The 72,089-nt window shown below is 41.7% G+C and overlaps 1 protein-coding gene and 1 long non-coding RNA gene across 10 annotated transcripts in view; both read left to right on the forward strand.

Annotated features, from left to right (window-relative positions):
- LOC110398529 lies at positions 1,894-13,994 on the forward strand. Of its 8 annotated transcripts, none has more exons than XR_002438443.1 (4): positions 1,894-4,189; positions 10,788-10,870; positions 13,055-13,154; positions 13,622-13,994. It is a non-coding gene; the product is annotated as an uncharacterized LOC110398529 (long non-coding RNA). The 8 variants fall into 8 exon arrangements; XR_002438446.1 differs by lacking the exon at positions 1,894-4,189 and adding an exon at positions 4,645-4,689; XR_002438447.1 differs by lacking the exon at positions 1,894-4,189 and adding an exon at positions 4,716-4,909.
- Positions 45,939-72,089, forward strand: part of LOC110397612 (tripartite motif-containing protein 2) — an 87,058-nt gene continuing 60,907 nt past the window's right edge. Inside the window, exon 1 of one of the 2 annotated variants that reach the window (XM_021394125.1) lies at positions 45,939-46,076. The gene's annotated coding sequence lies outside the window, so the exon portion shown is untranslated. Of the gene's footprint in view, positions 46,077-63,072; positions 63,206-72,089 lie in introns of those variants that run through there. The other variant, XM_021394122.1, reaches the window with a different exon arrangement.

Consider the following 72,089-nt stretch of genomic DNA (forward strand, 5'->3'; position numbering starts at 1 on the left):
TGTACCCAAATATCCCTCCCATCCCAGTTGTTTCCCATCCCAATGACCGGCTGCCATCCCGATGGGCATTTTGCAGCACAGTGTTCTTCCTTCCCAAGAGTCTCCCATCCCAATGGGGATTTGCCATCCCTGCAATGAGTTCTCATCCCAGGGACGGTTTTCTCTCCCAGCGAGGATATCCTGACCCAATGATTTGCCACTGTCACCATCTAACAGCAGGGCGGGTACCTGGCCCATGGCAATGCGAAGCAGAGCTGGGATGCTGTGTGGGTGTTGTGACCTGGGGACACACAGGAGCAGGTTGTGGGATCCATGTTGAAGGTCTGGGGGCTGCAACAGGAGTGCAGGGCTGGGGCTGAGGTGCAGGAGTGCACCTGGGGTTGCAGCGCAGGGGCTCAGTGTCAGGATCTGAGATCCCAGCAGGGCTCAGGGGCTGCTTGGGTTCAGCTCAGAGCTCTACAAGGGGCTGATGGTGAGGTTCAGGGGCTTGTAGATCATTACAGACACCTGCCAGGAGCTATTCCTACATTATAAAGCATTAATGTTTGGATGTTTTAATGTTTGTTTTCGTGATTTGAACTTGCAGCTAGAGTCAGGATTTATGAGAAATTACTGAATCTAGCACCCAGCTGGCTACAAATTATTTCTCATATAACCAGCTAAGCAGACCCCAAGGTGATCAGTCCTGTTCTCTAAAGCTTGATTTTTCCTTACAGCAAAGCAGATGTCCCCATCGATGTTGAGATGGTGCCGCCCATGCTGGTGCTGCTCCCTGACAACCAGAAGGCACACAGTGTGATGAACGAGTGCAAGTGGCATGTGATGTTTGCTCACAGAGATGCAGATGCCCCTCCACACCCAGATGATGGGAGGAACACATGAACAGGTAATGCATGGTGCTGAGGTGGTCTGAGAAAAGCTGTATGTTGTGTAGTGGGGTTTTTCAGTGCTTTCCTATGTATGACTTGTTGCACAGTGACACGCCTGAGCTGGGGAATGTTCAAAGAGAATGAATTCTTGTCCAAATTCCTTGTTTGCCTGCTGTGAAACCTGTTATATTAAATGGCAGAGGCTGTCCCAACTGCTGCACACTTCATATGAAGTTGCCTCCTATTTGGAGGAGCTTGGGACAGTGGGTTGTTAAATGACACATATATCCCCAGTTCAGCCATAACTCAAGGCTGTAAAGTTAAAAAGAGGAGGATATGAGTCAATTCCACCATTGCAAACCCTCTCTGTAAGCGTGGTCAGTCAATTTGTAGTCTTGACATGAGGAGGAATGGTGGTTTGGAGGAGCAGGGAGATAACTTATGATAAAAAGAGTTATTAGTTTGATCTTATTTCTGCTTTCTTTTGTCTCTGCTTGTGGGGGCTGCTGCCTGCCCTGGGAGTGGGCAGAAGCTTGAAGAACTGGGATTCGTTTCTGAGTGATGTTACTTGGTTTTCTCTCCAGGATGAGCTGGACAATGGCCCAGAACAAAGTGCAGTCTGACAAGCTGGCTCACTTGGCCAACAAAGGGGTAGGATTTCTTATTCCCTGTAGCTCTTCCACTTTCCAGCAGAGTTGTTGCACGTGTTTTTATTCAGTTCTCCTTAGCAAGAACGATTGAGTGAAGATGAAAGTCTTGGACTTTGGGTTCTATAGCCTTAAGAACCAGGGAATTCTGGACTTGTCTGAGGCATGATTTTGTCCTCACTGAGGAGACGCTGGCCCTTGCTTGCTGCCAGAGGACTTTGAGCTGACACTTTCCTGTGGTTTGGGATGCACAGGGCATGTTTGACTTTTCCCATAACTTTTATTTTTTCCCTTTCATTTCCTGGTTCTTAGGCTTGCAGTGAGGCAGTCCTGAGGAGGATAGCAGTGGACAAATGTGCTTGGAGAGTCTGCCAAGCACTGGCTAGTGTGAACTGGGACACCCAACTGATCCAGTGGCTTCACACAAAGTTAGTAGAAACCCTCAGTTTGCCAGTGCTGGCTGCTTACTTGGATGCTCTGCAAACACTTCAAGGAAAGATTATGAGAGCAGTGAAAGAGATCTTACTGTTTCTTATGACGTTCTCCTTTTACAAATCTAATTAAAAGGAAACCGGTGGAGGCCTTATCCTTTTTCTTTGAAGCGTTGATGATGTTTAAATGCCCCTTGGAAAGCCTGTGTGCATTTTCTCAGTCCTTTCCTCCTCTGGTTCCAGATCCCCACTCTGACCGACAGGATGCTGCTCTCCTCCACCACCAAGACAGGAGCAGCAGGTGCTGAGGCTCTGTCTTTGCTGCTGAAGAGACCTTGGGACCCTGCAGTGGGGGTCTTGTCCCGTAATAAAACAGTGAGTGCCTCCTGGAGCTTGCAGGGACTGAGAAGCCATTCTCACTTCCTAATGCACTCAAACTGGCTTTATTTTTCTTCTGTTGTCTTCGTTCCATCTCTTTCTGGCTTCCGGGGCTCTTTTCATCTTGCTTTAGACTTGCTCAGCGAGGTGCTTCTTCCTATTGGAGTCATTTCTCCCCCATACTGTCTCAGGGTAGATTTTTGCTGGGGGAAATTTGCACATTTAATGAGCTATGAAAGGCTCTTCCTGCTTTGTAGTGCTCACCAGGCTGGACTTTGTGTTTACAAATAGCCATTTAAAATCTTCTGTGGATTATCAGGGTTGTGCTGAGAGTGCTACTAGTTAGCTCTTCTCATCCTCCACCCTCTCAGGGTTGTGTGGATGGAGCTCCCTGGAGGAGCTGCCCTGGCATTTTCCCAAAAAGGCGGGTGGTGAGGATTTAGGCTGGGAGGTTGCTTTTGCTTATTGACCTCTTGTTGAACTTTGTAGAGCAAATTGCCTGGTTGCCCCCTCATCCTGATTGCTTCCTCTGGACCCTCCAACTCCATGTTCCCCACTTCTTGATGGCACCAATTCTGACAGTCACAGCTTTCTTGCTTGGGAAAGGTTTATGGTTGGTTTAGAAGGGAGGGTAGCTGTGGTAGACTGCAGTTGCTGAGCATACTTTTCTAATCCTTTGGTGCCCCAGACTACTAGATTCTGCTGAAAACAGGCTAACATCTGCTACCTTCAGTGTTTGGCAGGGCACAAACTGAGATGGAGCTGCCTAAGTCTGATGTACTTGGAGTCACACTGGGAGACTTGCTGCCCAAACTGAACTATTTTCAGCAGTGTAGATTGTGTCACTTTTATTACGGATTGATGAGTTTTCCAGTAGAAAGATACTGGAGGAGAGAGGGTATGGTGGTGGTGGGAGGAGCATATGACAATCTCAGGTGCTGTGCTCTGAGATGGATGCTTTCTTTCTACAAGTGCTGCTGGGCAGGATCTGAGTGTGCTCCATACAAAAAGAAATATATAGCAAAAATGTCCTGGGTAATAATGCACTCTCAGGGTCAGCAGTCTTGTTCAAAAGCTGATGTGCCAGATAGAAGATACTTTGGTTAATTTTTCCGTGATAAATTTGTGTTGTTTCTGCCAGTGGTACGTAGAAGATCCAGGGTACAGTATGGTATGATGCTAGAGCAAGTATCTGCTTTTATTTTCTTCCACCTTGGCTCTGGAATATGCAGCTTATGGAGGCTGTAAGAGCCTTGCAGGAAGCACGTAAGGTTTCAGTACACTTTGGAGCTTGTTTTCCAGTCACACTTGTGTGTCTGGAATAACAGCACCAAAAATTGCAGCAGGTTATGTGTATGAGAATGGGGTTAGCCTGATGCTGGAGCTGGGCCCAACAGTGCAGACAAGATTTTGGAGTGTTGTGCAAGTCAGAAATCTGTAGTGGGAATACTTATTAAAGGACAGAAGGAAACGTCGAACTGTGACATGAGTCTCCAGATGAAGCTCTGAAGGAAAGAAAATGTCATATTTGCTTGGCAAAAACTTTGGTCATGGATTCAGCGAAGCCGGGCTCTTGTTACCAAAGCTTGTCTCAGCATTTCTGAGGGACAGACCTCGTCTTTCCATTAGATGGTGCTCTGAAGTTGAGCACTGACAGAGCCAACTCATACTTCGCTCTGTAGGATCGAACTGTGCAAGGAAGTAAGCCTGCTGTCATGTGAATTTTACTCTCAAGTGGAAAACAATGTAGTGAGCATGAAAGGGGAGAGTCTTTTTTATTACTATTATTTTGTTCAGTAGGATAAGCAAAGCCGAAAACAAGTCAGAAGGACTGACCGAGAGTATGGTGGACAGGTGCATCCAGGTAAAGGCAAAAGTCTTCTTTTTACACTTTGTAAATATTTAAAAAAATGTGCTGAAATTGCTCAGTGATTACAAGTGCCGGCAGTCGTGGTCGAACAAAGTAATCTCTGTCTTAAGACATCCTTTGTAGTGGTCGTGCCCTTGCAGGAGAGAAGTAAGCTTCCTGCTTGGGTACTGTAATGTGAAGGAAAGCGCAGCAATGACAGCAGAATAGCAAGGTCCTAGGATGAAGCAAGTGAGGATATGCTCAAAAGCAGCAGCTGGGGCACAGAAATAAAGGAATGATGCTGCTTACCTTCAGTAAGCCTCAGGTATGCAGGGATCTCCAGCGAGATAACTATGCTTCCACTGCCAATCCCAAAGCAAAGGCAGGTGCGTGCATGTGTGTGAAGCAAAGGCAGGTGGGTACTTGTGATGCAAAGGCAAGTGTGTGTGTGCTAAGCAAACACAGGTACGCGCATCCGAAGCAAAGGCAGGTAGACACATGAGAAGAAAAGGCAGGTAGGTGTGTGTGAAGCAAAGGCAGGCAGGTGTGTGCTTGCTTAGCAAAGGCAGTTGCATAGTTGTGAAGAAAAGGCAAGAAGGTGCGTAGTTGCGAAGGAAAGGCAGGAAGGTGCATGCTTGCAAACCAAAGATCGGCAGCTGCTTGTGAAGCAAAGGGGGGCAGGACATTGCGAAGCAAAAGAAGGCAGGTGTGCGCTTGCTTAGCAAAGGCAGGCAGGTACGTGCTTGCAATAGCAAAGGCAGGTAGGTGCATGCTTTTGTAGCAAAGGCAGGTAGGTGCGTGCTTCCGAAGCAGAGACGAGAAGGTACGTGTGAAGCAAAGGAAAGGAGGTGTTTGCAAAGCAAAGGCAGGGAGGTGCGTGCTTGGCAAAGGCAAATATGTGTGTACTTGAGAAGGAAATTCAGGTTATGTGCGTTCTTGTATGGGAACTGCTGAGTCATGGCCTGAACCACTGATTGGCCTCATTTAAGGGCCTCATTTAAGGGCTGACTGCCCCTGAGGAAGGATCTCTTCCTGGAGATCCCTCCTTTGTGGGAGCCTTTTCCTGCGAGCCCCAAATCTTCCGATCCGGGTGAGCGCTGTATTTTTCCTTTCACCTTTGTAACGCTATTTCCATCGCGTTAGTCCTGCTTATCACTACAGTTCGTGCAAAGGAAAGGCAGGCAGCTGCGTGCTTTGAAAACAAAGGCAGGTAGGTGCTTGCAAAGCAAAGGCAGTGTCATGGTTTTATGATTTTCAGTTATTGGTATTCCACACCATAACATCATGTAGTGTATGAACCTGGTTCTCAGAAGAGAGGGACTACTACATTCCCCAGGGGACTTTTCTCCTCTGTTACCGTTTCCGGTCAGAGGGAAAGATAAAAACTCGCAGATCACAAGACCTTGCTCTCTTTCTGCCCGTCTCTCGTCCTGGCAGCATCTCGCTCCCCAGCTGTCTTATCATCGGTATTAGAGTAAGGCCTACCTTGATTTTTGGACATTCTCTCTCATTGTATTGGACTTATTAGCTTAAATTGTAATTATATTCTATTATAGTGTGTTGTTTTGCATTCCAATATCTTATTTAGTAAATTAGTTTGTTTCTCCTCAGGTTGTTGCCACTGTTTTTTGCTCTCAGGCCCATCTCCCTACCCTTTTTTTTTTCCCTTTTCCCTTTCCAGGGACATGGGTCCGTGGGTCCCCTGCCCCATTCGTCAGGGAACCAGACCAAATGCTCATAAACTGTTGACAGGCAGGGAGGTGTGTGCTTGCTTAGCAAAGGCAGACAGGAACATGCGAAGCAAAGGAAGGCAGCTGCGTGCTTGTGAAGCAAAAGGAGGCAGGTGCGTGTGAAGCAAAGGCCAGTAGGTGCGTGAATGCTACCTTCAAGATCATCAAGTCCAACATCATCCTAACCATAGTATCCTAAATCTAACAACCCACCACTAAATCGTGTCCCTGAGCACCACATCCAGACAGGTTTTAAACACATTCAGGGATGGTAACTCAACCACCTCCCTGTGGAGCCTATTCCAGTGCTTAACAACCCTTTCTGTAAAGAAGTTTTTCCTGATATCCGACCTAAACCTCCCCTGGCACAACTTTAGGCCATTTCCCCTTGTCCTGTCACCACTGAGAAGAGACCAACCCTGCTCTTGCTGCAATCACCTTTCAGGTACTTGAAGAGAGCAATAAGGTCTCCACTCAGCCTCCTTTTCCCCAGACCAAACATCCCCAGTTCCTTCAGTTGCTCCTCATAGGGCGTATTTTCCAAGGCCTTCACAAGCCTTGTTGCCCTTCTTTGGACCTGCTCCAGCACCTCAATGTCCTTTCTGTACTGAGGTGCCCAAAACTGAACACTATACTTGAGGTGGGTCCTCACCAATGCCGAGTCCAGGGGCAGGATGACTTCCCTAGTCCTGGTCACCACACCATTCCTGATACAAGCCAGGATGCCATTGGCCTTCTTGGCCACCTGGGCACACTGCTGGCTTGTATTCAGCTGACTGTCCAAAATGCAGGACACAGCACTTGGCCCTATTGAAACCCATACAGTTTGCCTCGGCCCATTGATTCAGTCTATCCAGGTCCCTCTGTGTGGGAAGTATTTGACAGACAGTGGGCATATTTATTAGAACATGCTCGAGTGATCTCTGGAGTGTCCTTGGAGGCCTGAGATGAGGAACAGCTGCTGCATTACAGGGTCAAACAGCTACACCTCCAGGTTGTGCTTTACGGGACTGCTAACCACTATCGAACTGCAAGAATGCCTATGTGATGATATCCGCTGTCCAATTAGCAGTGTTGTAGCGCGCAACGCCTACCTGATGCTCTATAAATGTTGTAGTAGAATTGCAATAAGTTAAGCACTACGCAATAACCGTATTGGTACAGAGAGTGACTTCGGCATACGCGTTGTGACACCTCTGTAGTGCCTTTCTACCCTCTGGCAGATCAACACTCCCTCCCAACTTGGTGTTGTCGGTGAACTTACTGAACGTGCATTCAATCCCCTCATTAAGATCACTGATAAAGATGTTAAATAGGAGTGGCACCAGTCCTGAGCCCTGGGGCACGCCACTCATGGCTGGCTGCCAACTGGATTTAACTCCACTGACCACAACTCTTTGGGCCCAGCCATCCAGCTGGTGTTTCACCCAGCAGAGCATATGCCCATCCAAACCATGGGCAGCCAGCTTCTCCACAAGGATGTTGTGGGGGACAGTGTCAAAGGCTTTACTGAAGTCCTGGTAGACCACATCGACAGCCTTACCCTTGTCCAATAGGCAGGTCACCGTGTCATAGAAGGATATCAGGTTTATCAAGCAGGATCTACCATTCATGAACCTATGCAGATTGGGCCTGATCCCCTGGTTGACCTTTAATTGAACCATGATGGCTCCTGAGATTATCCGTTCCATAACCTTCCCTGGCACCGAGGTGAGACTGATAGGTCTATAGCTACTGGGATCATCTTTCCGGCCCTTTTTGAAGTTGGGCATCACATTTGCTAGTCTCCATTGGGACATCCCCATTTAGCCAGGACTGTTGAAGGATGATGGAGAGTGGCTTGGCAACCACATCCGCCAACTCCCTCAGCACTCTAGGGTGCAGTCCGTCTAGCCCCATGGACTTGTGAGCATCCAGCTTTTGAAGCAGGTCCAAAACTGTTTCCTCATGGATTGTGCAGAGCCTATTCTGTTCCCCCTCCCTATCTTCCAGCACAAGGGGGGGAACAACTAGTCTTATTGCTAAAGACTAAGGCAAAGAAGGCATTAAGTACCTCAGCCTTATCCTGATCCTTGGTCACCATGTTCCCCTCTGCATCCTACAAGGGATGGAGAGTTTTCCTTGCCCTCCTCTTACTGTTAATGTATTTATAGAAATATTTATTGTTGTATTTCACCTTAGTGGCCAAGCTTAGCTCTAGTTGGGCTTCAGCCTTTCTAATTTTCTCCCTGCACAGCTTTACTGTGTATTTGTAATCCTCATAAGTTTCCTTTTGTGCTCAGTGAACAGGACTAGAGGAGTCCAATTTCAATCACATTGATATTTTTATATTTTCTAAGTGTGGATGAACAGGGAACTTTTACTGAGACTCTGGGAGAAAAAGAGTCTATCTCCTGTGGAATGAGCAGCAGGCAGCTCAGGGAGAGCACAAAGAAGTTGATAGGATACGCAGGGAGAAGATTAGAAAGGCAAAAGCCCAGCTTGAAATCAACCTGGCCAAAAAAAAGGCAACTTTTTTTTTTTTTTTTTTTACAAATATATTAACAGTAAGAGCAAGGCTAAGGAGAATCTACATCCCTTACTGGATGTGGTGGGGAATGTGACCTCTGAGGATAAGGCTGAGATGCTCAATGCCTTTTCTACATCTGTCTTTAATAGTCAGACCAGTTATCCTTCGGGTACTCTACCCCTGACCTGGAATTCTGGGATGGAAAGCAGAATAAACTCCCCACAATTCAGGTGGAGACAATTGGATACCTTCTACTCCATCTAGACTGTCACAAGTCCATGAGGCCAGATGGGATCCACCTGAGGTTGCTGAGGGAGCTGGGAGAGGTGATTGCCAACTTGCTTTTCACCATCAATCGGTGCTCCTGGTCAATTGGAGAGGTCTGAGAGGACTGGAGGCTTGCCAGTGTGACTCCCATCTACAAGAAAGATCCTAAGAAGGACCTGGGGAACTACAGGCCTGTCAGCCTGACCTTGGTACTAAAAAAGGTTATGGAACAGATCATCTTGAGTAAAGATCACAAGACATGCACGAGACAACCAGGGAATCAGGGCCAGCCAGCATGGGTTCATGAAAGGCAGGTTCTGCTTGACCAGCCTCATCTCCTATGTCCAAGCAACCATCCTAGCGGATGAAGGAAAGGCTGTTGACATAGTCTATGTAGATTTCAGCCAAGCCTTTGACACTGTTTCCAACAGTATTCTCCTGCAGAAGCTGGCAGGCCATAGCCTGGACAGATACACTCCTTGTTGCGTAAAGAACAGGCTGGAGGGCTAGGCCCAGTAAGTGATGGCGAATGGAGTTAAATCCAGTTGGCAACCAGTCATGAGTGGTGTTTCCCAGGGGTCGGTGCTGGGGCCTGTCCTGTTCAATATTTTTACTGATGACCTGGATGAGAAAATTGAGTGCACCCTCAGTAAGTATGCAGATTACATCAAGTTGGGAGAAAGTGTCAATCTGCCTGAGGGTAGCAAGGCCCTACAGAGGGATCTGAACAGGCTGGATCCCTGGGCTGAGGCCAGCGGGATGAAGTTCAACAAGACCAAGTGCTGGGTCCTGCGCTTTGACCACAACAACTCCAAGCAACACTAAGGCTCGGGGCAGAGTGGATGGAAGTCTGTGCAGAGGAAAAGGACCTGAGGATGCTGGTTGATGCTGAGCTGAACATGAGCCAGCAGTGTGCCTGAGTGGCCAAGAATGCCAGTGGCATCCTGGCTTGTATCAGAAATAGTGGTGCCAGCAGGAGCAGGGAGATGATTGGCCCCCCGTACTCAGCTCCAGTGAGGCCACATCTTGAGTATTGTGTTCAATTTTCAGCTCTTTACTAAAAGAAAGGCATTGAGGCCCCCAAATGTGTTCAGAGAAAGGCAATGAAGCCAGTGAGGGGTCTGGAGCACAGGCCTTATGAGGAGTGGTGAAGGAAACTAGGATTGTGCAGTCTGGAGAAGAGGAGTCTCAGGGGACCTTATTGCCTTCTACAGCCCCCTGAGAGGAGGTTGTGGCAAGGTGGGGGTTGGCCTGTTCTCCTGGGTAACTAGTGATAGAACTAGAGGGAATGGCCTCGAGTTGTTCCAGGGGATGCCCAGGCAAGTGGCTGAATCACTGTCCCAGTGGGTGTTCAAGAAATGTGTAGATGTGATAGTAAGGAACATGATTTAGTGGGCAACATTGGTAGTAGGTGGACAGTTGGACTTAGAGATCTTTCCCAACCTTAATGGTTCTATGATTCTAATTCTGTGATGCAGCATGGGATTTTATTTGCCACTCATGACAAGAAGAAGTATTTTGTACGGTACATGCTCAGTGAACTGAAGAATAAGCTCATTCTTCATCCTCCTCTCATTTTCCTGTTTTTCCAGTCCTAGCTTTAAGACCTTCCCTTAAGCACAGACTCAGTAGTTTTGTGGATGCAGAGTCGCGCAGTGATGTCAGACAATTACACATGCATGGGAGCCCTGAAGTGCAATATGAGCTTATTAAGTGAGGCTCTTGGCTAAATTTCTAGCTGCCTTCAATCTGTAGAACCACAGCTGTTTCCTGTCATGGTAATGTATCTTTGTTCTTGTACATGTACACACCCACTGCTGTAAAACAGGAGGCATTACTTTCAGAGCAGACCTTGTACATTGGAACTCAGAGAGACAAAATCTGAAGTGAACTTAAGCACTGTGTGGAAAAGGTGTTTGGACTAGGTAACCTCTGCACACTGCTTTCAACCAAAATCTTTTTATCGAGTAGTTCCTCTGCAGTCATTCTCACCTGTTCCTTACATCAAAATCATTCTGGCTGTGTATGACAGGACTCAGATTTTACTGTATGATTATTCAGAAATGACCTGAGGTTTTGTATCTGAAATGTATCTATTTTTCCCCAGACTTTTCATCCTTGTGGCTCCATCTCATACATTACTCACATTCATGAGGTAGCTGGATTCTTGTCTGCTTTCCTGTACCTTGGGTAAGGATTTGCTCTGGAATACAAGCTCTGGAGCACAAGAAATTAACAATTATTAAAAGAAATGATTTCAACTCATAGACCAGTTCTTCACTAATATAAATCTGTCATTTATTTCATTGTACAGTAGTTTGAGATCAAAACAGCAAATGTTTCTTTAAGGTAGTGAAGGGACAGCTGTATTTCTGGCTTCATTACTGGGAGTTATTGGCTTAGGTAATTGGGTTCATTGCTATTTGGAGCATAATCAGCATGCATTCGTTCTCTGTACAGCTGGCATATAAAATTTGTAAGAGCTGCACGCAGTGCATACTCAGTATAAATTACTTAGCAGCCCACATAACGGACATCTGGCTACTGGACTGAAAAATGCACTTGGTAATACAGGCAGATGAGTCATGAGCAAGTTTTCCATTTATGTATAAATGATCATATCTGGAAGAGACTGAAAGTTAAACAGACCAGCTTTCCAGCCAGAGGAGGGGAAGATGGAATACTGTTGCAATATTTTCCTGTGTTTTGAATACCTTCCTTCAGTGCCAAGTTGGCATTTTGCGACAGTTATAATTATTAAGGACAGAACCCAGTTCTAATCACCCAAAGGACTGGGCAGTTCTGTTCCTTTGACTGAGGGCTTATACTGGCAGTGAATATGTGTAAAAAATCCTGTACTGAAAGTAAGTTTGGACTTTTGAGCAGGGTTTAATGGTTGCAGAATACCCCCTGCCTGAATTGGAAACTAGGAAATCTTCAGCTTGCTTGAGGAGCAGTACGCAGTTGTGGAAGCTGAAGCCTCAGCTAATAATTCAACAGAGATTTCCTGGGATTAAACTGTCAGTTAGGGTATGGCCCTCATTTAGACCCCTGACATCAGAGTAGGGCTGTGTTGGCTGAATATCAGCAGCTGCAAGGAATGCAGATGATGAGCTTTGTCCTTGCCAATGAATGTCAAATCCCTAAACATTTTCACTCAGTTAATATGTATTTGCCAGTCAGCAAATGCTGTGAGCAGCAAAGCATAGATTTGAGCTCAGTTTCTTTCCCTCCCTGAATAATGCATGTGTAACAAGATAAGATTGCCCGTTTCCATTGCATATCTTTTTGTTTGCATTTCAATTTCACAATATGATGAATCGGTTTTACTATTTCTAATTTGAAATGAGAAACAAGCCCTTCTTAAGAGAAGAACTCTTCCCATTATTAATTATCTTAGCTGGATTTTGCCTAGATTCTCACAAAATCTTCTCTTGTCTGCATTCTTCCATCCACTCTCTCATGTTTATCTTGTTTATGCACCCCTACCACAGGTTAAACAGACACATCTTTGTGAGCACAACCTTTAGCTGGCTTGTTGTAGATGAAAGAATGCTGTGGGACTAACACACTGATTTATAGTGTTTGGGTTATCTCATGAAGCAGAATTTGGTCCCACAGGTCCTAAATAAATGGTTAATTTTTGTAATGAAATTTTAAAGGCGGTTTCTTTGGCAGATGCTTTATTTGTGTGTGTTTTTTTGCTTCCTGTGTGTAGTGGAAATGCTAAATCACAGCCTGAACCACTGATTGAGCACCTGGTGGGACACAGGGCCAACCCAGGGGAGCTCAGATGCATGCAATGCACCTGTGTGACCAAAAGGGGTGGAGCCAGGATCCATCCCTTCCCAGACCTCATTTAAGAGTTAGCAGTGGAGGTAGGGGTATCTTGTGGGAGATCTGCGTTCCTCTGATCTCTTGAAGGGTAGCAGCTTCTTTTTGTTATTTCTGCGCTCATAACTGTTGCGTTTGAGCAAATTTTTGTTTACTGTAGATTTGGACTTTGCTGTTATTGTTGTGCTTTCTGTTGTGTTACACTGGGACACTGTGGTAACTTTAAAACAAAAAGCATTGTAATCAGAGGTTTTGAGTTATCCTTTAAGAGCCTGAAAATTTATAAGCATAGATCAGTTTCATTGAAATGGGAGTGGAGGTTCTTTTGTATTTTAAAATGAGTTTAATGGTATTTTACACTTCTTTTCAGTTTAAGACCTCCAAGTGCTCTATAATGATAAGAGTTGGTGGGCAAATGCCTGCTGCTTGGGGAAAAGAATCCTGCTCCTATGGAAAAATGCACTTATGGAAGCTGCCTTTATAACACAGTCACACATAGGTGAAGCACTTTCTAAAGTTTTGATCTCTCTATAATCACAGCTCCAACTCTAAGGCAATGGATAACAATTCTTCACGGGTGCTAGTGGAGGAGGAGGAGGATTAAAAGGGCACGGATTATGGATCAAGGCTGTTACATATTGTAAGTAAGAATGTGAGAACCACCTCTAGGCTATGGAATTCTTTTCTTGTAGTTTAATTGTAGTTCAATTGTTCTTCAGTGCCACTGGAAATACTTTCTCATTTACGTGGGCAGAATTGAGGTGACAAGCAGACTAAAATTTTTTCCTTTGAAAACATGTAAGGTTTGTCCTCATGATGTGACATATATCTAGCTGCTCAGATACACAGTCATGGAGTATTTCTGTGTACTGGCCTAGGCTGGTTGTGAAAGCAGTTTGTTCTGAGGTGACTTTACCCTGTCTTGCTTTGTGCAACAGCTTCAAAGTGTTGAATGACAGCAAACCTGAAAGTTATCTTTAGGGATCTGAAGGTGTCAAAAAAAAAAAAAAAACTGAATGAAAGTGGAGAAAATATCTTTAGTTTGGTAGTTGATTATGCTAACAACCCGGCTGTGTTTCTTCATTCTATGACTCATTCTGTTCCTAGGTGTGTAACATCAACAACAACAAGATGCTAGCTTTTGTTCCAGAGAAGGCATTTTGCAGTGAAGCAAACAAACAGATCTGCTCAAGAATTTATCCTCAATCTTCAATGGTGACAGAAAGCACTGAAGGGTAACTGATAAACCATCATGCAGATGTTTACAGACCTACTGAGATTTATGACTGAAGATTCTTCAACCCTGGAGCTGCAGTGCTTTTGTGAGGAAGAAGCTGACAGGCCAGTGGGAGATAACCTTCTCGATTTCTTTTCCTGTCAGCATAAGCTGGTTTCAGACCTGATAGTTAACTGCGAATTACCTTGCTGCAGTTCTTGGGTAGTGCAGTGTTCAGTAAAATAAAATGGGTCTTCCTTTTTTTTCCTTGTGTCTTATTTGCAAAGAATAACATGGCGAAATCTGAGTGGACTGACTGTGTGATAAATATCTCTTAAGTCATGAGATATGCCTTCTAAATGTTCACTCAGAAGTGTTGGTGTTGATTGATTTATTGTTTTGAGCCTGTATTTGAGAATCCTGTCAGCACTGCCAGGGACTTGGATATCTAAGCATGAGAATAGACAGCATGGGCTTTCAGGTATTGCACACAACAACTGAAGAATGTTTGCAGCTTTTCTCCTCTGAAGGCAACAAAGGATCTGAAGAAACACATACGGAGACTTAAATTAAGAGGTAATCGAGTAAAAGGCTGTTTCACTTCCTGTGAACGTGGAAAAAGGTAGCAATGAAGAAGAGAAAATACTCTCTGTGAGACACATGGCTGATAAGGTCTCGGTGTTTTACAGTAGTCTGGTGCTGAATACATATTAGTTAAGTAAGGAAAAGATCTGAGATTCTATCCAGAGAAGAAAACCAAGCAACTATTAAATATAATTGTAGTGCGTTTCCGCATTTCCACAAGGTAGGAATCTTACCTACTAAATCACAATAATTTTTGAGACATAACATACTAAAGAAAATAGAGCGTGGAAAAGAGAGAATGACTGTCTTAGAAACGAGGTTGAGCTAGCTTTAGGGGGGATCTTAATCTTTAGCTTCTTTATGGTTGCTCATAAGTGATGTTTCAATGTAGATATCTCATAATGGCACACTGTTATGTTGCACAGCTGATGGGGTATGGCCAACTCTTTGTTTTAGACCAAATCTGACTGCTCTGATGGCCTGGGGAATGGTCCACTGAAAGGAACTTGTTTGCTGTTTGAACAATAGTGAGTTGCGTTTTGATGTTTATGACAGGGTCAGTTAAATTTGAAGGTGGGAGTTAACAAGTGAAAATGGGGCAAGTTCAGCAGTGAAGATTAGCTGTTGTAGGATTCATACAAGCAGATGCCTAGTCTGCATGGATCAGACTGCATGCCTAGATTACTTCCGGCCTTTATGTAGGCAGAATTATCCTCTTTATCCTTTCTGTTGCAGTCTCTTATATTTATTTTATTGCCTGCTAACAATTCTCACTAGTTAAAGCATGCAAATTGCTTGAAACAAGAGCTGAGTCTTGACTTGTTTTTGAAGTATCTGGCATGTGAACTAATTGACATACTGACATGTCGAATACAGAAATCGTACTGCTGTAAAAACATGACACGCAGAATTTAATAGCTCTTATTTGAAAAGCAGTGTTATCTTGGGCCTTAATATTGGATAGATCTCATTTGGGGGTAGTACTAGTAGGTTACTCACTCTTGGGAAGAGTTCTGAAATTGAGACTTATGATTTCTACTTAAAAGGCTCAATGTTAGTCCTGAGAAAGGACTCAAGTACATGAAAGTTAATAATTCTATGCCTGACTGTTCAGGGTAGAGTCTAGAGTCACAGAATGTTTGAGGTTGGAAGGGACCTCTGGGAGGTCATCTTATCCAACCCTCATGCCCAAACAGGGTTACGGAGGGCAGGTTGCTCAGGACCATATCCAGCACAGCTTTTGAATATCTACAAGTAGGGAGACTCCACAATGTCTCTGCATAAATTTTGCCTGTCATCCTCACAGTGGAACAAAAATGAAGTGATTCTTAATATTCAGAGGGGATTTCCTGTGTTTTAGTTCATGCCTCTGTACACAGTTCAGTTTGTGTCACTGGATAAGAGCAACCTCTTTCAGGTATTTGTACGCGTTGGTAAGATTCGCACCCCATGAGCCTTCTCCAGTGTGAACAGTGCCAATTCTCCCAGCCTTTCTGAGACACTCCAGTCCCTTCATCTTCAGAGCCTTTTGCTGGACTCTCTCCAGTATGTCGTGTCTCTTTTTTTTTACTGGGGAGCCCAGACCTGGAGTCTCCAGGTGTGGCCTCACCAGTGCTGAGTGGGGAGGAAGGATCCCCTCCCTTGACCTGCTGGTAACACTGCTCCTAGCGCAGCCCAGGATAATATTGGCCTCCTTTGTTGTAAAGGCACAGTGCTGGTTAATGTTCAGCTTCTACAAAGGGAGAAGAGCAGAGCCAACCTCAACAAGGAGATATATTTCAGGCTGGGAATTCCAGAGCAAACACGGAATAGTATCAGAGCCTTCCTTTAATCCCCCTTGGCTGTTTATCGTTATTCTAGCAAAGACAGTTGGGAGGATGCTAAGCTTCTGGGGACTCTAGAATGGATGGGAGCACTATTTTCAGTTCAAATCAAGAGAGTTCCACTGACTATGCAAAGGGAGTTTAAGTAAATAAAATTGCAAGTTCCACCTGAGTGCTATCAACAAAGCTTTGCAGCTCAGGACCTCTTGATCTGCTAGGCTGGGTCTGAAATTTAGAGAATGATTTTTGCCTGAGCCCACTAATGGAGGTATTTCAGTGTGCTGAATGGTTGGACTGTAAGTTTTCTGGGGAATAGGATACTTATTGTGTAGGAGGCTGCACTTTTCTTCAAAAGCATCATAGCCCTGCAGAAGAGTATCTACAACGTGCCATTTGGCTGCTTTTGCAGGAATGCCATACATGGAATTAGGATTTGAAGGTAAAGGGAAACAAGTGGAGAAAGCTTTAGTGGCTTACTTTTGATATGACCTAGTTTTTGTGAGCAGAAATATTTCTCCTTCTGTATGTGTATATATGTGTGTAGGTATATTTCTGCATGCTTTTTTTAAGTTCTCTGCAATTTAAAAAAATAATAATAATAAATAATAAAATAAATGGTCTCCTCTGTGGGCATATAGGATTGTGCATTAAAACAGAATTAATCTCTCATTGTGAAACACACAGGCTCAGTACTTGCTATGGCCTTGCTTTCAGAATGGGATTCAGATATTGTGGTCTTCATCAAAGAAAGGCAGATTCTTGGCGGAAACTTCTTCCATTTGTTTCTGGAAGTGAAACAGTTAATGTATCAGTTGTGTATCATTGCTGGATTAGCAATTGCATCCCCAAATGCTAATAAGTATTGTCACTTCTTTTTTTTTGTAAGACTACCCTCAGATCCTATCAGAGGACAAGATTCCTTTTGCCTTGCCTGGCATTAGCATCCTACTGACATGCAGCCAAAGTCAGTAATCAGTAAACTAGTTGTCTAACATGGTGAAAGAACAAAGAGTGCCTTAACCAGACCCATTTCTTATCATGGCTGTAGTTTCTCTTGCTGATTACTCTGTATCTATTTTTTTTTTTCCTTCTTCTTTTCTTTCCCCACCTCATCCAGTCTGGCCACATAAACTGGTGCTGAACAAAAGAAAGTTTGCCACAATTAATCACTCAATACTCTGTTGTGGGGTCACAAGGGGTGGAGGGATTCTGCAAGGTTGAACAGTGTGGAGGAACTGGAACCAAGAAAATGATGCAGACTAGGTAGGTTCTTATTAAGTGTTTTTCCTCCTGTTAATAGAACAGATGAACATATCTACCTCTCATCTGCAGCTGAATGTGGTCTGTAAAACTGACTACTCCTCTTGATCCGAAAGCTGGGAAACCGTTCTGGAGACAGGTCATAAATTGATGAGAGAACTCATGCTCTGTGAGCTCTCCTTGTCCACAGTTTCAAAGGAGAGATGCTTGAAGTTGGTTGTTGGGCATATAAAATATTGAAATGCTATCCTTGAGTTTGCAGTGTTCACTGTTGAAATGGTAGCAAGAACTCCTTACTTTATCTTTTAACTATTTGGTGTTGATTTTCATTTATGTATGGAAAGCACACACACAAAAGTAAGATAATATATACATAACCATGTCTTTCTTTTAGTGAGAAGATTTTAAAAATAAAATTGGGTTACAAACCTACAAGATATATGCTAAGATATTTTGGATAGTAATTTGTACTCTTACAATTTCAGTATGTGCATGGAGGATTCACATTAATATCTATTGAATAGTTTACTGAAAACCTTAGAGTCTTTTAGCTAATTTGTTGCTTTTTGTTAAGAGATGGTGTGGTTTTTTATGTTCTTTGTAAAGGAGTCATAGAATCATAGAGTCATAGAATGGCCTAGGTGGAAAAGGACCTCAAAGATCACCGAGTCTCAACCCCCCTGCCAAGTGCAGGGTCGCCAACCGCTAGACCAGGCTGCCCAGAGCCATGTCCAGTCTGGCCTTGAACGCCTCCAGGGACGGGGTGTCCACAACCTCCCTGGGCAACCTGTTCCAGTGCGTCACCACCCTCTGCGTGAAAAACTTCCTCCTAACATCTAACCTAAATCTCCCCTGTCTCAGCTTAAAACCATTCCCCCTTGTCCTATCGCTATCCACCCTCACAAACAATCGATCCCCCTCCTGTTTATACACTCCCTTCAAGTATTGGAAGGCCACGATGAGGTCTCCCCAGAGCCTTCTCTTCTCCAAATTAAACAAGCCCAGTTCCCTCAACCTTTCCTCATAGGAGAGGTGCTCCAGCCCTCTGATCATCTTGGTCGCCCTCTTCTGAACTCGTTCCAAGAGCTCCACGTCCTTCTTGTGCTGGGGGCCCCAGGCCTGGACACAGTACTCCAGATGGGGCCTCACAAGAGCCGAGTAGAGGGGGACAACCACCTCCCTCTCCCTGCTGACCACTCCTCTTTTAATGCAGCCCAGAACATAGTTGGCCCTCCGGGCTGCCAGCGCACACTGCTGGCTCATGTCCAGCTTCTTGTCCACCAGGAAGATAACGGGATGTAGCACGAAAGGTGTAAAGTATGTATAAACTTAGTTTTAAACATACAACCAAAGATAATTATGGAAGTGATTTTTTTTAGGTGCTCCCTAGTAACTATTCAACCACAGTACATTTATGGAGTAGTACTTTCTGATAGAAGGAGCACAGTTATCTTTTTGAAGTGAAATGTGAGATGAATAAGTGAGCTAGTGTTAAGATTTTATCTCTCTGCTTCTGAATTGAACTAAGGCATTAGACTTTCATTCAGAACTATTATTTCTTTGAATTAGGGAATCAAGTCTCCACTTAAATTTAAATTTAAAAAGTTTCCTTTCTATTTTCTGGAGACTGTGAACAAAAATAATGGAGGAGGAGAATGTGGGTGGGGCAAAGTGAGTAAGTATCAGTGGAACTGAGCGAAGAAGATATTTTTAAAAAAAAGAAAATTAAGGATAGAAATGAAAAGTAGGTGGAAAATTCATTTCAGTTGAATGGAAACAAAGATGTGTAGGGGAGAGTTTCTCCTCAAATGCGGTTAATAAAATTTTGCTGACTTTATAAAATGCATCGAGGGAAAAGCAGTTCAAGTACAATTATAACTACATAGCAGCTACTTGAGAAATTATGTAACTACTTCAGCTAAAACAAGATGAAGAAAATGGAAATTTTTTTGAGTTATTAACTAAGGCTACAAATCTCTGTAGTCTTCAGGGGGGTTGATTTTATTTTTTTCTCTCTGAAAAACCTAAAACTTATCAGATTATTTTAAAGCAATAGAAAAAATACAATAAATAATCTGGTAGGCTACAGCTACCTTGCAGTGGTCTTTTAAAAGGGAGAAGTAGATGTACTATGTGATCACTTACATCTTTACTTTTCATTCGGCATGCAAAACTAATGTGATGTGAGGATAAGTCATTTAGAGGAACAGTAGACTGTAAGCACTGAGGTTCCCAAGAAAATCTGAATTCACGCCCTGATTTGCCATGGGGTTGGTTTTTGTTTTGTCACTTTGGGAAAGATCTCTTAGATCTTTTAGCAGATTGCATCCACAGTGGCATTTCCTTGGTTTCAATCAGCTGTGAGACAATAATTCTTGGGCTTTAATGTGAACCAGTCCTCACTAGGTGAGGACAGGGACATTCCCTGTCCTGAATGGATGCTAGCTTCAAAGAAATAAGTGCCTCCCAGCTGTCCACAGAAACAATTTAGCAGTTTGATAGTGCTAAGAGCACAGAAGAGTGATGTAAGACTGAAGAGAAAACAAAGAAAGAGAGAGGAAGTGACAAGACAACCATATATAGATTAGGAAGGGTGCCTGAGGGAGAGATATAAGCAACATAGATGTATTCCTTACAAAATGGGACAGATAATTAAGAAAGTAATAGCAAGGAATTGTAAAAAATTGTTGTGTATAAATAGGAGCATGGAAGAGAGAGGATGTGAGAGGGGTAACAAAAGAGGATGAAAATACTTTTGAAGTGTATATAATGAAAAAAAGGTCTTGCTGAGCTGAGAGAAAAAAGGCCTTAGAAGAAAAAAATGCAAAACTGTAAAGAATTGAGGATTATGAAAAGCCTGAGGCAAAACACAAGCCCTTGGCAGCAAGGGAAAGGAAGCTCTTTGGAAGAAGAAAAAAGTGGGTTTTCAAATAGAATGCAAAATACATATGTTTGGAGTTAATTTTGACTCTTGACCTTTTGAATATCTGTTGATCAGGAATTATATTAAAATCTTGCATTTTATTTTCCTGAGCAGAAAAATCACTTAGAATTTAAAAAAACTATATATTTTTAGTGGCCTTTTTTGTCAAAGGTCTCAGTTTTTCATGACCACCTCTGGGTGGTATGGGGAACCACCTGGAGAGCCTAACACTCAAGGACTTTAATTTTTAGCAGATCTATCTCCCTCAATATAGGTACGCCTGCAGTACTTCAGAGAGGAAAGATGCTCCAGATGGCTTAAGCTAGGCCAAAGGTAGTTCCTGTTGCATTGTGGCTGATGTAACGTAAGGCTCAGTGTATTAGTTTTTGTATCCTCTCGCAACACTTGTCCCTGTTCTTGAAAGTTGTAACCCTCTGTCCTGTTATCTTGTTCTTAAATGTTTATTTTGAAGCACTTAGGAAGAAATGGAGAAAGGATCAGTAAGCACAAGGGAAGATATAAAATGACTGAAAAATAGACTGAAAGTAAAAACAATGCAGATGAAATTCCCGTAAAGTTAGGAAGGGAGGAGTGCAGCAAAAGCAACTTTTATTTTCTCCAGTTCTTCGGACAATTTTATTACTAGATTTGAGGGCCAGTGCTGCAAGTTCAGCTAAGAGAAAGAGTTATTTGTTTTTATTTCTGAGAAACCACATCTGAGAATTTGGAGTACTGCCCTCATAATGATCCCCTAGCATTATTTTTCTCATTGTGTTTCTGCACCATAGCTCCTTAATGTATAGTCATGCCAACATACGACTTTTTAGTTTAGAAGTTTTCCACATACAAAATATTCTTCCTTCTTTTGTTGAACAAAGAGGCCCCATGGGGCAGCTTGACTTATTGGCCCATATTTACACTAGCTTTGAAGGAGAAACATCTTTGACTGATATGGTGTTTGAATCTACTGATAACTTTCTGTGGAACTGTGGTCTTGGACACATAGGACCATGTATTCATAATTAGGCTTTGGATCTGGAAATTTAGCTTGAAATATTCATCTTCAGGTATTGATAACATTTTTAGAAATGCTAAATGCCTATTGTGAAGAGATTTTTCAGGGAGACACCTCTAATATTCAGCAGCTTCCCTCAGGAGGGAGGGGACCAAAACATTAAGGCATTTGAAGGCATTTTGGACAAAAAAAATCCTATGGAGTAATTTCTCATTTGTCTTCAGTAGTGAAGCACAACTAATTCTTATCTGCCACCCTTGTAAACCCTTTCAAAATAAGTGAATGAAAGTCTCTGAATAGATGCTTTGTCTTGCGCTCGATAGTAACAAATGCTCATATTGTGAAACTTCTACCACTAAAACCAGCTGTAACACAAATTCTTGCTGGGGCTTGGAATTTGTAAGCTAACCCAAAGCTTTGTTGTAGCCCTGCACTCATCCTGTTGTGAATAGCATAGGCAGTGTAAGTGAGGAAACTACTCTGTATGTCTCTTTAACTCGTCTGTACATCACCTGGCATGGAGCATAGGCCTTCAGTTCTTATGCTGGAGTAACAGTAGCAAACTCCATTTTATGTAGATGTATGTTAGGATTTGTACCCCTGTCCATCCTGTCATTTGTCTTTAGTTCTGATAAATCATATTCACCTTCATTGCTGTGGTGGCCTACTGATCCTTAGCAGTTACAGCTAAATGCTTGCTCATCTATGTCTAATACCTGATGCTCTCTAGGTTGAAGTCCTGTCCTAGCCTCTTTTTTTTTTTTTTTTTTTTTTTTTTGAGAGTGCGTTTGCCACCACCATGCTTGGCTCTTGTTGCTTGTTCTGGTCTGCATTTGGAGTTTCCATAGACATTCTGTAAGGTTTGTTCTTTAGGCTATACTTGTTGTTACAGAAGTGCCTTGCAGTATAGGTAGAGTTGGGTCATAATCATCTTCCTGTGTGTATTTAAACGAATGTGAATCCCTCCTAACGTTATTGTCATGGTTTTATGATTTTCGGTTATTGGTACTCCACATCATAACATCATGTAGTGAATGTACCTGTTTCTCAGAAGAGAAGGACTACTACATTCCCCACGGCACTTTGCTCCTTTGTTACCATTTTCCAGCCAGAGGAAAAAGATAAAAGCTCACAGTATAAAAACTTGCAGATCACAAGACCTCGTCCCTTTTCTGCCCATCTCTCGTCTTGGCAGCACCTCGCTCTCTGGCCGTCTTATCGTCGGTAGTAGAGTATGGCCTACCTTGATTTTGGGACATTCTCTCTCTCTGTATTGGATTTATCAGCTTAAATTGTAATTATATTGTACTATAGTATATTGTTTTGCATTCCAATATTTTATTTAGTATTATTTATTTAGTAAATTAATTTTTATTGAGGAGAAACAAAACTAATTTACTAAATAAGATATCATGTCAGCGTGATGTTGAATCTGTGTAACACTGGTTTAGCAATGGGATGTGACAAGCTGATAAAAGCAAGACTCTAGCAAAGAAGTTGCTGACAAATTTAAGGCCAAGTGTAGGACTTGAAAGAGACACATCACATGCAGAAGGAAGAATAAGATGAATTCTTTTGTAGAATACTTTGGAGCTCCTCAGACATCTGAAAACATAAGGGTGAGGTAATGTATAAGAAATTACACAGGCCCTCTGTAGCAAGATGAATCTTGCTCTGATTAGGAATATTCTGATCCACAGGGACATGTAGACATCCCTTTGTAGCTAGATCCCCAAATGCCTATATTGATTTCTGAACAGAAGGTATCGTTCTGTGATATTACCGCTTTTGTTATTCTTTCAGATATGTTACAGGACTATAGTGAGATAACATTTAAATAGGGGAAAAAAATACACACATTTTGGGAGCTAGAGTGCTTTTATCATTCTGGCACTGTGCAAGCATAGGATAAAAATCTACAGATCACTGAAAGGTTTGTTCTGTTTCTTCTCTGAATGCTTCATTGCTTGATTAAGTTAATTGTACACAAGCACAGCATGATGTTCCTTAGATGCTTCCTTTCAAGTGGAGGGAAAACACTTGTTAAAGGACAAAAATACTGATTTTCAGCAGATCAGTCAAAGCAAAGCCAATTTTAACTGGAAAATGTGAAAGCATTTCTTCTTTAGTCATCTTACCTGCCAAGTTTGCACCTTCTGTCTCCAGCCATTTCAGCACAAGAGTTTTTTACGTTCTTTGTATGACTGGGTGTTTAGAAATGGTAACATCTATGTTTATTTTTCATACTGCAGTTACTAACCTGCTTTTGCTTAGGTTTTATTTTTACCTTTTTAAAGACCAACTGGGAATTATCATCTTGAAATGTGAGTTTCAAAACTTCACACAACTGGTATCAGAAGATAAAGAGAGGTGTTGGGAACTTTCAGTTGACAGATTCTTTGTGTTGTATCATAGTTAATGAAATTGTTACCTTTAAGGGTTAGTTATCTGCAGAGAGGACTTTCTGTAAAGAATCTTGGCTAGATTTTTGAACATCCAGGCTATTATCCCAGGGTAGTGTTCTCTCAGTAGCTTCCAGTGGCTCATTTGTCTTCATTTAGTGGAAGTTACCTTACTCACACTTGTGCCAGTGTGACTGGCTTCAAAACTAGATCTGGGAAATGGTCCATTTAAAAAATGAAATAAAATATGTTCACATTTTGGCAGGACCAATCCATTTTGCAGCACTGTTTTAGAGTGCAGTCATGCAAGAAGTTGAATTATGCAGGATGTTAATTTCTGCCAAAGGGCTGTCTGTGAGGAGCAGAGCTAGGAACCTATGATACTAGATATCCTTTTGGAGATGACAAGAGATGACAGTCTGAAAATACAGAATCTCTTTAGAATTAAAAGAGCAGTATTGTCATTTCTGCAGGCTCCTCCATGTGTATTCTTTACAATTAGAAATGAAGGAACTAGTCTCTGTCTTAGGTACTTCTAAATGCCAGTGTTTGCTAGAAATGTGTTTTACGTGCATATGCTCTCATATACTACATGTAATGAATGGTTTGAACAAGTTATACCTGTTATAAACTTCAGTGACAAATGAGACCAGGCCCAATTTGCAACAACTCAAAAGACAATTTATTTAATTAAGCAAGTGGCAAAGTGAGCAAAACAGCGCTGGGCGGCCGGGAAGTCAGTGCTCCGCCAACGGCTCGCAATCTAAGCGAGGTTTTAGTCCCGTCTTTATACAGTCCTTATTTCCTGTATACGTGACCTGCGGGCTGTCGCTAGGGGGTCGGGATCTGACTCCTGGTGGTCGCTGGGATGAAGGTTCGTAGTTATCTTCACCGCCTCCAGCGGTTCCGTTGTTGCAACGTTGTTTTTATGTTACCTGGTGTCCTGACAAGGGGGCATTTTACAAAGCAATCCTGAATTTGGCTTTTTACAAAGCAGTCCTCGATTTGCCTAACAACCCTCACCCCGGGGGGGGGCTTTCACAAAACAATCCTTGAGTTTCGATTTGCTTAACACCCATCACCCTGGGGGGGGCTTTTACAAAACAATCCTTAAGTTTTGATTTGATTAACAAACCTCACCCTTTTACTTATTACAATAACTAAACTTCTAATTTTTTTTTTTGTTTTGCACAGTGGAAGAAAGGATACAAAAATGGGTGGATCTTACTCTTATAGCTTCTGATCCAAAGACCTTTTAAAGGTTGTAGAATGTCACAATTGATCTCAGTGCATGTAGAATCAAGCTCTAAACCAGGAATTCATGTTCACTGATGCAGTTGTTGAAATACTCTAATCAAGTGGATAGAAAGCTTTTGCAGAGGGAGCCATTATGTGGCTCAGCGTGGTTCCTTATTCTACACAGGTCCCTCAGCAGCATAACTGCTTTCATATTGTGCTTAGCTTTGCAGTAGCCTGAAGCAACATAAAATCCCTCACCTCTTCGTGCTTTGCTGTGTGTAGGTTTAACAGACATACTTCAGCTAGCTCTGAAGTCTATCTAAATAGGAATGTTTTGTGATTCTTTTGTTGCTGTTGTTCCTGTTTTGTGAGGGAGTTTGATATGTTTTGTTGATTTAAGACATTTCTGCAATTTTAGAGACTTTTTACTGGTGCATTTGGTGTTCAGAAGCAGCTGGATTCTTTTATTTCTAAACTTCCCAAGTGGGATTTATTCCATTTTGTCTTTGTCTTGCGCTTGATAGTAACAAATGCTCATATTGTGAGAATTCTACCACTAAAACCAGCTGTAACACAAATTCTTGCTGGGGCTTGGAATTTGTAACCTAACCCAAAGCTTTGTTGTAGCCCTGCACTCATCCTGTTGTGAATAGCATAGGCAGTGTAAGTGAGGAGACTACTCTGTATGCCAAACCCTTTGGCATTTTCCAGAATATACTGCCAGACTTGATTTTTTTTTTTTAAATATCTCTTTAGATATTTACTTGTGCTGTCATCTTGTTTTCCAGGTATTTTTGGTATAGAATAAAAGCTTGAAAACACATGCATAAAGCAGGTGGCTTTAACACATTTCAAAAAGAAGCCCATGTTTTGTGTTTTGTTGTTGTTGTTGTTGTTGTTTTTTAAGAAAAATGGTGTAAGAGACAAAGACATATCAAAACATAGACCTGCCAGGCATATAAGATCAAATGTAGATCATTAGTTTTGTGCTGCAGCTTGCAGAGAAATCTCAGAATTCACCCTGGCCTGTAGTTGAACACATGAAAATAATTTCTGTGAAAATGAAAAATCATGAAAAATTGTATTGCCTATGTAGTGAACAAGGCTGTTTTGTGGATTGTTTTCTATGCGAATAGTTTTTATTTTGACTGGACTGGTGTTTTCAATAGGGGTCTAATTCCTGTTTCCCCATAAATAGGAAGAATTCACATTCTCAACATTTGGAATGTCACCACAAGCATTTCCTTTGAGTATTGTTGACTGGAAAGTCCTAAACTGTTAGAGAAGTCTTCCCCATTCAGACACAATACAGAATACATAAATAACTACAACTCATGAATTCCAAAATATGTAATCTTTCAGATCTTTGCTTTTTGTTTGTCTGGATATTTGTGTCATTTACTATCTTAGGAAAGAATATAAGGAAGCTAACAGTGTCCTTTAATGAGGGCACCTGCTGCCTACACTGCAGTTTTGTCACATAGTGGACTTGTTTGACTGCTTTTTCAGAGTTAGAAGCATCTCTTGTCTATGCCTTATTGCTGGGTAAGTAGCAGGAGCTTTCAGTATCACCTTCTGATTTAGGAATGTATGTTTGTGTACCTGAGTTTCACTTTTGATGCTGCCTAGACAAGATGGAGTAATATTATATGAATCATTGACAAAGTCTGGGTGATGAGCAAGCTCCTTGGATTCTCCCCATTATTACTGAGCATGCTGGAATGTCTCCAGCTGAGGTAAATCAGTGGAAATGTCTTTTCATCCATAGTGACCCCTGCACTGCCAGTTTCCCAGCCAGGCAAAACAACTTAGAAGGAGGTCCTCCTTACCTTTTCTTGATTCTGTATGATGATACTGCGATAAGGTATTGGCACTCTGAGAAGTGGTCTGATCCCTATGACTTAATCATCAGCCTCACCCACCAGAGTGGAATGTTTTAATTATTCCCAGCTAACCTAGAATCCCCCACAAGATAAAAGTGGAACACTGTCATGGTTTTGTGATTTTCGGTTATTGGTATTCCACATCATAACATCATGCAGTGAATGTACCTGGTTCTCAGAAGAGAAGGACTACTACATTCCCCACGGCACTTTGCTCCTCTGTTACCATTTTCCAGCCGGAGGGAAAAGATAAAAGCTCGCAGTATAAAAACTTGCAGATCACGAGACCTCGTCCCTTTTCTGCCCATCTCTCGTCTTGGCAGCACCTCACTCTCCAGCCGTCTTATCGTCGGTAGTAGAGTACGGCCTACCTTGATTTTGGGACATTCTCTCTCTCTGTATTGGATTTATCAGCTTAAATTGTAATTATATTGTATTATAGTGTGTTGTTTTGCATTCCGATATCTTATTTAGTAAATTAGTTTGTTTCTCCTCAGATTGTTGCCGCTGTTCTTTGCTCTCAGGGCCATCTCCTTACCCTTTTCCCCTTTTCCCTTTTCCCGGGGTGTGGACCCGTGGATCCCCCGTCCCCTTCGTCACGGAACTGGGCTGAATGCCTTTAAACCGTTGACAAACACTAATTTATTTACATAAACCAAAAGTACAATAAAGTTAGTAGGTACAAAGACAAACCAAAACAAATAAAAACAACCCTTTATATTTACCTGTATTTTAGCTCAGCTTCTACTAGCAAAGAGCCAGAGTACTTTGGTGCTTTATGGCTGGGACCCAGTTCTCAGACAAAACACTGCTCTGGATTTAAATGTCACTGATGAAAACTCTGTTTAGGAGTTAACCCTGTCTGATAGATGTCCAGACTTTTCTTAGAATTCTGTTTAGATTCAGACACTCTTCATGCTTTCTTTTAATGCAACAGTTTCTTAGAGGTCGGCTATAATATTTCTCATACAGGACTAATACCGTATAATGCATTCCATACCAGATGGTGTCATGTGGTATTATAAAACTGGAGGTAACTGGCTGGAGGACTGCCACTGCTCAGGGTCTGGCTAGGTATCAGTCAGCAGGCAATGAGCAATCACATTTTGCATCACTTGTTTTGTGTATATATAATCTATTAGTATTATAATCCCTTTTCTGTTCTTCCAAAGCGTCTACACCTCAGCCCAAAAGTTTACTTTTTTTTCCAGTTCTCTTCCCCCATTGCACTGTGGAGAAGAGAGTGAACAGCTGTGTGGTGCTTAGCTGCCTATATACTCCTATAAACAAGCACTTCTAATACTGAGTGCAGAGTAGAAGTTTAGTGCGTCACAGGTTCTTGAGGCTCAACATGCCAATTACCAGTGTCTTCGGTGAGGCAGTGGATTTGAGATCAAGGATCTTCAGGCCTTGAGAAACACCATGGTAAGTCGTTTTCTGAACCCGCAGGAAAAAGGAGGTGGAGAGAACTGACTTCTTAGGTGCTGTGTGCAAGCTGAGAAACATTGTTACTAATGACAGAAAAGGAATTGTTGTTCTGTTTAAACATACCAAGGATAAAAGTAGGTTCCCCATTAAGGGAGCTGGAGCATTACTTTCAGTGCTGCTGAGGAGCAGGGGCTGTAGAAAGTCTGTTGGTTGTTTTTTTGTTTTTTTTTTTGATAACATGTGAATTTGTTGAATTACTCAGCAGTCCAATGTTATCTCCATCCAACTGGTATAAAAGCTAAACCCATGCACTGATTGTCCAGTGTGAAGGGGTTAGCCACCACTATAGTATGGCATATAAAGGTCTTTTACTGAAAGGATGTGGATTAGAGGTCAAAATGAAACATGACTGTGAAGACCCTTGATTGGTCCTTTGTAATAACATTGCTCCTTTTATTTAACATTACAGCTGAGAACAAAACCAAATGTATTTGAATTAGTAGCTCCACGCTTGATCATCATACATAATTTCAGTTGCACTAGAGGAACTGCAGCTTAATGAACTGTGCTAATGAGAGAAGTAAATGAAAGATAACACCTATCTTGACTTTAGTCTGGTTGTATATATATGTACTGTTTTCCAATTTCTTTGCATCTGCACATACATAAAATATTTGAGAGCCCTTTAAAACTGCATGCTGTTTTTAAAGAAATTTCTCCTTTGCTCTTCTCCAGACCCTCGACTCCATTCTTAGATCCTGTGGATGAAAGCCCAGCTCCACTGAGGCCTATAGGAAATATCCTATTGACTTCAATGAAGCCGAGGTTTTGCCCTGAGTTTATAATGTGGTGAAGCACTACAAAACCACATGTGCCATACTGCATACCTTAAATGCCAGTGTTTTCTTTTCAAGGTGCTAAGATTTTGAACAAGGACACTAATTGCATGTGACACCTTCTCCCTAGGAGCTGAAATAATTTTATAGATTTTTGCATTTCAGGAAGTAGTACTGTCCATCACCTCTAAATTTGTCTAGATACAAATTACTTGTTGAAAATCCAAGAGTCTGTAATCAACACCAGCTCTGATCTACGCTGATCTATCTGAGAACTGAACACCTTTGTAGTCATGCAGACTGGAAATGCTAGAGGAAACATGGAGCTGTAGTAGTGGAGCTGATTCCAAGTAATTTAGTAAGATATATGAAGTAGATGTAACAGAGCTGACCCATTCAAGACTGTTTTTCTCTTGTGTATAACGTGATTGTCCAAAACTACAGACCTCCTTGTGGGTACATTCAAGCCAGATTGCTTTTCGTAAAGGACTCAGCTCATTGACTATACTGGACATCTTTTGTTTCTGTAACAAAATGTATTTTTGTTTGATTCACTGGATTAAAGGTGGCTACTTAATGCAGTGACTTAATAGAGGAGGGAGATACTCTAAAGGTGCAGTTCTCCTTACTGTCAAAAGATGGTAGTACAATTTCTCTTCCAAGCATCCCGGAACAATTGCTATGCACCCATTGTTTGCACTTATGAAAAGGACAAAGGGAATCTGTAGGAAAACACTTGGACACAGGGTCACCCCGACAGTTGGCAAAGGGAAAAGACAAACCCCCGCCCGCCCGCGTGGGAAGCAGCAACTCAGTGTGAGTTCAAATAGCTTCATTTTATTAGGGCAGCAGCCCTCTCTTATATAGCACACTTGTTTACAAGCCAGGTGCCCCACACATATCAAAACAAGATAGGTGTTCCACAAACATCAAAAGTGTCTCACAAGAAAGTGTCTCAAAACGATATCATTTCTCAGGCTATTTTGGAGCACAGCACCTGCTGTTAATTAAAGCACTACAAGCAGTAAATTCCACACATACACAGCTTACTTCTTATCTAAGGTCATACCGTAAATCTTTGAGAAAAGTCAGCTACGCACTACCAGGCATATAATGTTTCCCAACAGGAATCCATAAAACTATGGCTTTTCACCCTTCACAAAAGAAGGGTGAAAATCCATACTTGAGATCACAACAACTAGCTGTTTATCTGGCTGTGGTTATGATCTCAATCTTCTCTGCTAGTCAGTAATTCTGAATGTGGTCCTGATGGCTGGGTTTAATTGGCTCTAGTGGAGTTCTGGAGCCAGCTGGTACCAAAATGGACATGAAGGCTTTAATGAAGGTTTAGGGGACTGGAAGAGTAACAAGATTTAAATCCCATTTTGTCTCTAATAAGTTCTGTTAAGTGAATTGCTTGCTTGGATATGCTGCTGATTGTAGCAGTATCTGGAAAACTTATTTGACACAAGAGATAACTTTTGAATCATTTAGGATCTGGTATCTCTAACACAGATACACTTAGATGTGTGTGACACTGCGTCTGAGATGAGAAAGCAGGAACTTGGCTGTACTCAGTGCAAAAACTGGGGAGAAACTTATGTTCTTGAATCATATGGAGTACCTTTGTACATCCTGAGATGGTACTGTGAATTTGCTTAGAAATAAGACTAACAACTTCAAATCTTATAATGCAGATGGAATGCTTTTAGATGTGGAATATCTACTCAAAGAATTCTAGTTCTGCACTGCAATACCTGTGAGGATTGCATTCAGTCCCAACAGGCTAAGCTTGGGAAACAGAATTAACTACCCTGGGGAGTCAATAAGAAACCTTCAGATTCAGCATAGACATAGCCAATAGAAAACAGTGAGCACAGGACATCATCCAAATTTTCTTGCTTTCAAGAGCAAAGGTGTTATTGAAAGCCACCTATTGACATGTTTTTCTACCCAGGATTCCCATATGAGTGTCATCTATTGCAACAAGACTGTATTCAGAAAGGGCAAAACAAGTAATGGCATTTTTCAGTTCTCAGGCTTCATACTGAAAGATATTATGAGATATACTGCTGAAAAAGTTTGTCTAGGTATGAGAGCATTATGCTGTAAAACCAAGGAGTTGTTTTTTATTCTGTGGTTTCAGTGTCAGCCTAGGAACAGGAGAGAGTTTGCAATTCCTAAAGTTAAAAATCAGTTCCAGGCGCTGGGATTATCAGAGATCTGTCTAAATCAATCTCTATGTTATGTAGTGAAAATGATAGCAGGAGTAGGCTCACACCTTTGGTTTCTTCTCACCAAGCCAGAGTGCTCTCACTTTCAGAAATTAAAGAACAATCTGTGCATGGAAAAAGACTTCTGCAAAGTCTAAGGGAGAAAAATGATATTCCAGTCATATATCGCTGTAGCTCCTTCCTTCCTTCATTAATAATCTTAATCCTCAGTGACTTCTGCAACATTCTAGTTCTCTCTAGGAATTCATTTTTACAGTCATGACACAGTGTGTGGTTTGTAAATTATAAGTAATTCCCTCAAAGAGCTCAATTGGACTGAAGTGCTGGAAAAGATTACTAGCCAGTGTTTTGAATAAGTGCTTCTATCATTTATTTCCATTCCACTTGGAACCCTCACATGCCCAGAAAGTGACTCAATTCATTCTAAATTTGAGGCAAAGGCACAAAAGTCTAAGTAGCTGAATGTGTTAGTTACGTTGGAATATAATCTTCCCAGAGAATAATTTTGTTTTTTTTTGTTTTAACTTATTTCCTTGTATTTGGGGAAAAAAAAAAAAAAAAAGGCATTCCAAGGTAAGTAGTGCTGTTTGAGGAAAGTTCCCTCTGAATGTTCCTGTGATCTGGAGACATTCATTTCTGTTCAGAAGTGAAACTGTCCCTGTCACAGACACAGACCCAGAGATAACACCAGGACAAACTCCTAGGGCACAAATGGGCATAGCAAGCAAAAGTTGTCCATGTTGACTCAGTGAGGCAAAAGAGCTAAAGTTAATGATTTCTTATTCTTCGAGGTCTTGGCCTGAAAGGGATAAATTGAGAGGTCAGGGGTATTGGTTATGGTGATGGCATTGAGTAATCCCTGTGTTTTGCAGGCAGAGGTATTAAAATGCAGGAAGAATGAGAAAGGTGGAAAAGGAAAGGAACAAACTGTGACACTGGCCACTCATATGCTTCCCAAATAAAATTGTTTGAGTTCCTTTTTACAGATATGACTTAGCGTGTGTGTACTAATAACTCAATTCTACCTGCTGTCCTTTAGTAATGGTGTATGGTAACTGTTGAGTCATGGCCTGAACCACTGATTGAGCACCTGAGGAAAACACCTGGTCACCCCTGGGAGCACAGGTGAAGGCAATTCACTGTGCAACTGGAAGAGGCGGAGCCAGGCTCCACCTCTTAGACCTCATTTAAGGGCTGACTGCCACTCTGGAAGGATCTCTTTCTGGAAATCCCTCCTTTGTGAAGTTTTCCATTGTGAGCCTAGATCTTTGGAGACAGGTGAGCACTCCTTCTTCCTTCCCTTATAATGCCTTTCCACTGCGTTTGTCCCCCTGTCATTACACCTCTTGTATTACCTTTCCGTTGTGTTGATCTTTGATTGTTACAAAATGGTGTCAGACAGTTGTATGGGCAGCCCCCATGCTTTAGCAGCTGCCCACATTGTCTTTTGTCTGGCATGCCGCAGCTTCTGATGTAGCCAGTAGGTGATGTTCTTGGATGGTGAATCCTCAATCCATCAAACTCAGGACAGTGTGTCACTTCATTGTTTCCCAGTGACTGTAGGGGTTGGTGACCAGAAACATGATAGACATGTACTGTCCTGTGTCTAACCACATTCCAGATGTCTAGCCGCATATTTCTACCCCAGATTGGTCAGGTGTAGATAGTCCCTTCCTGGGTGGCCCACTGTGCAATCCAGAGAGTGAGCCCCTGGTACACACCCAACTATCTGTGCAGATATTCAGGATACCATCACTGGGTTCCTTGGTTATGACCATCCACATGGCTCACAGTTCTGCCCACTGGCTACTCTAACCATCCCCTTCTTCAACCCAGCTTGTTTCAGTGGAGGGATTGTGTACCACTGCTCTTCACTTGCTTGGGTTACCCTTCCTGGACTCATCTGTGTACCAGGCATCTTCAGGAATGGGATATTTTCCTTCCTGAGCAGGACTCCTCTCTGGTGGAGTGACTTGTTTCTTCTGGCACGTTGCTGTGGTATGTCACTGGGCCTAGGATCTTCTGGAGTTCTTCTTTCAATGGTGATGAAGTCAGACTACCCCTCTGGCTGAGGTAGGTGACTCATCATGCCACTGCCTGTGCTTGGCTCACCCCTGTCTTATGAAGGTGGGTCAGATCTTTCATCCACCCCCAAATTGGCAAAGTGTTCTTAACTATGACCTCAGATGTTTGGGTTATTGGCTCTACCACCTGTGATGTGGGGTAGACAAACAATAACTGTTTTTCAATCATATTGTACCTTTCTTTTGCTCCGTGCCAAATCTGAGACTAGAGCCCCACTGGGGTTTGAATGGAATTTTGACTCTGCCATAGGCCCCAGCCAAACCCGTCCTGAGTTACATGGACATCTAGTTCAGCTGGAAGGGTAGGATCAAATATACCCAGTGCCTGGGCCTGTTTAGCAGCTAGTTTTGCTTGCTGGAAGGCCTCTTGTTCCATTCTCCCTCAGTCCCATTTTTGGCCTTTCTTCGTGAGCCAATACAAAGGCCTCAGCAGCTGCGCTAGGTGGGGTGTAAAGGAACACCAATATACCAATATACCCCAAAATTCTTGTATCTGCCTTGGTGCAGCAGGGACTGGGAATGCCTGAACCTTGTTTTTTATTGCCCTGGGTCGCACTTTGGCCCTTCCTGACCAAACTACACCCAGGAATTTTACCAATAAACATGGTCCTTGCACTTTTTGTGGGTTTATAGCCCACCCTTTCTCTTGTAAATGAGCCATTAATGAGTCTACTGCCCTTCCTAAGGCCTCCAGTGAGTCAGATGTCAACATGAGATTGTCAGTATAGTGGTACAGCTTAACGTTTTTAGGACTTTTCCATTCTGCTAGGTCACGTATCACTAAGTTGTGGCAATAGGTTGGTAAATGCACGTACCCTTGTGGCAGGACCCAAAAGGTCTACTGCCTGCCTCCCCACATAAATTCAAACTAGTCTTGCGATTCTTCATGAATGGGAATACTGAAGAATGCATTGGCCAAGTCCAGGACACAGTGGTAGGTTTCTATCTCCCTACTCAGTGTGTCCATCAGGGAGGCAATATTGGGTACAGCTGCATGAGGGTGGTGTGACCTTATTTAACTCTCTGTAATCCACTGTCATTCTCCATGTGCCATCTGACTTCCACACTGGCCATATGGGGGAATTATATGGGCTATGTGCAGGCCTTATGATCCCTTCTTTTTCTAGTTCCTTCACTATTCTAGAGATTTTCTCCTAACCCTTGGGCATCTCTGCTGTTTAGCATTAGTGATCCTTCATGGACTGGGCAAGTGAATAGGGTCATGTTTCACATGGCCTCTTAATATTGCCTGTACTGCCTGGATACTAACACATCTACTCTCCTACTGTTGTAGGGAGAGTCTGTCCTCATAGTATGTCTATGCCCAAGATGTACTCTGGGACTGGGACAATAGACAATTTATGCTCCCAGGGCAGGAGACTCCCAACCCCCAGTTTCAACCACATCTGAGTAACTGGAATGGTCTGTCCCCCAAAACCACCAATTACCACTGTGTTTCCTTGGAATTTAGCTGGATTGCTGTAAATGACTGATGTTTCCGCATGTGTGTCAACCAATGCCATGACCCTCTGTACGTTCTTTCAGGACCGAAAAATCGTCAGTTCAGCATAGGGCCTTTTGGCCTGTCTGGAGGCCCTAGCTACAGGGGGATTAACATCCCCTGTCATGCTATAAATGGTCCGATTGCCAAGTCTTTTTCCTCAGGTGGCTCTGGCATCATAGCCCAAGTCACCTGAGGAGGCTTCTTCCTTTTATTAGGGACTATCAAGTCCTCTAGGGTCCAAGTTCTTATTTATTGGCATTAAATTAGTTTATTTATTAGCATTTAATTGCCCATACCTCTGCTCTTTTAGGGGTACTTTGAAATTTCTGATCATTTCTCAGTTGTTTCCATAATTAGAGTAAGACGATTGGGTTGTCAGTCAATTTTAACAAAGGCCACCCCAGCCCATGTAAGATCATTGAACATGTATTTTCAGGACACCTGTGTGGGGCTAGATTGGAGTGTCCATGGGGCAGCTTTCCTGGTCTTAATGACTGGAAGTACCTCAGCTCCTTCTACTGGCCTAACATTATGTCTCGTTCCTAGGTGCTCTGTCTCCCCCAGATCAGCCACCAACTGGGCAGCCTGCTGAACAATGGCCTTCAAGGCCACCAGGGGGTTCAATATGGATACTAGTGTTCTATAAAGGAGGGAGGTTGCCTTTTGTAAAATCAGGTCTCTCATCCCTGCTGAAAATTTAGCCAAATCCAGGCTTTCAAATGCTTCCTCATATATAACCTCCTTCATGCTCAATTCACAAATGTATGTTTGAAGGTCCTCCATAGAGGACCGTAAACCTGTCTGTTGTAGTATATCAGCCTTATTAGGCCAAGTAATGCAGCATGCCACCATTAACCAATCCATTAGCAAATGGTTTTCATCATGGTGATATATAGTAGCATATAATCTTTGTTTAAGTGCAGGGTGTGAGGCAATAGATGCAAGCTTAGAAATTTCCAGTCCATTAACTACAATGCTTTCAGCCCCCATGTCCCATAATCTTAAGAGTCAAGTTGGTATGCTCTCCCTTGGCTTTTGTCAAAATTGCTGCACTAGATCCTTTAACTCAGATGCTGTGTAGGGGTAAGCTGTCACATGAAGATGAGTTCAATCAGGGGGCACCCCTGCTAGTCTATCTTGTATTTTCTTTGTCTGTTGTGTTACCATAGGTTGGATCTTGAAGGTGTCCATCTCAGGTGGAGCTTCAAGATCCATCCTTGAAACCTTATTTTCTGGATTACCCAGGTCCATTGAGTTAGGGGCTTGGGTATTTTCCAGTGCAGTGTTCTGGATTTGTTTTATAGGGAAAGTTAAGTGTAGGAAAACACTTGGACACAGGGTCACCCCGACAGTCGGCAAAGGGAAAAGACAAACCCCCGCCTGCCCGCGTGGGAAGCAGCAACTCAGTATGAGTTCAAACAGCTCCATTTTATTAGGGCAGCAGCCCTCTCTTATATAGCACACTTGTTTACAAGCCAGGTGCCCCACACCTATCAAAACAAGATAGGTGTTCCACAAACATTAAAAGTGTCTCACAAGAAAGTGTCTCAAAATGATATCATTTCTCAGGCTATTTTGGAGCACAGCACCAGCTGTTAATTAAAGCACTACAAGCAGTAAATTCCACACATACACAGCTTACTTCTTATCTAAGGTCATACCGTAAATCTTTGAGAAAAGTCAGCTACGCGCTACCAGGCATGCACTGTTTCCCAACAGTTAAGCTTGATTTCTTTCCTGTCAGTATGTCAAGTTGCTGTAGTAATTTGGCAACATGATATTGATTTTTGCTCTCTAAGGTGTTGGAGAGTTCTGCTTGATTTAATGCATTTAATAATGACCATGTTACAGTGGATGCAGCTAGCTGTTGCTCTTTCATGATCAGAACGTCCAATCTAGTCCTTGAAAGTAGTCTGCCATGTGGGATGGGGAAGAAATATTCCTACTATCCCACAAGGGATGCCATTTTTCAGTTATGGTTGCTAGTTTGTAATATGGTGATCCCAAAAATCCTGGCATATGTCCTGGTAAAGTTTTATCTAGGAGGATAACATTCCCCCTCCCTCCTTGACCCACTTCAAGATATTCCATAAGAAGGACACTTTAATATTTTTGGCTTGGTTGGCTTGCTAAATGTAACAATCTGAAAGATCGACATGATGGAAAGGCATTAGAAAATGAGGTGTAACAACAGAGGGACTGGCACAATAGGAAGTTTTTATAAGGAAAGGGAAACAGATTGCTCACCTGTTTCAGAGGATCTAGGTTTGCAGGGAAAATTCCACAGAGGAGAGATCTCCAGAAAGAGATCCTTCCAGAGTGGCAGTCAGCCCTGCTCCCAGGGGTGACCAGGTGTTTTCCCCAGGTGCTCAATCAGTGGTTCAGGCCATGACTCAACAGTTCCCATGCAAATGATGAACAAACTAAACATAAAGTCTGGATAGACCTCTGCAAATGGGATGCTACATGTACTGTGCTCAGGAGTCCCTTCTCAGATGTAATCTTGTGAAAACATTTTCAGATGTGTTTGAGATCATGAATAGCTGTTAAAGGCAGAACCTGCAACAGTGAAAGAGTCTTAGATGAGACTAAAGTTGCAAGACAGCTAAGGTCTGTGCTGTCTCTTAGATGCTGTGCTCTCTGGGTATGAGTCAACTTCAACAGTTTTTTTGTCTTCTGAACTTTTGCTGATAGATACAATCCAGATCTTAGCAGAGAAGGAAGGAAACTTGGACAGTTCTGACTGAATTAGGAATCCTCTCTTCTTTAGAATCTTGCAGAATTGTTTTCTACTTTTTAATTATAATGTTAATGGTTATGTATCTGTTTTTCCTGCCTCTGTAGTTAATGTAGTGAGGCATGGACGAGCACTAGGACTCTACAATTTCACATGGTAAATAGCAAATTTTACTCTTGTTTGTTGTTACCTTAATGTAGCCTCCTCTGCTTTAGCTGTATATTCTCAGTGCAGCTTCTTTCTACTATATCCACTCTGTGCCTACAAATCAGATCAAGATCACTAGCTAACATACTCCTTTTGATGCTGTGTGGCTTTAAAAAAATTTAATTGTAAAACATTTGGTTCCATATGCATTTGATTTGGATAGAATGGGTACAGAAAGAATCAAGTAAAACAGAGTGTGCAGTGGCAATATTGGGATTGGAACCTTCTATCTGGTCTAGTGATATAAAGGAATTTGGAAGCCTTTAAAGTATTTTGGATTGAAAAGGAAACTATTATCCTGCAGTCTTTGATTAGAAGCTCTGGATCCATCACCCTGTAGAGCAAAGAAAACCATCAGGTTGCAAGTAGATAGTAGAACTAGGCGACTGTTTTAGGTCCAAGGCAAGACAACCTTGCACCAAGAACAAAGAAATCAGAGAACCCTAATTACTGACACTCTGATATATACTACTCGATCCAGTGAAGGGGAGGAGATCATTTTCAAATATTTCTTGGGGGAAAAAAAAACTCAAATAATGAGAATTATGGACTTTGCATTGGAAAAAGAGCAAAACATTCTGAGTTCAGAGTTCAGATGTTGAGTTCTCACTTAAACCTTATGTAGGTGTCTTGATTTTTCTACATCATTCAGCTCCCTTAGGAGTAGGCAGACTTGTATCTAGGCAGTCACAGGGTTTTTGGAGGTGAAGAGCCTTGTTTAGAGATGGCACTTTACATGCTATGTTGTCACAACATGTAATTTCACACAGCAGTCTATGTTCCACTTTCTGGGCAGTTGAATGTCATCTCTGCATCTCACCCTAGGGAGTGAGTAGTTCAGTGGCCCTGTCATGCAATCGTATTGCTAAAACCTTGGGGACTGTTGGTGTTTAATCTGCCCTTAATGAAACCTGCCAGATCAGCTTACACAATTCGTCACTGCTTTCTGGCCTGGCCGCCAGAGCCTTGGCAATGATTTCTGCTTCTAAGACAAGGAGAAAATAGGCCTGGAGATGGGACTGTTGATTGAAATTGAAATCCATGAGGAACTCGGACAGAAATCCACCTTTGATCTGTATCCCATGTGCTCTAGGCTAGATGAAATCAGATTAGTTTTAATCCCCATAATGACCATTTTCTTGGCTGAACTCAGGCAAGATCCAGGCAGGGACTGAGATCAGATGTAGGCTAATGTTCAGGAACCTCTGGTCTGGAATAGTCCCGCAGTAGAGTGTAACTTCATGCACAGTGCTGCAGCTTTTTAATGACCATGCACAGAGCAAGAAGGTCTCTGTTTCTGCAGTGAACTCCCCAGCATTATGGGTTTATGAGTCAGTATGCAGATCATTGCCAGCTCGGTTGCAGCTTTTCCCACGTTTTGGATTTGTCCTGAAGTACCTAGCAGTCACCTTAAGAACTTCTGGCAGAAATATAGGTCTTCAAAACCTGCTGGGTGTCTGAAGATGTTCACAGAAGCAACTAAGCATCTCTCTTTCACCTAGACCTGCCAGAACCATCAAAGAAGGCACTCTGCCTGTCTTCTCTAAAATCAGTTATTCTGACCGCGCTCATAGAGCACCTGTTGAAACGCAACAAAACTGCTTTTACCATCAGGGATACTAAAACTCGGTTCTACTCTTGATGAACAGCCAATATCTGAAGCAGGTACAGGACTTTCTAGGTTAGTACTTTAACCAATAGCCGAGCTACACAGTGGTCTTTGTTCTCTCCTTCACTCCCTTCTTTTTTGCTAATATCAGGACAGCAGTTTCTACCTTAGAATAACCTGAAAAGATCTCATTTAAAAAAGGGAATGTTGGTTAAATTTTCATCTGGGTGCTAGAGTTGAATATTCAATCTTTGAGTACTGAAGTTGCCTCCTGTCTCTTTGCCCGTCAGCCTCTGTGAGAAAGGGTACATGTAGGCAGTGAATTCAAGATAACGGATTGCAGTGTCTGAGGCACGGACTCAGATATGAATGATCCAAATCATTTATTACAGGTTCTAACATCCCTTATATACATTCACAAGTTTTCTCTTTTAACTTTCCCACCTGCCTTTACATGTCAACAAAACATTCCACAAACATTCCTTAACCGTGCATGCAGGCGCTTATCCAGTCAGATCCATGAGATGTTCCTTTTGCTTTTCTCTTTTTCTGGAGATGTCCTTCATTTTCAGTCTTGCTTTCTCATGCCATTTATCTTGCTCTGCAGCTTCTGCTCTGAGTAGTCTTTCTTTTATCCTCACAATGGATATGTTTGAATCCCACCTGGAGAGAGCATTTTCCTGTAACCCAGATGAGGATATCAAGTTCATGGAGAGATTTCAAGATTTCTTTCTTGGCATTTCCCCATTAGCAAAGAGCTGTCTAACTTAGCTAATGTGGTGGCTTTTGTGAGCGTCATTCCTATGAATTGCTTAAGCATAGAACTATTGACAAGAGAATATGCAGGCTGCAAGGCATGCAGTTAGAAATTGACACCCAGATAGCCCTGCATGTTTCTTTGTGAATCTGTCTCTCCTTTATTTTCTGCTAAGATTTTTTTCCCCATCCAAATCACATCAATCCATGTAGACAGAAAAAGAAGGACCTTTTCTCTATAAGAGGTCTATGGGAGGAAAAAGATTGCAGTATCAAAAGCAATACAAATCTGATAAATGCTCAGCATCCTGGAATTATATATAGCTTGTCTACATAAAAGCCTAGCATGAAATTAATTGAGATGGCATATGAAATAGAGATTTATCTGGAATAAGGAATGTAACCTTGTACAAACATTTCTATTGACACTTATCTCTACCTTTGAGCAAAGCCATCTGTAATATTGTGTTTGTAATATATTTTTTCATAGGGCTGGTGTAATGACATGGAAAAAGATATGGGAAACATATAAATAATACTGCTGGTATACCATTTTAGATAACCCCTGGAAGTCTGCCTTTTTCATCTGTAGGATTGCTATCACATTCAGTGACATGTGCCAAACAATGTCCAGGTCATAATAGCTCAATTACATGTTTTCTGAGCTTATTCTCTGAGAGACTATTACTGCACATCCTGAGCTGTCAAGAGAAGCTTGTATTCCTGGAGTGAGCCAGCTCTGTGCTGGAAGAAAACTAATAACATGTTCACAAGTTACAGCTGCATCTCTGTGTGCCTGAGTCCTGCTGTATGCACAAATCTGTCCTTTGTTAGTCTAACTGCCTCCTCAGCAGTATCTCAGCCAAGTCACTTAGTGAGACCAGAAATCTGTGTAGCTTGAAATCCCCAGGTAGCTAGAGAAAGAATTTAGGATAGGAAATGTAAGTGCTGTAATGTTCCTTCTTAGGCTAACTTACTGGAAGTACACTGGTAGTAGTGAGATGCTGACTTCTGAGCCTAATGACCATACACTCTGTTACATGCTTGAGGAAGCAGCAAGTGACCATGAAGTGAATATTTGCATAGGTAAGTGGAGATGGATCCAAGTTCATGCTGCCTCTATACTGAGATGACAAGATATTGCTTAACTTGGTCTAAAAGTCATATAACCATGTCAGCTATTACTATTAATAATCCATACTGGGAGAATTGGTACAGCTGTGAGAATTACTTGAGCTTTCTCATTTTATGTCAAATGTTTGCCTTAAAAAAAATAAAGCTATTAGCTTCAATTCTTTACCATCTTTTGTTATAGTATTCATGTGTCAATTTGTCCCTCTTGCATTCTTTGTACAATGTACTCTTTGAAGTTCAAGGTTTTACATTACAAAATGTCAGAACTACATGAATTTAGGTGTCTGCTTAGCTCTTTCTAACCTGATCATGGTGTCTTTTCATTTTATTATGTTAGTATGCTGTTTTTCCTAGGGTACTAAATAAGTGTTTCAGTAGGCATTGTCTCATTACTATGTAATTTGTATGTAAGACTAATTCAGAAGGAAATGAAAATATAATTTATTATTATTATTTTTTAATTTTAGAAAGCAAAAGATTGTTTGTAATACACTATGGTTGGTATGTCCTCTGGACAGAATGTGAGAACTGGGGTTCTGTTATGGTTTTGTGATTTTTTGTTGTCGGTATTCCACATCATTACATCATGTAAGGTACGGGCAGTTAAAGAGTTAATTCCCTGGTTACTGCAAACTACCTTTTTTGGTGTGGCCCTCTGAGGGGGAGGGGAGGAGGTGCACTCCCCAGGGGTCTTTGCGTTAGAGGGGGTGGTGAAGCCGGGTGGGAGACGCGGGGTCTGTTCCTTCCTGCCCGGCGGAGAAAGCACGTGGTGCTCCTGCAGTTTACTGTGTAAGATTTTCAGCCTGTAAACTCTCTAATATAATTCTACTAGCCTCATTTTGATATATTTAGTAAAATTAGTTGTTCCTCCTCAGATCGGTGCCGCTGTTTTTGTGTTAAATCCGTCTACGGGTCNGTATGTCCTCTGGACAGAATGTGAGAACTGGGGTTCTGTTATGGTTTTGTGATTTTTTGTTGTCGGTATTCCACATCATTACATCATGTAAGGTACGGGCAGTTAAAGAGTTAATTCCCTGGTTACTGCAAACTACCTTTTTTGGTGTGGCCCTCTGAGGGGGAGGGGAGGAGGTGCACTCCCCAGGGGTCTTTGCGTTAGAGGGGGTGGTGAAGCCGGGTGGGAGACGCGGGGTCTGTTCCTTCCTGCCCGGCGGAGAAAGCACGTGGTCCTCCTGCAGTTTACTGTGTAAGATTTTCAGCCTGTAAACTCTCTAATATAATTCTACTAGCCTCATTTTGATATATTTAGTAAAGTTGGTTGTTCCTCCTCAGATTGGTGCCGCTGTTTTTTTTTCTTTTTCCCTCTTTCCCTTTGTCTTCCCAGGTGGCGGCTCCGCGGCTTCTCTGCCGCTTTAGCCACCGGACCGCCCGGGGGCTGGCCCTTACCGCCGGCAGTTTTTTTTCCTTTCCTTCCTCTTTTTTTCTCGTTTTTTTTTTTCTTTCGGGTCTGTTCCCCTTGTCACGGACGCAGACCCTTAGATAATACCGTGACAGGTTCAATGATCTGATAGGCCTGACTCCTGCATAATTGACTAGATATGTGATAAATCATAAAAATTTCGATCATGTAAGTTGCAGAGAATGTTCAGGCAATGGTGAACTTTCTCAAATCCAGTTTAAGTTAACAACATGCTCCAAAATTCCTTTGTTTTTCTCTGTAATGGAGAGAGAATTTTCAGTACTTTCACATCTTCATTGAACACTTGAGTTTCATAGATAAAAAGGACTAGCTCTTAATGTGTGTGCCCAGCCTCTGACAAAAATAGTAATCTGTCAGTGTGATTGTCGAAGTAGGTATACTGCATAGGTCAATTTGAGTGTTCAAAGCGACTCATGGAACAGTTTTCTTTTTTAACTTGCAAGTCAAACTTCTCCCAGTTAGAGAAATCCCCTTGCAGGGACTTGGCTAAGAGAATATTGCAGCCTATTGAGTCAGCAACTGTTTTTTTTGTGTACCCCTGGACTTGGTTCTTGAATAGCTGCTTGGAGAAGCAACATCCCAGTCAACACCTTGCCTTCAGGCAGCATGAGTCATCCTTGTACACAAGACAGGAAAGTAAAAGCTGTGTGGTTTGAAGCAATGCTTCCTGCTTATGTTGCCCATCTACAGTGAATGCTCCTTTGCACAGCGCAGTGCAGGAGGATCTTAAGCTTTTAGGAAATATTCTGTAGGCAGGCTGTTCTCTTGTTTGTCTTTTGAGTATGTACAGAGGAGAAAAATCAGTGCCCATGTGTATTACTGCATGTTATGCTAATAAAAGTTACGAGATCAACAGGTCTGAGGAGATAGTGATCTATTGAGTCACAATACAGATACCTCAAAGGTAGAATTTTCTGTTTCCTGTCTTAGTTTCCACTGGGACGGAATTGTTTTCTTCAGACTGTCTGGTTTAATGCTATGTTCTAGGAGAAAAACAATGTTGATAACACACTGATATTTATAGTTGCTGTGAAGCGGTGTTGTACGGAGCCAAGGCCATTCTCAGCAAAGGGCCCAAGGAGCTGGGAGGGAACAGAATTAGGAGAGCTGACCAAAACTGGCCAAAGGGATATTCCATACACTCATGGTTTTACGATTTTTGGTTACTGGTATTCCACATCATAACATCATGTAGTGCATGTACCTGGTTCTCAGAAGAGAAGAACTACTATGTTCCCCAGAGGACTTTGCGACCCTGTTACCATTTTCCGGTTGGAGGGAAGGATAAAAACTCGCATATCATGAGGCCTTTTTTTTCCCGTCCTTCTCTTGTCCCGGTGGTGTCTTGCTCCCCAGCCATCTCACCGTTGGTGTCAGCGTAGGACCTATTTTAATTTTGGACACTCTCTCTCATTGTGTTGGATTTATCGGCTCGAATTGTGATTGTATTGTGTTGTTTTGCATTCCGATATCTTATTTAGTGGGTTGGTTTGTTTCTCCTCAGGTTGTTGCTGCTGTTTTGTTCTTGGGCCCATCTCCCTACCCTTTTTTCCCTTCTCCCTTTCCTGGGGTGTGGGTCCATGGGTCCTCTGCCCCGTTCATCACAGAACCGGGCCGAACCAGCCCTTAAACCATTGACACATACCATATGACATCAAGCAGAACGAGTTTTGAAGGGGGTGGGGGTTCACTGGGCTCTATTCTCCTGCTTGAGGGACTAGCTGGGCATCGGTCAGGGGGTGGTGAGCAATTGCTTGTGCATCACTTGTTATATACTTTCATTTATATTTATATATATTCATAATTATTATTCTTTTCCTTTTCTCTATATGTTTATCTCAACCCACGAGTTCTACTTTGCTTTTTTTTTCCTGATTCTCTCCCCCAACCCACTGGGAGGTGAGGGGAGTGAGCAAGCAACTGCGTAGTGCTTAGCCACCTGCCAGTTTAAACCATAGCACCTGCCCAGCAATATTTTTCAAACTGAAGTTGCTGATTTTGTGTAAACGGGTAGCGCTGATTTCTTAACCATTTGACTTGTGATTTCTCTTACCAATAAAAAGGCTATATGGAGGTGCGGCTGGCAGGGAGGCACACCCCTACCTGCTTCACAGGGGTCACTAACGGTCTGTAACATGACCACCACTTTGTGTCATTCCCAGCCATGCAGGACTTCAGTTGCTGACTTAGAAGGTGAGCCCTTCTCAGCCTGCACAGCCCCTGTGCCAGGGCCCTCATCTTCCCATCTCTCAGACAGGATCTGACAGATCTGCTCTCTCTGCCATTGTTGTGGATAGGTTTGTCTCCTCTGAGCTGAGAGGAAAGCCATACAAACAGCAATTTGCCTTTTCTGCTTCTGCTCCGCTGCACGCTATGCCTCACTGACTCAGGCAACTCCTTTCAGGCACTTCCTCGAGTTTCAACACGGCACCGTTTCATGATGTGTAATAAGCAACAGTGAGGCTGATGTTTCAGTTATGAACAGAGTAGATATAGTGAGATCCCTGTTGGTGGAAGAATAAATAAAGCTGAAAAATCCCCCACACTTCAATATGCAGTATTGATTGCTGCTCTGAGCCCTAATGTCAGTTGAATGCCTCCCTTCCTTCTCGCTTCCCACAAAGGCAAAATGATAGACCTTGTTTACTGGAATTCAGAAGTTATTTTGTTTTTTTTGCAAATGGTACTCTGACAGTGCCCCCTACATTCTCATTTAATTTGTAATATCATTTGTGCTTTGTATTTCACATTTAGATATAATTTTTAGGTAACTATATTTCTTGACCCCAAGACAAATCAGCTCCAATTTTATAATGAGAACTTCAGTATTACCTTATTATGAAAAAGAATCTAGGTCATATACGTTACGTAAGGTTGCCATAGTAACACCTTCTCCTAGGGGAAAACTGACTGTCCTTAGTTTCCACAGAAACCACTCCCTGCTGAGACAGGTGCCTCCAGGGGAAGCGAAGGGAATATAAATGAGAGAGAGAGGCACACACAGATGTCGTAAGATCTCTGCATTGTTGCAAATTCAGCCATACGTTTCTGGGTTTATTTTTAGTTTGTAGATTTGGACTGTATGACTTACACCTTCTCTTGGCACGTAAGCTCTGCCCGCCCCTCCCTTCCATGGTACTGGTTGTGCAGATGGAGGTACGGAAATGCTCCATGTTGGCAGTGAATTGACCCCATCTGATAAGAAAGTCCTGAGCCCTAGGAACCACTGTGCATGGGAGGATTTAAATGGTAAATGAGAATTACCCTTTTTATTAACTCTGCTTTTCTGAAAGAAGTCAGCAAAGACAGGTATGGAAATAATTCCTTCTGGAGAGGAGTAATTCTTGACTAATTTGTTGGTTAATGGTTTTGTTCTTTTGGGGGTCAAGTACGTGCTGCTTGGGAAAATGTATAATTAAAGATCAGGATATTCTGAAAAGGAATTAACTCAAGTCTTAGAATTTGTTAACTGATGAAAAAAGAAGCCATTTCTTTAATGTACTTTAATGTCACTGAAGTCAAGTATGGAGTCACATTTCTGAAATCCTTTTGCACATTTTTTCACAAATAGTGTTGATTGGTTTTATTTTTCTTCAAGAGCAATAAAATGATGACATTCATTCAAGGCTTAATGTGGCCATAGCTACAGATTAGCGTGCTGGCTACTTCATCTTCATCCTGTCATCTCTCTGCTGCTTTATGGGGAAAGCAGGCTGACATGGTTATTAAATCTGCCAGCTGTGTTGTGGGCACATGGGAAGCAAGTAGAGCTCAGCATATAGAAAATGAGTAGCTTTCAGATAACAGCCTTCCTTTCACTGCTGTGAGACTTGAAAGGCAGACTAAAAAGCTCTTTCTCCTTTTTGTAATCACCAGTCGCTGGAGTACTGTGCAAATATTACAAATACGGTGGCAAATGTAAGTATTCTCTGCCTGTGCGGTGCTTTCAGATTGCTGATTAGGATTTCTACCTTGGTGTTCTGCTTGGGAAAGCAGAGGGATGAAAGCTGAGAACATCCTGAGGGTGAATGCTTCTCTGCAGTACTGTTTTGGCTTTCAGTGGAGGAGCTGCTGAGGGAAAGGGATGTATGAAAGGTTTCCAGAACAAACAGTTTGCTGTTGTGTTTGTTGATTCTGGGGACGTCTGCTCACCACTTTGTGAGGGGAGAAGACAAGAAAAACGCAGGAGGTGCTTCTAGATAGATGGTTTTCTACTTATGTTAGATAATGCTAGATATGCAGTGAGAAAGAAACTTCAGCATTAACAAGCTGCTTGTGAACATGCAGGAGAGAACTCTGTCATGGTATTTTTCACCTTGAACTTTTAAAAATTAATAGATGCAGAACTGGACTTATTATTAAGAATCTCAGCAGGACCTTATTATCAGAAGTGCAAACAAATAACCATCATAAGGGGTACCAATCTGACCTGCTAAGAACAATGAACATAGCACGGTGAGCAATTCATGTTTTATATCCATTTCACTCTGTTTGTACATTAAGAAAATACTTATCTGATGTGTGGCATGGAGGCAGGATAGTAAGGTGGGTGGGAAGTAATGGAGTTGCAGGTTTCTCAGTGCTGCAGTGATAGCATAGAGAAGAGAATTGGTATTTGTCAGTGGTGTTTTTTGATCTTGCGGTAAGAAAGAAACAGCATCATGTTTCTTAGCCTCCTTTCTGATTCAAAGCTTCTGTAGTGCCATTGTCCTATGCAGTTTATGTGTAGTGAATTCTTATGCTGTGAATTAAATCTGCTTATTGAAAACAAGTGTACACACCAGATAATTGCATGAGAAATACAGGATGTAGCTGGTTTGAGTTGCAATGTTGTGTTTCTTGCTTTGTTTACATGATTTGTTATTTCTTAGGGATACTGTAGGCTTTTTGTGAGCCTTGTGAAAAAGTCATTGTAACACTAACAGGTGACTGCCATTAAGTGACTACAGAGAGAGAACTGTTTGCTCTAAGGAAAGGACTAAACATGTTTGTAGTAGTACTACTGCGTCTCTTATACTGTTGTAACACAGGATATATGTTTTGTCCATCTGTTTTTTTGAAGCTGCTTTTTAGTACTTCAGCTTCATTTTGTGGACGTATAAGTAGAAATGCTTGTCTTCATTGTCACAACTGAAAAGAGATTTTGGAACTTCTCTACCTCTTGTCTCCCTTTTATCTCATACAATGTCAGAAATTCATAGTTTCCATGAAACTAAGCTGTGAAAATGGTCATTTCTGATGACAGCTGTGGAGCTAATCTTCCCAAGCTTGAGTGGCAGCTAGCCAACTGCTGAGGCAAGCGGTGACCTTTCAGGACAGTGTCTCTCACAAAAATGTCAAAATGTTAAAATGGCAGACATCAAATGCCATGTGCATAGGAAAAGGATTGTCAGCTGGCAGCCTTCAGCTGGAGGCAGTTAATCTACTTCTTGCCTGGATTAAACATTGAAAGCTACTGCCTAAATTTATAAAATATAAAGAAATAATTAATGTGTGTCCTGAATCATTTCAGAAGTTCTGGGAAGATCTGGGGCATGGATAAACATTTTCAGACCTGTTTTATTGAAGTTCTGCTCTGGAATGTCCAGACAGATGTCCAAAAAAGCTGCCTTTTTGCCTTTTCTTCTGTGCTTTGCATCACGTACCAGCTTTCCTCCCAAATCCCTCATCCACAAAGTAAATTGATTTTGATCAAAACTAATCAGTGCTCACTGATGTGCAGCAGGATGCTGAAATTCTAATAGTGTGTGCACTGACTTCTAGGCACGTGCACACTGAATATTAAACCATCTCCTGCAGTTATTGGTGCTGCAGCCCTGAGATGAAACCTCATTTGTAATTACATGCACTGATGCTTTGAAATTTCCTTTGAAGGCACTGCAGTCTGACCATTCCTGTGCTTGATGATATGTCAGCTTCTCACAGATAGCTTTACCCTCTGTAAACAGAACAGAATTAGATCAGTGATACTGATCACCAGCACTGTTGGTTCTCTCCCTGCCAAATATTTCTGAGAGGTATGAAACTGCCTCATCCTTTACCTCAGCCTGTAGCAAAGCACTATGTTTCGTTGATCAGGAAACTAACCTGTTAACCTGTTGGTTGACCTCATAGACTAAGAAAGGGCATACCAGGGCTGTACCAGACCAGCCTTGTCTGGACAGTTTGCAACTGGCCACAGTTCAAAAAAAATTCTCTGTATTATCTGAGCAAAGCACAGGGTGCACTACTAGCACAGGTAACCTCTGCAAAGCAGTCAACATCCAGACTTAACAGTGCAAATCCATTGTTTTTTCCAGTATTCCTTTATTTCTCGTTTCCTTTCAAAACAGAAGTTTTGCGTCACTCCAAGATTTCTCTCTTGCTACCAGCAAACAACTTTTTCTATCTGTGTTTTGATGCTCTTCACATCTACTCCTAGAGGAAGCCCCCTCACTCACTACCTATTTAAAACTGGGGGCATCACGTTCCCTGGCCACCTTCTTGTTTCGGAAAGGCTAAGTCTTCATATTGGTCTTTTCTTTTCAGTCAGTATTCCATGATCACTCCTTCTGTCTTCTAATTCCCAACAAGGAGAATTATGATGCACATGATGTAGGTAAGGACACATTCCCTTAAACATATTACAGAAATCAAACTTTCACCCTTCTCTTCCTTTCTCCCTCCTTCCTGTCTTCTAACCTCTGTTTTCCCACAAGCACATCTGTGATATGAGACTTAGCAAGACTTAGAAATTGTTTGGTCTTCCAAACACAACATTATGCTTACCTAGCTGAGGAATAAAACCGTAACCTATATATGAATTAATGTGACCAATTACAACAAAGCTACCTAGGATGAGTTTGGGATTTTTATCTTCAAACAACAAGCCATATGTAGTCATAATCTATTTAATTATACATGATGTTGTGGAAGAACAAATAAAATGAAGATGCTGCTGCTTTTCTATGGACTTTGCATGAAGAAGAATTCTGAGGAAAATAACTGTACATTCATCAACAGTTATAATTTGTTTTAAATCCAATTATAAAGACCTTGGCTGTTTACTAAAAAAACATGTAGCATCAGGTCAGCTCATTAAACTTGTCAGTCATTACACCCGATAGGAATTCTAACTGCAGATAGGAAAATCTAATGCAGCAATGGCATTGTCACTTTATTCTGCATGTTACATTACTATTACTCTTTACTATTGCTGTAGCACCAAGGAACACTCTTATTGGACCAGCGCTGAGCTAGGTACTCTGTAGAAACAGAAGGTAATCCTTGGACACAAATTATAAACAAGCCGTTTTAAAAATAAAGCAAAAACTTAGCCATGAGGGAAAGAAGCAAGTATTTTAAATTGATGTGATCCAGATGTCAGAACTCTTACCATACAACTAGTTTTCTTGTTTATCTTTTTATGTGAAGTCAGAATACAGATGCCAGTAGAACATTATAATCAAAGTGGTTGTTAGGATACCAGATATTGAGAGGATGCCTAGATACAAGTAAAAATTGTTGTTAAAATAAGCAAATGACATACACTTACTACTACCTTATTTCAAAGCTATCTTACTGATTCACATGGGATAGCTCCCTTGGGCTGTAACTGCTTAGCTATGAAGTTAACAAAGCATATTAATTGAAATTAACTCCACTGACCAAAGCATCAATACAATTACAAATAGTTGTGGACCACTGATGAAGATTCCCCTTAAAATCATTAATATTTTATTATTAACTTTATCAACTACTAAGTTAAGAAGGTTCGTGATAATCTTGATTACTAGGGTAATAATATTAATTATTAGATTCAATGAAGAATGTTTACCTGCAGTTAGTTACTTGTTCTAAATTTCAGTGTTAAATATTGGAATGAAACAACAGCAATGTGACACTTGGCTGAAGGACGGTAATTGACTTGTCATGGATCACACACTGTGACTCAGGCAGGTGAACAGTGGGCATTATAATATCTGTTTTCTGTGCAGCAAATTTTCCCCATCTCTCTGCTCCTTACCCATCTTGCAAGTAGATTTCAGAAGTCACACATCTGTTAACATCACCTTTTCTACTACTTTTTGTTTGAAAGTTATAGTGTGAGGTAGGCAGCGTTTTTTATACCTGTAAAGTAAGACTGAATCTGCCATCAGTCAGAAGTACCCTGTGATTTACAAAGCCATATTATAACATCCTATTCCATTCTAAAGATATTTAATTTATTGAGTTTGCACAATCTTCAGATCATCCTTTATAAGGCAATATTGTAGCATGTGAATACAAGCTATAACTTAAGTGAGCAAAGTAGCTGACATAACTAAGCAAAATTGCATAACTCTTTCTGAACTTTTATATTTTGCAAACCACTATAACTTCTGGGTGCCATTTTTTTAGTATGAGGGCATAAACCTAGCTGTATATGCAGGAATAATGCTGAAGAATCCCAGAGGGTCAAGGTGCAGTTGGAAAGATACAGTACCTTGAATTTCCAAGTTTTTTCTTTCAGGTTGAAACTATGCTTTGCAATATTATTTTCTTTAGTATTGACACTGCAACTTGTATAACTGTGACAACATACAGAAATCTAGCAGTGGGCATTGGTATGAACCAAAATTTAAATGTATTCTGACAACGGTACAGTTGCTACTTCTATAAAGCACTTGCAAGAACCTAAATGAACAGAAGCTGCTCAACATGAAGGCTTACTGCACTCATTAAGTGCAGTAAGTTCCTTCCATACAGGGAGCAATAAATAAAACTGTTCTGAAAGATAATTTGCAACCATGCAGTTAATCATAAATCCAGCTTGATGTGGTTGGATAAAGCAGTATTTTGTCAATCTGGTTAGCTAGTACTTTGGAAGGATTTTGCAGAACTCATTAGTTCAGGAATATTAGGGCAGGTGCCTCATTTATTTCTTTTTAAGAGATAATACTGCGATTCCCAAATGGATAAGCTGGAAGGTCAAAGGCAAAATAACTTATCCCCAGGAGCTGTATGGATTACTGTTAAGAACGTTCTGAAACCCTATACTATAATTCATATATTTCAAAGTGATTTTGAAGATGGTAACTCAGAAATAACCAAATCACTGCTGCTCATTTGTCTTTTAGAAGGATGATTAATCTTAATGTAAAGAGTTCCGTACCTTTTAGCTGTTTTTACTTACCTAGGGAATTCATTCCAAATATAGTTAAGCATTCTTTCTGATGGGTGTTTCTCTGTTTGTTTTTTGTGTTTTTTTTTTTTTTTTCCTGATTTACTGTGAATTCACTCAGGGGGCTTCTTTAAGAACCAAAGTGAGCTTCCTCTGCTGAGTGCATTGTTAGGAACTAGCTTCCTTTCTTCTCTGAATGGAAATAAGTTCACTGAAGTATGTCTTCAGTTCAGCCTCAGCAGACAGAGAAATAATTCCTCTGGGGTAGCAAGGCTAGGGTTTTTCTTTTTGAAAAAGGAGGTTGATGTGACTCCCTTGACATTCTGAATGCTGGCGGGCTGACATATCTGAATCCATAGGCTGTTAGTGCTTTGTTACAGCATGTGTAACCTCAAACAGATTTTAAATTTGTCATTAGTTAATTGTCATTAGTTAAATGTCCAATTACTTTAGCATGTTTGGAGCTCCCAGGGCAGTAAAAATATTAGCCTGGAGAAAAGATGTAGCTAACCTACAAGTGAATGTAACTCATATTGCATATTCTCATGGCAAAGTTTACCTTAAAGAGGCTTCCAACCATCATAAAGTTCTACCCACAGAATGGCAAAAGTATGCTTTTCTTTACACAATGAAGGCTGTGCAATTTAAAATGGAAAACAAAGAATGTGTTCTGTTTATTTTGTTTTGAAGAGCATGCTCAGAGTTAAAATAATAAAGTTTACAACATTGAGAGTTTTGTATAGTGCTTATAATGAACACTGTATTATGGACATCAGAGACCTAGAAATCAATAGTTATTGATGAGAAAAGTCATTATGCTCATGGTAATTACAAGGAGACTCATGATAGCTTGTTTTGAATCTGACCTTGATTCTACATGCAGGGAGATAATAATTGTAGCTAATTCCTTTTCCTGGAAATGTTAATTTATTGTTTAGTGTCAGTATAGTCAAGAGAGGACCACATTGCAAAGCACTTGTTATTCTTGTATCTCAGGAATTATGAGTCTACATTCTTGGGGCTATTAAAGGCTTAAGGCAATGTTTTTTAACACAACAGTTCTGTCCTTTGAAAGTTTTCTGAAGAGTTTTGCTTTGCTTTATATTTGAAGATGTGAGTGCAGTCAGATGCAGTGAGGACCACACCTGATTTCAAGTGCTGTGGAAGGCAGACAGGAGAAAGCTTTCTGATGCTTCTTGATCCTCAGCCAGCAAACCCTAGGAGAAATGAGAGTGGGTGTTAAGCAGCCCTGATTTACGGAACTGGGAAAAGGTTACTTAGGTCCTTCAGCATCAGAGGCCCCACACTAATCTGACCCTATTGTCTGGAAAGCCTTTTCCTTTGGATGTACTTCCCCTCTATTTGTCACTGAGGGAAGTTTGAGTATGGTCAGTGCAAGAGGTAGAACATCATTGCGTTGTCATTCTGGTGAACAGTCCAAATAAAGATGTTTACTAAGGAGAGCTCTAAAGGCCTCTTCAGCTGCTTAGACCATCGAGAGACAGGTTAGTTTTACCCTACTGATGATGTGTTGTTGCGCTAGTAATTGGGTATGGAAATAAAAAGTAGGTGCATGGCTGCCTGTCGCACTGTAATTCCCCAGGTCAATGAATTGTCTCTTTACTGGACTGTCTGTGGGTGGGTGTGTGTACAAAGAAGTCCCTAGTAGTTTGTTTATCTACTGAATCAGAGCAGTTGCTCAAATAGCCCAACTTTCATGAGGGAAGAATTGATAAAGAGTGCAGCTGGGATGTGGTTGGTACAAAAAACTCCATCCATTATTTTCCAGAAGGCCCAATGAATGGCTTGTTTCTGCTAACAATTTTTAGCCATTTTATTTGCTATAGACAAAGTATGAGGCAACTCAGAGAAACAAAGTGACAGAAGAGTATCTTTTTCCATATCTTGTCCACCAGGAGGTCCTGAGGTGCCAAACGTAACTCTGAACAGGGAAAGGAAAACTAAGAAAATTGTGTTAGTACAATATGAAAAAAAAAAAAAAGAAAAAAAAATGTATTTTGTGTTCAGGACATTTTACAGGGAAATAAGTAAAGACTGCTTTTTCAGAGAGTCACCCATAGGAATACTTATTCTCAAACCAAAGTGTTTCTTTCCTTCAGTATCTTGCAGGTTTAGAGTTGCCTCTCCTGTTGAAGTGCATTCAGCATGCATTGTTTAGTTTCCTTCCTCTGCTGCAAGGCTTATACTGAAGGCCATTACTGGTGCAACCTTATATATAAATTTCAATGCAGTTCTAACACATCTAGAGGACTATACAGAATGTAAATGTTTATTTTTGTTTTTGGATCAAAGTTCCTGCCTGAATGGCATTTCTATGTTTACATGTTATCAATCTCCTCTTCCTATCTGATTGACTCATCATTTTTTGCTATCTTTAACCTATCCTTAAAATTACAAAGAAACATAAGTTTAAAATAATTGCATTGATAACTGCTAAAATTAAGCAATTGTTTGAATCAATGTCTCTTTCTGAGGTCTTTCTGCTTGAATCAGTAAGCCACTAAGAGCAAAAAAAAAAATCAGTTCAAAGCAAGAATCCTCCTTTAAATATGCCACATGGCTGTTCTTGACAAACATGCAGAAAAACACATGTGAATACAGAGAAATTCTCAAGGCCTACTGTTCATCCAGACGCTCAGTACTAGGCAATATTGCCTCACTACAGATTTTGTTCCTTGCATGCAAATAGACTGCAGTGTGCAAGCTATAATCTAATCCATGTCATAGATAGAGACAACACAGAGGCCCTGGCAGAGCACTGATCTGCAGTCAGCTGTAACTGTTTTAAGAGAAATCAGAAAGTATATGCTCGTGGAATGCAGCAGAACATTCATTACTTATCATAATAAAATCATAATAATGATGCTGGATCTATATTATAGACTTTAACTTTTTCTCATTCTGCATATCTTCAGATAACCTTTAGTAACTTAGATAGCATTGGTATTGTTTTTGCATAAACATTTTTATTTATTTAGTCGCTAAAGATAGAACACACGATATCCCCAACTACTTTGCTGGTCATCTAATATTTCAAAACACTCTAAGTTCCTTCCCACAAACAACATTAGCAAGAAATCTATGTAGGTATATGTGTTTGCAAATGAAAAGCTACTTAATTGACTTTAGAATCATACTGAACAAAAAATTAATTATCATCATGTTTAATTCTCAATCATGTTCCTTGTATTTCCATATTAAATACAAATATGTTCTTATGTGGATTTTTCCCTGTAACTTACAGTTGCACTATCTAGATGCACTCTCATACAGCCATTTTCTTATGGAGAACTTGTTTTAAATGCTTGCAGAACTCTAACAAAATATGTATTTGTGGAGCTTTATATTATTCCATGGATTCCATTTTTTTGTGAAATCAGTGGGACCATATGAAACAGAACTACATTCTTTCAGTGTGCATTAGTTAGGTAGTTTTGGCTGAATTTTTTCAAACATATAGGATTTTTTTTATAGCATTGGTGCTTTTGCTCTGCAGTTATTCATTTGTCTGTAGAATTTTTTGTTATTTGTCTGTAAGAAGAACCTTTGTATACTCAGTCTGCTGCTATTGTCTGTTATCCATTTTCACTGTGGTTCTTATAGGTGTGACTGACAGAACTCTCTGGGAGTATTTTGGCATCCACTTCTTTTTTATTCATCTGCTGTATTGTTATACAACATAATTAAATCCAGACATGGGGGCAGTTTGGTCATGATTGCATGGCAGCTATAGCCATATGCTACTTGGATCAGGGACTTTTGTGTTTTAATTGAATCCTCCCACAGGACTGAAGTGTATAATGTCTTCTGATATTAAGCTCTCCCCTGCTCCTGCTGTTCAAACCCTATAACAGAGGTTTGCTTGCAAACCAGTATGGCTCTGTTTTTATAAGGAGCAGAGTGATCCCCAGGAATCTGACTTGAAAACACATGGAAGTCATCAAAAATTCCCTCTTACAGTCCAGTTATATGAGGATGCTGTTGTGTTTGCTTACAGTCTTCTGTAAGTGTAAACCACCATTTTTAAAGCTGTATTTAAAAGCATTTACTCATTCATATGGATGATTCTGACTTTTGTTGTGCCTCTGCAGTTCCATTTCAAGTATTTAATTATTTAAATATTTCCACACGCTAAGTAACTAATACATTCTCTAGGCTTGCTAGATAGAAAAGCAATGCAGATGTAAACTGAGTGTCACATTTTCTTGGTATCCTCCTCACCCTAATTCAGCACCTAGACAGCTTGCATAAAACAGATGGGTAGTCTCATTCAAGCAGAGGTAAACTGCTGATTTACACTGAGAGTGGGAAGGGATGAGGGGGACAAGTCACATCTGCACTATGAGGTGCAGACCACTCTAGCCATTATTTTGAGCATGTGTTTGTGTGTGTGTGTGTGAGGGGAGTTAATTCCTTTTAGTTCCTGGCTAAATTCCTGACCAACCTCATTGATGTGAGAGTGAAATCAGCACGAGTTCTCACATGCTTGAAAGGAAGGCACATATTAATGTGCTTTCTTTGAAACAAGGTCACTGTATTGCTAACTGAGCATTTTTCCTGTGATGGGCAAATACCTCCTCTTCTCTGAGCACCCTTTGGTCTTGTTTGCAAAGGTTTGGTCCGGTGCCAAATGAGTAAGTGGGATATTTATGTCTAAGTTCACAATGAATAGGCTTTATAATGGGAGCAGGAGACACTGCTATCTTGAAAGGAGTCTTCTAATATTTCATATCTATTTGTTGTTTAGCAGCGTCTTCACAAAGAGTGCTTCTAAGTATTTTCCCTGAGTTTTACTGTGCAAGCAGGGACATCTCAACCCTGAAAAGCGTGAGGAAAAAGTTCATATTAGAAAGGCCATACCTAGTAAGGGAGATGGCATGTTTCTACACATCACTTTTTCTGTTCCAAAGATACTGCTTGAAATGTTTATCCTGTTATCTGGAAAAGCATTCCTTGGAGATGAATTTTCTTATTTCATTTTAAATTAGGATGGATGTATGTGCTGCTAGTGTCAGTGGCTCCTTTTGGATACTCCAAATGTAGATCTGATCCAAAGGCAAAGCATTTGTCCTTATGGAGTATATTCGTGAATTCTGAAGCTAATCATAGCCAAGGGGTGTTTCAGCAGCATTTGACAAATCCCACTAGAAGTAGAGGTATCACCCCTGAACAAGAGTGGAATTGAAATATTGTGACTAGATTCATTCAGAGAATTTAACAGAGAAATGGCTGTAGTGTAGTACATCACGGCTCAAAGGAGCTTATAGCCAATGAGGGTATAGGAGAGGTTCATTTAGGGCAACATGGTCTCCAGCACAGGCTAATTTGCTTTGCATATATAGCAGACAACTATTTTAGAGCTAGTTTTGGTATTTCCTGCTACTCTTGTCACAGTCTAGACATGCCCTGAGGCTAAAAATCTCTGACTAGCAGGCTGCCAGGTGAGATGGGAAATGGAGGACCATAGCCTGCAAGTCGGATAGACAACATCTGAATGGCAAATGTGGGAGGCCCACACACAGAGTCGTTTGTGCTTGAAATGCCTTCTCCATGATCTGTGAATCACCTCTTGAACTCAGTGAAAATAGGGAGAGAACTTCCTTAAGAGGGAGGGTAAGCCTGCAGATTGATAGTGCTCTATGACCCCAAAGTTAATCATTTTCCACAGCGGGTGTATCTTTGGAAGCACCTTTCTTTTATTGGTATATTTATGTTATGTTTGGAATGAGTGACCTTAGAGATGTCAGGGAAGTTGAAACAAAACTTGCAGAAAAACTGCATCAGTCGAACTGGATGGAGAAAAAAAATTCTGTCTTTCTCTCCCATTTTCTTTCTCTGCATCTTGACGTTACCCAACAGTATTTAATTGGCACTCCAGTCAGTCAAAGTCCACATTAAAGGTGTTAAATTGTTCAGCCAACTCCTTTTGGAAATAAAATCCTGCCAAAGTAGTTGCCTGTGTTTATTGGCTCTGTGAAGATAACTTTCCTAAATCAGTAATGGAAACAATGACAGTTTGCATGTCCAAAATACCTTCAATGAGAGTTTCAAAGCACTGTAAATGTATCCACAGGGTAGTGCCATGAAATAGGTAAGACATAATATTGCCACTTTATACAGGGCTATAAAACTTACATCATCAGTCCACATCTAGCAAGAACACCAGTGATACTCAAATAGGATAGAAATTATCTGGCAGCTGTTGCACCTCAGCTATATTACCTTGTTTCTCTCCACACAGCTTCTACTGCTAAAAATATTGTATTTTTTTAACATGATAATTTTATAGTAGTATGCTGCATTTTTGTTCCTGTAATGTTGTTAAACAAGTTAAACTCTATCAAACAGGCCATTCTTTCCACTATTAAGTTCCAGATGGTTATCTCTAATTTGATCTGATCCTTGGTGTGGCATTACTGATGAGCTTGGAGGACACATGACAAGCCTTGAAGAGATACAGATTCTGAATAGGGAGCTGGCAGAAGAGGGGACATGCCAGCAAGAATTCCGTGGTGTAGGAAGGAGTAGTTGCAAGACTGATCTTTCTGGGTAGAGAGCCATGAAAAGAGGGATGCTGATAGCAGTTGTTTCACCAAAGCATTTGGAGCACAGGGATATTTCCTGTAGTCAGATGTGGCCTCCAGGGGCAGGATGTATCATGAGCATCTTTTCTGGCATTTGCTTGACTTCATGAGGCACCAAAAAGGGTTAAATAGCTCTGCATTTTATCCCCTGCTCTCTAATTAGAAAATGGTCCAAAAGCTCAAAGTTCAAAATGCACATGGTCTGAGCTGGGACTAAACCCAAGTTCCCATTGATTGTAGCCTTGAGTGTTAGTGTGCTGCATTTGCACACGATCTCTTCTCCTTGCCATTTCTACAATTTCCTTTCCTTTTTTTTTTTTTTTTAAAGAGAAATGGAACAATTCATGTACAGAGTTTCACTTTGGTCACTATCTGAAGTCCTTTGTTGCTTGAGCTTGTGTGCTTTCTGGGAATAGCTTTGTTGACCCACTTTATAATTGAAATCAGGCCAGTAAAATGTGACAAAAATCTTCTCACTCCACTCCACTCCACGCTGCAATGTCTATGGCTACTGCTGGGTGTTGGCCACAAACAGGGAAAGTGAAATAAAATAGTTTTACCAAGCAAAGAATACATGGTAGAAGCCAGATGCGTGGACAGCAGGAGGGAAGGTGACAAAATCAAAACATTACTTCATGGAGCCTGTAACACAGGGCAGGGAGTAGGCAAAGTTCAGTTCTGATGATTCATAATCCAAATACTTCCTTTTTTCAGATACAGAAATCTTAAATCTTTCCCTTTTTTGCCCATCAGAATCTTTCTCCTATCCATTTTTTTTTCTCTAGGAAACCAAGTTATTAGTATGTTTTCCAAAACTTGCATTTAATTAAAATAGAATCTCTATTTGAAAACTTTTTGTTAAAACATTTTAGTGCTTGTACGAGAACAAGCGGGGGTTCTCAAGAGCTTTGGGATCTTGTGTTCAAGAGTGCCATGATTTTGGGGCTTGTAGTTTTAGATCCCACCCCAAAATGTAGGGTGGTTTCTGGGAATGATAGCCAGGTTTCTGCTAATTGAAAAAGAAAATGGAGATTCCTTCTCCAGCTCTCTACCTCTCCTGCTTCCAGCTACACAATCACTTCTTTCATTTGCTGGATCTTGAACTGTTTGACATGGCAGAGAGATGAGGCAGATCATTAACCTGTCTGAAAAATATATCCAGCAAGTAGAATTGGCTCTGTAAGCTGTCACACCACTCCTGGAGAAGTGTGTGAGGGAAGGGACAGGCCTATGCAGCTGGGAATTGTGAGGAGGAGAGGAGCAGGATCATCCCTTTAGCAAAAGCAAGCTGTTAAATGGGCTTTGCTGCCTCCAGAAGCCTCAGTCTTAGCTGGCACTTGGGTTTTCACCCTTGGCAGTGGTGGTAACAATTTTCCCATGTCATACAAGGCTTAAGGACAAAGAGGCAGTTTCATCCTTGGCATAATTATATGAGTGGAGTGACAGGAGTTACACCCAGAGTGACTTTGTTTAAAGTGTGCCTTTTCAACATGGTCCGCTAAATCAGCTCATTCTTGTCTCTTTTGTTTCTTTACTTGTGGCTACACTGAATTAGCATCTTAAATAAATTGCCATGGGAATCAGAGATGCAATAGCTAGCTTTCTTTCTCTTGTGCATCTACAAACAGTCTTTTCATAGCAGACTTTTCACAATCTCATGTACTCTGTTTGAGCACCTGATCTATATCCATCAAGGGCTTTTGATACCTGTTCTCTCCATTAAAAATCTAGCAGCAAAAGGTGTGTAAAATATTGCATATGACTGAAAACTACTAGCACATATAATTTACATGTACTGATGGAATATCTTTCTGAAGTGACGTGAAATTGCTCCTGACACTCATTCTGATACATTATTTCTATGTTTTGTGATCTGTGGATTGTAGAAAACAAAGGGAATAGATACCTTAATTTGACCAAGCAGGGCATTCTCTGCATAGAAAGCAAGGTGAAAAAAGAGAGCTTTGTAGGAAGGGAGAAGGCTGAAAAGCCAGGCCTTGTGATGAAGGGAACAGTGGGAGTGGGTCAATAAAAAAAGAGAAACTCTTAAAAGGCCTTGAAGCTCTGGATGAGAAAGCTTGGCTTTCAGGGGGTTGTAGGCAATGTGGCTGGGATATGAAACAAAAGAGGACCTCAGATGCTGAATTTCCTAGGGAGAACAATGCAGGTGCACTGAGAACAAGATCCCGTGCCAATAATCAAAGTGACTAAGACAATCAAATACTGTGATCACACAGTGGATCTGGGCAGAGATTTATGTACTAAAAATGTTAGAAGAAAGTAACTCTAATAAAATAATATTGTCAATGTGAATAGCTTAGGGTTAACTAAGTAGTGGATCTGGAGAAGAGTATAGGCACTGCAGATTATATGCTTATGTGACAGCTGATGGAGATATGTGATTGCACTAGAATCTCAGATAGCATTGAGGAACAGGCCTAACTGTGAAGAAAAACACAAATGTGACCCACACACATTGTGATGCGGCAATATGTGTCAGAACTCGCACCCGGCCTGGCAGCAGGAGCCTGAGAGCTGTGATATGCCTGCCCATCCAAACAAGGTGTTAACTTCAGCATCTGCTTTTGCAAGGGCTCAGCTTCTGGACCAAATCAGAAGGGGAGGAAATGTCTATAAAGATGGTAATGAATGTAATGGCCTGACTTAATTTGCTTCCTGTCACGGTATTATCTAAGGATATGCGTCTGTGACAAGAGGGACAGGCCCGAAAGAAAAAAAAAAAAAACGAGCAAGGAGGAAGGGAAAAAAAAAAATAAAAAAATTGCCGGCGGGTAGGGGCCGGCCCCCGGGCGGTCCGGCGGCTAAAGCGGCAGAGAAGCCGCGGACCGCACCCTGGGGAAAACAAAGAGAAGAGGGGAAAAGCAGGGGACTCGCAGGCAGATCTAACACAAAAACAGCGGCACCAATCTGAGGAAGAACAACTAATTTTACTAAATATATCAAATGAGGCTAGTAGAATTATAATAGAGAGTTTACAGGCTGAAAATCTTACACAGTAAACTGCAGGAGGACCACGTGCTTTCTCCGCCGGGCAGGAAGGAACAGACCCCGCATCTCCCACGCGGCTTCACCCCCTCCCCTCTAACGCAAAGACCCCTGGGGAGTACACCTCCTCCCCTCCCCCTCAGAGGGCCACACCAAAAAAGGCAGTTTGCAGTAACCAGGGAATTAACTCTTTAACTGCCCGTGCCTTACATGACGTAATGATGTGGAATTCCGACAACAAAAATCACAAAACCATAACACTTCCTGAAAAGGAAATTAAAATTAGGAGCTGTTAAGGCATTTATTACACTATGCCTAGAACACAGATTAAGGACCAGATAGAAGCAGAAAACTTAAAAATAGAATTGCACACTTAGAAATTGTTGTTATAAAAGTGAAACGGGAGCCTGCACAGGTAAATAGTAAAAGCTGGATAAAAAAATAACAAGAAGTAGCATGCCTTGGGAGTGCTTGGGGTATTTATCCAGGGAGCTGTTATGAGAGAGTTGATGAGACTGACTGTAGTGGCAGATAGGGCTCACAGCCAAATTAGAGGCGTAAGAAAGTAGGACAGGGCAGGGATGAAAAGAGCAGCTGTAAGCAGGGTATTCAGTTAAATAGGAACAATTCAAGCAACAAAGAGAGGAGCTTGGAGAGACAGGTGGGCTCATAAATGGCTGAGGGAAAATCAGAAGGAGCTTAAATTTCAGGGAATGCTCACTTCATGCAATAGTTCTTCTGTCTCTTTGTTAAGTTCACTAAACTGACCCAGAAAAAATATGCTTCTGTGCTGTTACCTTCCTTGAAGTGACAGTGGGAGCTTGAAGAGAGAGGAGGCAGTAAGTTGCTAAATCAGCTTAATTGCTTCACAAAATCTTACGCTGAGGTGCTGAGGCTGTGACTGCGCTCTCCAGGGGAGAACAGGACAGGAAGACCAAGCAGGAAGATTGAGAGGGAAAGGAGCAATCACAGGGGGGATGGGTAAAAACTGGGAGGTGAGGTCCAGAGGGTTAGGCAAAGACGCTTGTGGCAGACAATTGAGAAATGATAGCATCAGTAAACTAAGTGTGTCAGGAAGGATGAGAATACGAAAAGAGTGGAATGAAGAAAAATCAGAGACTTTGCAAGTTAAATGTCTCTATAGTAAACGTGGGCTGGACTTAATTCACAGTGTTTGTTTGATTGACCTAAAAGAAACAATGTATGAGGGATGCTTGTGGATTATCTTAAAGCAATAGTATAAATACATAGTAAATATGTGTTTTTTTCTGAAATTCTTTTTCCTTCTGCTTTAACCATTTTATGGCCTGGCAGTACGCTGTCAAGTGCTACTCCTTCCTAGCAGCCCCTTTTGCTCATCTGCTTAAGAATGAAACACGGTATCTTGAACAACCAGAATGCAAAGAAGCTAATCATTGGCTCGCATTGTGGCCAGCAGGGCAGGCCCGCCTCTTTGGCTTGTGCTGACAAGCTGTTTATGTTTGTGCAAGGCCGTCCTTCAACACAGCGTCGTGATGGCCATAATGGGACCAACCGTGTGAATGCTGCAGGGAGCTAAATCTTCTGATCAGAGGCAGGGTGCAGTTCAGCCTCTGATACTCCTGTCTGGTCTCTATGGAACTGCAGTAAGTAGCCTTCTGACTCACTGAGGCTTTTCTCATAGGATTTTCTTATTGGACAGATGTTTCAGCAAGGCAGGTAGGTGCTGTCATTCAGACAAGCAGCTCTTAAAATATTTTCTCCTGCATGAAGTAAAAGAGTAACTGCTTTGTATGCAGTGTCATGACTACAAGGACTACACTATTTCAATCTCAAAGAAGACCTTCCTCGGAGGCAAGAGGGAAAAAGTCAGTGAGGACACAACCCATTTAAACTTGACAGTTTATATATGTATAAATATAAGAGTTAAGTTTTTAGCGTTTTATTCTCCTTTTTAGCGGCGTTTCCAGTACTTAATCATCCAGCTGTGTCTCAAATAATAGCAGTTTTTGCAAGGTCATAAATGACATTGTATGAAAGGTCTAGATAGGAGATACAGTAAAATGACATCTATAATACTGATAGGTGCAGCTGTATTCTAAGATATATGCCTAGCTGTAGGAAAAGCAAAGTCATTTTCAGAGATTTCAGTCCACTTTCCTGGCTGCTATGATGAAAAGTTCACAGCTCTATAGAGCAAAAGACTGAAGAGATTTGAGCTTGACTTTTTTGTCTTCAGTGTCACTTTGGATAGTGTGCTTCAGCTTAATCCTGCATGTCAAATACTGATGGACTTTTCAAACTTTCTCCTGCAAAGAAAATCATCATGTCTCTATCAGAGCTGGGCACCATGTAGAATCTCAGACCTGCTCTGCCCCTAAAGCTTTGGTCAGTCTGTCTAAATTTCATGTCTTAGCTGCAGAGCTCATATTTAAATCTCCTTTTATAAATGAAGAAAATAGAAATATGACAGATTAAGTGACTTGCAGAGCAAAATCAGTATCATCCATCACTCAGCAGTCTGTGGCTGTTGGACTACATTATTTGTTTTTCTTCCTTTTATTTATTTTACAAAATCCTATTGGACAATGCTAGTGGTAATTTTTGGAAATGTCTTTGTGTACCTCCTGAGGTTCAGACTGGCTAAGAGAAATACCTCATGCTTTGGCTGCTTATCCAAACTGCTCTGAGCTTGAAACTAAGAGGGAAGCATGAAGCAGACCAGGCTGTAACAGTACTGTTAGTGTTTCTTCCTTTTTCTGGCATGGCTGGAAGCGCCCCAGATGGCACAACAACAGCAATTCAATCTTGCCTCCTTTCTTGAGGACCATCTTGGCAATATTGAATTTCTGTTGTAGTGTATTTCTTCAGCTCCCTCCTGAACAAGAGGTGCTGAGATCTGTTCAGCTCAGGCTTTGAGTTCATGATACCTAGGGGAAAAAAAAAAAAAAAAGAAGCTGCCACTGGTAATGTGTTTACAGTGTCTGTTTTTAAAGTCACAGAACTACTCTTCTAAATGTCAATCAGATTCTGGTTAGCCCTGGGTTATGACCAAGAAAACCCAAAACAAAACAAAAACCCAGGAGAGGTATGATGCCATGTTGTTTCTAGCTTGCCTACGTTGCCCTCTATGGATAGGCCCACAAGGAGGTTTCCTGAGAGCTGTGCATTTGTCTCTGCCCTGCTGCTCATGTTCTGGGGTTGTACACTGTGTCTGCAGACAGTTCTAATGCAGTTTTAGACTCTTGGATCAACTCTCATACGCTCCATAATGCTTCTAAGGACTGCTTCATTTAGTGAGTCCTGAATTGCAGAGGGGCACTCGAGCAATTTTATCTGCATGAAATAATGATTAGTAGATATTTAGACAAGAATCTGTAAATAAAACTGGCCAAATGATGGTCAGCTATTGTACTTAGTACATTTTAACTATAGGGATCTTGATACTTGCGGAAATTGTTTTATTGTTAAAACACTAAAAAGAATGGTTAAACTCTGAGACTAAGACCGCTTTAGCGCTACAGTGTGTGAACAAAAGCTAATTACAGAAATGAGCTGCTTCTGTACCAGATTGTGACCAGAGGCCAGAGGTTTTCAGTCACTCTCACTAAGCAACAGATAGTAAGACTCAAGTACTAAAGATGAAAATGAAATTGGTTTTTGTCTACAGATTAAGAAACCTGGATCTCAGTAATTAAGAAGGAAAACAATAAGATACACATCAGACATAAACACACACCTAAGAGATTTTGCTGTGCTCTCACAATACAGAAGAATAATCAATATGCTTGCCACATTGTCTGTCTCTTGACTAACGAAAGAACTCCCTTGTGCATCACAAGCTCAGCACAACCCGGCTTGCTCTGTAGAGATAGACTGGGCCTATTTGATTTACATCAGAGTAAACAGGCAGCAGATTAAAATTGATTTGTCTTCTTCCCAGAGAGATAATTTTCAAGATGTATTCACAGGGGTTGCTAAAAGAGGACACTGAATCAACATCCTTCCTGAAAAACCTGACTACTGTGAACAGCATATACAATAATTGTGTTTTCTGATTCTAAGATGATAGGCAGTGTGTGAAAACAAAATGATTGACTAATACTTATTAAGTCAGCTTTCAGATAGCCTGGGAAGCAGATTAGCATATCATCCTCAATTTACAAAAGAGTGAAATGAAGTCAGCAAGAAAGCTGGAAGTAGAACTAAGATCTGCTTCCAAGGGCTGCGTTTTTACTGCAATTCATTTTCTTCCTCTGGCTCTGTTGGTGTGCTGCATGTTGACTGTAGGATCCCTTGCCAACATTGCCCTGAGGCTGAGTCTTCATTCTGCAGACATATTTACAATATAGCTGCACTCATGCTACTGTTCAGTAATACAGCAGTTGATGGAGGCTATTAATTTGGGGGTGACCAAAACCCTGACCTCTTGCTAATAATTGACAAATATGGTTACCAGGTTACAAAGCCCATAAAGTTGAGTATGGTCTTCTAGATTTCCCCTTCTTTGCCCTTGACAATGTCAGCTGAGCTCCCAAAACTGGTGGATCTCTTGGGAAAGAGCAGCTACCTAGATTAATACAAGTTTTGAGTTGTAATTTATGACACTGAGCATTCCAATTCTTAGTGAAAACAGGAGATTTTAAGTGTGCTTTTCCTCTGAGGTATTCAACTTATTACAAGATGCATCAATAGAGCACCTGTTACGCTTGACATTTATCAGTTAAGATTAGGATAAGAGAGAGTCTTCAGCTGCTTGAGTCTGACCAGAAGACTGAACTGTCAGGTAAAAGAAAAAATATTTAAGTGCCTGAAAGAAGCAGTGGCAGCCTTCTTCCAGGTATGGGTAGATTTCCTTGTAAAATCCCTCACCATCAGTACTCAGGTATCTGGGATAGAGGCAGAGGTTTGCAAACAATCCCTCCTCAGCTTCCATGGATAAGTTGTCCTCTCTCTTAAATCAGAACCCTCTGACTAATATTCTCCATGCTAACATGGAGGATATTAGGAGCCCTGAGGGAGAAGGGTTTGGGGGATGTGGATTGATGAAAGACTCAACATGAGCTGGCAGCGTGTGCTTACAGCCCAGAAGGCCAACTCTATCCTGGGCTGCATGAAGAGAAGTGTGCCCAGCAGGTCAAGGGAAGTGATTCTGCCCCTCTATTCTGCTCTTGTGAGACCCCACCTGGAGTACTCTGTCCAGTTCTGGGCCCCCCAGCACAAGAAGGACATAGAGCTGTTGGAGCAGATCCAGAGGAGGGCCGCGAAGATGATCAGAGGGCTGGAGCACCTCCCGTATGGGGAAAGGCTGAGAGAGCTGGGGCTCTTCAGCCTAGAGAAGAGAAGGCTCCAGAGGGACCTTATAGCAGCCTGTCAGTACCTGAAGGGGGTCTACAGGAAAGCTGGGGAGGGACTTTTTATAAGGGCACGTAAAATGTGATGAGGGGAAATGGCTTTAAACTGGAAGAGGGTAGATTTAGACTAGATATTAGGAGGGAATTCTCTACTGTGAGGGTGGTGGGACACTGGAACAGGTTGCCCAGTGAGATTGTGGATGCCTCCTCCCTGGAAGCACTCAAGGCCAGGATGGATGTGGCTGTGAGCAACCTAGTCTAGTGGGAGGCAGAACCTAGTATAGGGTTCCCCCCCTGTAGCAGGGGTTGGAACTAGATGATCTTAAAGGTCCCTTCCAAACCAAATGATTCTATGATTCTACGATTCCATGAATATTCTCAACCTTCACCCACACCTGTGAAAGTTTTTAAAATCTTTAATTGCATTTTTTCAAGTCTATTCTCCTAGGTATTAGATCCATTTCTAGGTAAGGAATGTTGTTGTTGCTAAATGCTACTTGATTATATAAAATGAAAACTATGGCAGGCATGCAGCCTTTTGTATTTAACATAAGAAAAAATAGAACAATTGTTGTAGTCAACTCTCCCTTGAACATCAAAAGCAGAGGGTCTCCTTCTGCTGTCAAAGTTTGTTTGGTGGCATTACTCAAATAAAGTACTGCATTTAGGAAAGAAAACAATTGTGATGCAGGTTATATGTTCAAAATTCACCCTGAAGGGAGAGCAGAAGTTTTTCAACCAGGAAGTTGCTCCAAGGCCAGTCTTGTAGGCTAGCCACCCTACAATATAGGGGGAAACACAGGTCAAGGCAGAAAGAAAAGGGATCGCCGCCTACCTTCTATGCCTGTGGCAGAGACAATTACAGTGGCTAGGCAGCCTTCAGGCCTATGCTGCTTTAAATCTGTGTTTAACAGGGTTTCTTTGTCTTCTCTCCCTGCTGTTCTGTGTACCTGGCCTTTCAGCTGGCCAGGAATGCTGAAGAAAACAGGCATCAGCAATATACAGATATTTGTACTGGGTCTGCTGTGTTCCCATGCTGAGAAGATGATCCCTTGACCTCCACAGGCAAGCCCTATGCTTTCTCCTTACTGGAATCACTGGTGTATGGGACTGAGCTGTCTGCACTGTAGCATTGTTTTGATAGTGTGGGAATGGCATAGTCTAGCTAACCAACTTCTTCTAGGATACATATGAAAGTGGTATAAAATAAATTGCAGCCACCAGATGGCCCACCGAGATTCCTCTTTCTAGCTCACCTCTCTCAGACCTAGAAAACTGACTGTGTCCCAGTATGTGCTCCAGTAGGCAGGAAATAATATAGATGCCACTGCTCCTTCATCCACAAAGGAGCTTTAAAATAATTAAGTTTCCTTCCTTTTTGCCTCTGTAGTTAGGTCGGAGGTTTAAGAAAGCAGCAATTTGAGCTTGTAGAAAAAAAAAAGACCTTAATTGAGTGGGCAGCATGCTGTGTTCTGTCCTGGTTGCTGCTGTCTAGAAAAATTATCATGGCTGTTGTCAGCCATTCCCTCTTATTGTTGGTTGTTCATAGCATGTGAAACTGAGAAGCATAGTACCCATTAAGCTTCAAGGCTAGCACTGCAGTTTCCCTCATCATTTCCTACTGGGGCTCACTTTCTTCCTGACCTCTTTCTCCTTGCACAGTGTCTTTAGTGGACAATTTATGTTAATGCTCCCTAAGGTATAGTATAATGCCCTAAACTGCTCTTAATTCGGATGCTAATGTTTGTCATATCCATGTCATGGCATGGAATTCTGCAGATCTTACTCTGGCAAAATTCCTGGTAATTCTATGATTCTATAATGGCAGCAGCAGGCCTGGTTATTTAAGGGCTGAAAACGGACTGTGAGAATTACAGTATTTTTTAGTGTGTGTGGTTTAATTTCTGCTTCTAATTGGGATGCTTAATACCTGAGCAGTACCTTTGGCCTTCTTTTCAAGTTGATAGCTATTTGGTTAATATTAACTCCAGCGTCTGAACTTTCAGCATACAACAGTTTTTAGATGTAGTGTTCTTGAGACTCACTGTCTAAAGAAATTTTCCTCCTTTCCTCCATTTTCCCCATCATTTCTTCCTGATACCTTCTCTTAGTCTCTTTGAAATCTACGCTTGATTCTTATGTGCATTTTGGGATCCAGAGCTACACCAGAACATTTTCTCTGTTCCCAGTAGCTCTAGAAAATGTAATGCTTTTACGCTCCAATAAACAGATTGGAATACGTTAGCCAGTATTTCTGTGGCTTTGGCAATAAGAGTAGGAAAACTTGATTGCATGGGTGGGAAAATCAGGGGAAACATTCTCAAATATATGCTCAAGTAAATACCTAAATATCTTACTTAGAGTATCCTCAACTGAGATTTCTTCTATTTACACCTGCTTCAAAGTCCTGCACACCCTGCAAGGCTTTCACTCTAGATTTTAATGTCTCCTAGCCTAAAGCCCCTCACTGTTTGCCCCAGTTTCCAGCTCATTCCAGTACAGAGCATCTAGCTCCTTGCTTACTACAGCCCATGCCTCTCTACCTCAACCACATAGTTCACAAACCTCTCCAGCTTTCTGCCACAATTCCTCTCTTCCCACCAAAGAGCTACATTTTTCCCACGTATCCCAGATCCTCTCCTGCATCTCTTCACTCCGTGCCATTTAAAATGCTTATTCTGCTTGCCTCATAGCCCTTAATATCTCCCCCCAAAGCCTTCTGCTCCCTAACGTAGTCTCCTCCCACCCTCAGTCTTTCCCACTACATTCCAGTGTTTGGAGCTGGAGAAACAGGAGGCTGTTTCTTCCTCTCTAGAATTTCAAGTTCCTCAGTGCAGGGATCTCAAAATAGCTCCCTCTTCCCTTTCTCCTTGTATTTGAAGGCAGAAAAGCAGGGTAAGTTAGGCATATAGAAGCCCCTTGTGTGCTGTAAGAATGCATGGCTCCAGGCAAAGTTTGGAGGTATACTTAGCCAAGAAATATTCAAGCGTGGTATGTTTTTTTAGAAAATGTAGCCCTTTCTGCTTCTCTTGCCAAATAAGCCATCCAGTATACAACACATACCTTGTGAAGAAACTTCAGCCCCGCAGGGGCTTTTGAACTGTTTGGTGTGGTTCCCCATGTGCTCATTTCTTTGTACTATTGGTCACATGTTAACGTTTCTGATTCTTGGATGAACGATGTTTTCAAACAAAAAGGATTTGGATGCATTACTTTTGGTTCAGGACTTTTTATGAATACACCCACATAAAAAAGTATTACATCAGTGTTTCCTGGACACTTGCTTTTGAAAGAAAGCTTACTTATGTAAATGAAAGTTTGTGAAAAACAGTAATGCTGAGACATCATGATTTAATAGGAGCCTGGAGACTGACTGTCGATTCAGAGCTCACTTAGAAGGGAAAAAGCTACGATGCCTCCATGTCACCAAAGCTCTCAGAATCAGATTGTGCGCCCCAGGCAGGCCCAGATCCCTGCAGTCAGAAACGTTAAGTGAGAGTTGATGTGAAAAAGTGGCTTAGTGCTGTGCTTCTTCTCCCTTTTTCCTGGGGACAGCCAGAGGCTACTGCAGCCTGTAGTGAAAATATAATCAGTCTTAGGGCTTCTCTGACTACAACATCAAGGTTGCAATGAATTATTTTTGTCTGAGCTGTTTACTCGCTTGATGTGGAAGAGGAGTGGTACTGCGTATTAAAGCAAAATACCAACAGCACTGAAGCAGCCTACTCCCAGTCTAACAGTAGGAGCAGGCTGCAAAGGATTACCATAGTGTATTCTGTTTTCAGATCATCAGCTGACAATTACGTGCCTTTTTAGAGGGGATCAGGCTTTTGCCAAACTCAAGTCTCTGGGCAACAAGCAGAAATGCTAAAACAAAATACACATTAAGTGAGGTCACCATAAGTTTAATACCAACTCAGCACCTGAACCTAGATCCAAGATATTTCATGTGCTGGTTTTAAAATGCTGGTAGTAATACAATTTATAATATTACAGATAATTATCTTAAAAAATGGTTTATTGTCAGTGCCAGAATCTACATTATGGAATGGATAATCTTGAGAGCCATCACGGATCAATTAAAGGTCAACCAGGGGGATCAGGCCTCGTCAGCACAAGTTCATGAATGGTAGATCCTGCTTGACAAACCTGATTTCATTCTATGACGAGGTGACCTGCTTAGTGGATGAAGGTAAGGCTGTCAATGTGGTCTACCTGAACTTCAGTAAAGCCTTTGACACTGTCCCCCACAACATCCTTGTGGAGAAGCTGGCTGTCCGTGGTTTGGATGGGCATACGCTCTGCTGGGTGAAACACTGGCTGGATGGCCGGGCCCAAAGAGTTATGGTCAGTGGAGTTAAATCCAGTTGGCAGCCAGTCACAAGTGGTATCCCCCGGGGCTCGGTGCTGGTACCACTCCTATTTAACATCTTTATGAATCATCTTGATGAGCAGATTGAGTGCACCCTCAGTAAGTTCACAGATGACACCAAGTTGGGAGGGAGTGTTGAGCTGGCTGAGGGTAGAAAGGCACTACAGAGGGGCCTGGATAGACTGGATTGATGGGCCAAGGTAAACTGTATGAGTTTCAATAGGGCCAAGTGTCAAGTCCTGCATTTTGGTCACAACAACCCCAGGCAACCCTGCAGGCTTAGGGAGGAGTGGCTGAAAAGCTGCCTGGTGGAAAGGGACCTTGGTGTGCTGATGGACAGTCAGCTGAATACGAGCCAGCAGTGTGCCCAGGTGGCCAAGAAGGCCAATGGCATCCTGTCTTGTATCAGGAATGGTGTGGTGACCAGGACTAGGGAAGTCATCCTGCCCCTGGACTCGGCATTGGTGAGGCCTCACCTCGAGTACTGTGTTCAGTTCTGGGCACCTCAGTACAGAAAGGACACTGAGGTGCTGGAGCAGGTCCAAAGAAGGGCAACAAGGCTGTTGAAGGGCTTGGAGAATATGCCCTATGAGGAGCGACTGAAGGAACTGGGGATGTTTGGTCTGGGGAAGAGGAGGCTGAGGGGAGACCTTATTGCCCTCTTCAAGTACCTGAAAGGTGATTGCAGCAAGAGCAGGCTTGGTCTCTCAGTGGTGACAGGTGACAGGACAAGGGGAAATGGCCTAAAGTTGTGCCAGGGGAGGTTTAGGTCGGATATCAGGAAAAACTTCTTTACAGAAAGGG

This window comes from Numida meleagris, chromosome 4, assembly GCF_002078875.1.
Source record: "Numida meleagris isolate 19003 breed g44 Domestic line chromosome 4, NumMel1.0, whole genome shotgun sequence".
Lineage (NCBI taxonomy): Eukaryota > Metazoa > Chordata > Aves > Galliformes > Numididae > Numida > Numida meleagris.